The sequence below is a fragment of the Malania oleifera genome, chromosome 9, assembly GCF_029873635.1.
Source record: "Malania oleifera isolate guangnan ecotype guangnan chromosome 9, ASM2987363v1, whole genome shotgun sequence".
Lineage (NCBI taxonomy): Eukaryota > Viridiplantae > Streptophyta > Magnoliopsida > Santalales > Ximeniaceae > Malania > Malania oleifera.
In genome coordinates, this window is record NC_080425.1 from 26992754 (window position 1) to 27064842 (window position 72089).

The following is a 72089-nucleotide window of genomic DNA, read 5'->3' on the forward strand; positions in this document are numbered from 1 at the left end:
CAATAATATGCAGCCATGAGCTACAGACGCGGCATGTATTATATACTGGTGAATGCTCATTAGTTAAAAAATGTTTATGAAAAGTGAAAAGTGATATGAACAGCCATGAGTTACAAACGAGTCGTGCTTTATGCTGGTGGATACTCATGAGCTCGATTATAAAAATGAGAAATGATATGAGAAATGAACAGCCATGAGTTACAAACGCATTGTGATATATGCTAGTGGATACTCATGGGCTAAAGAATGAATATGAATATGAGAAATGAGAGAGTATGTAGATGATAAGAGAAATGAAAGAGTATGAATATAAAGATAAAATATAAAAGTATATGTATATGATTATAGAAATGATAGCTTATGAATATGAATATGAGAAATGATATCAAAACTTATGAAACTATGTTTTATATCTATATGATTATGATTACATATCTGCATATTTTTCTTAGAAGATATAATCATTTAAATGAGCGTATTATGATATAACTAAACTCATGTATCACACACTGTCAATAATTTATTTCGTCTTATTAAAAGGCGTCTCACCTAAAATTTAAACATTTCAGGAAACCAAGACAGACCACTAGAGAGAGCTCCAAGGTAGAGGAGACCACAGTACTATAGTATTCAGGGTAAGTGTTTGAGCTAGGGGATGTGTTTTGTGTAACTCCTAGACTATTTTATGGATTTTTTAGCACTCTGGTATTGTATAGCATTTTGGATGGTATTGTATATTGGGCTCGTACATTGTATGTAATTCGCTGCACAAATAGTATATTGGATGGACTGAATACCCGGTACCCCCCCTTAGGATCGGGTTATGTGTAATATATGATATTAGAGTTAGTTGACAGATGATGAATGATTATTATTATAAAAATCAAGTCGTCACAGTTTGGTATCAGAGCCTAGGTTACTAGGTTCTGCAGACTTCAGCAGATACAATACCAGAATATAGGAATGGATCTTGAGGAGAGTAGGAAATGGGTAGATTGGGATATGAGTCAGTCATTGATGGAGAATACGATAGAAATTTAGGGTTCTATCTTGTAGCCTAGAGACAGGAAATTCCGTGGTGGTTTCTATGATTTTCCTAGGGTGACGATTTCAGGAAAGTCATAGTAAATTATCGTCGGTTCTTGTTTCTAAGTGGTAAGACTGAATCTTAAACTGAGACTAAGGATGTTAAGTCGATTGGTGGTAAAAGGATATTTTACGATTCTTAGTTAGATAAATGTACTAGTTATGTTATGAAGTTAGGATCCTCGAACTACTTTATTCTATTTCCAGGGAAATTTTGGTAAACCCCTTGACGGTATTTGTTTTTTAGCAGAGGGACTAAAACTTGAGATGTTAATTGGTTGGGTAGGTCATAATTTTTGTGGATTCAAGGTTTGTTCCTTAAAATGGCTTGGGGCATATAAGAAGGAGGATAGTTAAGGTTTTGAGACTAAGTGGTGTGTTAAGATTTACCTTGGAAATGTGGATATTTAATTGTTTTCTTAGTAAGAAAATTGTATCAGTCACGTTAAGGTATCGGAAATCTAAGATTGTTTCGGTTCTATTTTTAGGATGGATCCCAGAAATAACAACACAAATGCTGAAAGTAGTGGCAACGTGGGGGCTTCCAGCATAGATGGCAGTGACCTTGAACAGGTGCTACGTAGTGCAAGCCAACAGGTCATGACAGGGATTGTGTGGAACTATAGGGGACAGAACTGCCCACCTGCTGACCCGAGCTACACTATCGAGCAATTTACCTACATGAATCCCCTGACTTTTACGGAGGGAGCCGATCAAATCATTGCAAAGGAATGGATCCAAGAGATGAAGAGTATATTGGTAAGTCTTTACTGTGCAGACGAGTAGAAAGTTTTGTATGCAATTTTTAAAATAACTGGGGAGGCCAAACGTTGATGGATGTCGATGAAACTACTTGACGAACAAAGGTCAGAACTAGCAACTCTGACATGAAACCGTTTTAAGGAAATTTTCTATGATCGATACATTCACTCTTCTACCAGAGATGCTCAGGCGAAGGAGTTTATGAACCTGAACCAAAGGAAGAGGTCCATGCGTCCTGAATTTCAGGCAAGTACCAGTCAGGGGCCTTGGAGAAGATATGGTGGCAGTAGAGGCCAGAGACAGGGAATGGGAGATCAGACTAAACAAGGTAATCTATCACGCCCTCCTTGTCCTAGGTGTTACAAGAGGCATTTAGGGGAATGCCGAATTAGGAGGGTGATCTATCATCAGTGGTAAAGTCGGACACATGGCACGTGACTGACGTGCGCTGCCCAATAATATGTATGCTTCTAGACAATTCCGAGGAAACAACCAAGCACCCCAAGGTAGCTAGTAGAGAAACACCGCCTAGGCGCGAGTGTATTCGCTTACACCAAAAAAGGCGGAGACTGTAGGTAACGTGCTAATAGGTATTATAGTTATTATTTCAGTTAAAGCTATTGTTTTGTGTAATTTAAAAGCAATATGTTTGTTTATTTCTTGGAAGTTTATCAGACTGTGTAAGATGGAAATTTAATTGTTAGACACCAAATTATTTGTAACCACACTAACAAGAATAATGGTAAAATGTAAAAAGGTACTTAAAGATTATCCAGTGGATATCAGGAAAAGATATTGCCCGCTGATCTTGTAAGTGCTTGATATACACAGGTATATTATGATCTTGGCAGTGGACTGACTAACTACCAATTATGTCAGTATTGACTGTTATCAGAAAGAGGTAGTATTCAAACCTCCAGAAGAGCAAGAGTACAGGTTTGTGGGGACAAGTGTGCGTACCCCACCACCAATATTATCAGTAATCCAAGCGAGGAGGTTGCTACAGGAGGGATGTCAAGGATACCTGGTTTGTGTAAAGGAAGCATTAGAAGGGGAGTTGAGGTTAAAGGATATCCTGATAGTGAGAGATTTTCCTGATGTATTTTTGGAAGATTTGTCGGGACTGCCTCCTGATTGTGAAATGAAATTTGCTATTGATCTGTCTCCGGAAACAGCGTTGATTTCTAAAGCGCCGTACAGAAAGGCACCAGCGGAATTAAAAGAGTTGAAAGAACGGCTATAGGAATTGTTAGACAAGGGGTTTATCAGGCTCAACATATCACCCTAGGGAGTGCCGGTATTGTTTGTGAAAAAGAAAGATGGGTCGACAGAGAAATTAATAAAGTGACAATTAAGAATAAATACTCACTCCCCGGCATTGATGATTTGGTTGATCAGCTTCAGGGGACACATACTTTCTCTAAGATTAATCTTAGATCTGAGTACCATCAAGTGAAGGTCAAAGCTGGGAACATTCTAAAGACAACGTTCTGGACTTGGTATGATCATTTTGAGTTCCTGGTTATGCCGTTTAGACTAACGAATGTTCATACCGCATTCATGGATCTAATGAACAGGATTTTTCATCAGTACCTTGATCAGTTTGTTGGTTGTCTCATCTTGCACATCTAGCGCTTCAATTTCCTCAATATTAATTAGCATGCTAAGAAATCACTTACCAATGCTTCATGCAATCTCAAAATACAAAGACAACTGAATTCAAGAAACATTTAATCAAGCTCTTATATCAATTGTTATGGTTCAAACACTTCATACTTTTTGAAAAGCCATGTAGCACTTGCTAAACAACTCTTACTTCACTAGTTAATTGAAAGTATACTACATTCCATCACAAGAACACATTCACCACCATCAAATGAGATGTAAACATAAGTACTTAGCAATCATGTAAGAAAATGAGAATCATGTCGTAAACTATAGAGCAGTGCAATTTATCACTAGCACCTTCATATATAACATGTGTTTACCAAGGGAGACCACTAGGCTAAGGAAGTTTACAATAAATAGTGAGTGTTACAATGATAAATATTCACCTTCCCCTAAATAGTTGTCAATGTTATCCTATGTGTGGTACGAGGAAACATCAAGCTGACTGAGAAATCATACTCCCATCTTACACAAAAGCATTGGCACACTCAGTGATAGTACTATTTACATGATACTTATACCATGCATACAAGATAAGTAATCACAAGCAAGTATAATGTTCAAAGAAAGCTTGGTTCATGACACTATTGGATGCATGTGGTAAACTGAGGTTTGGGGAGTGGGAGACTTTATTTTTGGGTCAATATTTTACTTTTAATTTGTTTTACTTAATTGGGCAATTGTATGAATATGTTTATTATTGTATCAACACTAATGAGGGCATGTACTGGTCCTACGTACAAATACACTACTTTTCCCTTCAAGACTAATGTTCAAATTAGTATTGGTTAGAGACCATACTCCTATTAAAAAAAAAAAAAAAAAAAGGAAGAAGAAGAAGATAAAAGACTCCTAACTAAAAATTTTGAAATCATTCTTCAAACACCTTTGAGAGAGTGTCAACCACCATGGACATTTACCTGTTTATTTTAGTTGTTTCCAATGTATCATTTTTCGAATTAGGTGCTTTTAATTTTTATTTTTCAAATATCAATTACTATTTCTGCTCTTTACAATTCTCAATGAGAGAGAGAGAGAGAGAGAGAGAGAGAGAGAATCATTAGCTTGAGAGGACTAGGATAATGGGTTTTGAGCACTCTAGCTCCCAAAACCTAATAAAACAAAGTCAAGCTCCTTCACTTCTCCGGGTGTTAAAGATTGATGAAAAAATTTGCAATCTTTCTTAGCATCTGCATGGAAACTAATACTTTAGGAAAGATCAGATTGGGTTTTTGAAAGAAGCACGCAAGATCATCCAAACCACCTCAAACTTTACTAGGTTTTGAGTTGTATAAATAGAAGCAGCAGGATGGTATTCTAGTTGGTACGAGTAAAATACAGATGCAACAAATCTTGGGAAAGTAGAACAAGATTAGGAGCTATCATATGCAAACAATGAATGAAAAATTATGTCTACAATTTCTAAACAGGTGAAAAATAAATCGGCTCCTCAGTGATCTTTTGGAATTGTGCAAGTTGATTAAAATTTGATAACCATGAGCAACTCAAGTAAAATGCCGCTCACAACTTTTATAAATGTTTGCTAATGAAACATTGTTTTTTTTTTCAATTTTCAATAGTTATGAGTATGAAAGTATATCCAACAAATCCTGCTACTGTTCTCATATAGAAATCTGAAAATTATTTTGAACTATAATATTGAAGCTCAAAATTTTGCAAAAATATATGTAACTATACAAATAAAAATGCAATTATGTCTCAATTAATACAAGTTATAACCTAATTTCTATTTTGTTTTAAATTTGCACAGCCACATGCACTCCACTAGTTTTCTTTAAAGAAAAACAAATTATATTAAATGGTTGATAGGTAACAGTCAAAGCCAATAGGAAAAGAACAGATAATATCAGAGTTCAGTCAAGTGAAAATAATTGCCCAATTTTGAGGTTACCTAGCATAAGAATGGATGAAAGGGAAGAATGAGAGCGAGCTCAAAATTAACCAAAACAATGGTTAAGAATTGCAGACAGTCACTGCCCTCATGACATATAACTAACTGATTTATTAGGAATTGCAGGCAGGAGCAAGGAGGGTCTACCAGATTGGCAAAGCTTATAGAATGACCAACCCTTCCAGTTATGTGGTGCCTGGGAAGACGACGTCACTCAAGCCAGAGAAGAATACATATCAAGATTAAAAGCTGCTTACTTAAAAGAAAGGATCTTGAGAAGACTAGTTTAGCTATGGTCAAATCTCCGACAAACCCTAATTCAGAGGGAGCACAGAGCCAATTTGGACGACAGGGTGATTGACTGCAGGACCAACTATAGCCAAACTCGAGTCTCAAAACTCCTTTTAAGGCCTCATATGATCGCTCAGTCCCCCACCCCAATCTTAGCTATAACCTCGTGCATATGAAGTGGTAAAGGTTCTAAGACAATGCAAATACATGATGTAAGAACAGGTTCAGCTCTCTCTCTCTCTCTCTCGCACAGAGGATACTGAGTTGAACAAATGCAGAAATTATAATTTTATTTTATTTGATGCTATTTGAATTGTACAACCATAACAAATTAAACTTGGACTCATCAGATAATGTTTGAATCTTTCAAGAAGATGGGATCTATGCTGGAACACTGTTGGGATTTTCAGTACAATGGAATGATACCAGCAAACAACTCCAGGATTCAAAATTAAACCATACAGCAGATGATAGTTCTAACTGGCTACCTGCTGTAATGGAGGCCAAGCAATTTCATCATCATTTGTGTAGCCTTGAATGAGAAAATCTGCACAATTCTTTCGGCATCCATGGTTATAAGGATTACGAAACTGCCCATCTGGACCGCGAAGATATCCATAACGAATGGCATTGGCCATTTCATTTGTGGTTATATTTCGAGCTATCTGCAATAAAAACATGCAAAAGCACATAGGAGACTGACTTGAACACTGCTATCACTGCCATCAAGAGATCCATGTGTGCGTGTGAAATTTATTTTTCATCTTATTTATGAGATCAAACTCATAAAATCATTAAAGCATCTAATTTTCTGTAAAAGCATAACCAGGTAATAAAATGATTTTTTTATTTTTTTTTTTATCATTTCAATCTAGGCTCAGCATGTATTTCTTTCCTGTATAAAATGGAGAACATGCATATTAATTTATTTTTCACGTCAGGAATTTGAACACTAATCTACACTGACTGGAAAAAAAAATCATGGATTCAAAACACAGCTATAATAGGGGAAAAAAATATTCTTCGGCAAAGCAATTACTTGGTTATGCTTTATCATTAAATGAGGGTAATCATGGAATTAAGCAAATTGCCAGTACAACAATAGACACCTCATGTTTGATAATTAAAGGGAAAATAATCTGAAGAAAATGTTTTCACCATATTAAACAAAAAAAAACAAAAAAACAAAACAAAAAATCAGATGCACAGATGCCAATTTACCAACCAAATGAGTGCTCAATTTGGACTTCACACAATGCAACCAGAGGATTTAGTAGAATTCACCAAATGATCAAGGCCACCTAATGATCAAGGCCTCAATCATTTTATTGAATCCCTTAAAGTCAACAAACTATAACCATGTGTAATTTAATAGCAAGAATTTATTCAAATACCTGCGAGGCCTGTGCAGCGGTCAAAATTGTAGCAACAGTCAAGATAATAATGTCTACAACCAAAAAGGCAACAACACCAGGGAACTGAACTACCACATGATAAATCCATGATTCTTCAGCTGAAAATGCTAGTAGAGCTGTCCAGATTCCTGCCATAGTAGATTAGGTTGATATTTAATCCAAAAATGAATAAGTAACAATATAAGGTCGATGGAAGCTTAATTTTCAGCAGCAACATACTTTGAATTGCTACGACTGCAGCAACAGATGATGTGAGAGTTCCCATACAAATAAAAATAAAGAAGTCCCATTTGTTTCTCTGCAAGATAAATAATTTGATGATTAACAAAGAAACAAATGAGTTAAAAGAAAGTGCCTAATTTCAACAACAGAATGACATGCAGCATTTCATTTTTTTCATTCAATATATTACAGAAAATTTATCAAGTTGAGACAAGCCATAGATTTCCTAAACAATCAACAAAATAAGAAACAATACTACTGAAGTACAGACAATAATTTAGCAGCAATAATGCCTGTAAGTGGCAACAGGCCTCTCCAATGGACAGGGGAGTAATAATGTTGTAAATAACTCCTCAGTTAACAACTTAACATCGTCATGTTCATTTCCTTAAGCAGTGTAGTGACATTTGCATAGACATGGAGCTAAGGCATCCTCATAGACAGAGCTAAGGCATTGTCAAAGCCAAGCATTAGTACCCAAAGAAAACTTTCATATCCATGCTCAAACAGTTAAACCATAAATTTATATATTAGAGAGAGAGAGAGAGAGAGAGAGAGAGAGAGAGAGAAGATAATGTGAACTCCATAACCTCCAACAGAACACAAAGTGCCTGTCATTCTTGGTCTAACACTTCCATGCAAACTGAATGCAAAAGAATAGATAAAATCCCTAGCTTTGAAAATTCTAGCACTCTAGACCAAGTCCCTTCATTTGGAAATTTATACATGCATTAGATTTTTAAGGAATCAGTGACGGTATGAATAGATTAATCAAAAGCACTGCAGAGGCTGTATCAATGAAGTGGTTGGAATGGCAAAACTACAGTTGAGGTGATTGTAATAGTGACGCCAGCAATAGTGGTATGATGCCGAGGTGGCTTGAGATGGTGAGTCTGTGAGGATTATACTGGTTTTAAAGCCAGAGTGGCAGTGGTATCAATGAAATAATGCGACAGTCATGGTTTTCATAATAATAACGGTGTCAATGTAGACATCATGGTGGTGATTGTGCCGGAAAGGTGGTGATTAGGATGATGTTGCAGGACAGGTGGTGGCGATGATGGTTATGATGGTGCTGGAAAACTGGTGTTAGTAATATGGCAGTGGTAAAAGGTCAGTGGAATTTGGTAAAGCGTTGGAATGGCGGTGCCAGTGACAGATGTGTGATGGCGGCAGTGATCATGGTGGAGGTGATGGTCAAGCTGAGGTACAGTTTGGTGGTGACAGAAACACTGGTGGTACAAGGAGATAAGGTTGTGCAATCCCGTCAGATTTTGAAATTCAACCTTCTTGGAGGATATGATGTCCTCAAATATCCTAACTCTGTGTTGGGGCATGTAGAAGTTAAGATAAGGGAGGGACAGCTCAGATAGTTTGAGCATCTGCAACATAGGCCAAATTGTTGAAATTTGTCCAAACCCAAATCCAAGGTCTGAAATCCATAGTTCCATACTCTCAAATGCAACAAAAGAATTTTTTTAATCTTCCTTGGAAAATTACTTATAAGTCATTTAAAATCACACCAGGCTGTTGAATCCAATGACAAATTCCGCATCCAAATGCAACCATAAACAAATTGTAGAACATCTATCGATTAACAAGACTAGCAATTGCATCCACATTGTTAGCTCTATATTTGTAACTGATTTTAAGAGAAATTGAACTTCTTCCACTTAGAAAAGGCTGAAAGTTGAGTGTAGTATAACTTCTCACCTTCCCTACACAATTAGAGATCCAAGGGCAGTGATGGTCAAACTGTTCCACACAATGCTTACACACAGGGCAGTGCTTCGAACGAACAGGTCTAATTATCTGAAAGAAAGAAATAATGCATGCATAATTTACTTAAGACAGCATTTGTAAGTACAAAGTGCATCAATAAGGAACGTGCACAGAATTGACTTAGTTATGATAAATGGCCTTTCAGAAGAAAAAGGTTATAGTGCAAAAAACCTTGCAGGTAGGGCAGAGTTGAGACCAATTTCCCACCCAAACAGAGGAATTATTCAGGTCAATATTCAACAAAGGATCCTGCAAAATTTCAGATCAGTGCTCAACTAAGTATCAAAAAGGTTCACACAGACATCCACTCTGTATGAATCAATGAGTTTAAACAAAAGATTTGGAAAAAACAAAAAAAAAAAAAACAAACAAACATAACAACAACAGCAACAAAGGATTTAGGAATGAACTAAAAGTGCAAGAAGTTCATCAATATAAACATCAAAAAAAGGTCGCTAAACACATCAACACAACTTAACAAAGTCAAATCAAGAAAAGCTACATCTTCTTTCATCAAGTCAAAAGCAGAATTCATCAACAGGATCATATAGAACAACAGTCTAGTAGAACCTCCACAATTACAAGGATATAAAGGAAAATAAAATAACAATAAATAAGTTGGTAAGATAACTCTCCTCCCCCCTTCTAAATCTCTAACATTCTTTGCCTCCCAAATAATCCACAAAAAGATAGCAAATGGATTTAGCAACAAAGCACAACAAATTTACAGCGGCAATTTTTTCAAACAAAGACAACCCTTCCCCACAACAAAAAACAACAACAAAGATGGCAAAAAGAAATGCACAAAAGCAGGGGAAATATGGATTATAATAACTTAAGTACAAAGAATGCTCCAAATAAACTTATTTTTTCCCCTTGTTTAAATCCTCTTCATCAACAAATGGAAGGTCACAGGCACCACAAAATATGAAACAAAACAATTAAGCAGTGACATTTTTTCTTTTTGAAAACATGGCTGTAAAAATGGTCATTACACTTAAAATAAAAGACATTGCATACCTCTGTATCTGTTCGATTAACTAAACCTCTCGACGTTTTTATATAACCAGGATCTTTACTGCAAGAAATTGATATATATATTATGATTCTAACTTTTAGAGAACCACTAATACTATTAGAGCAAATACTATTAGAGAACCACTAATAACCAAGTAGAGACATGGACATCGTTTTAAATGCTTGCATGTTCAAAGCATTTCCCATCCACATGATAAAGAACTTTCACGAAAGCAATGCAATCACTACTCTCTTCTTTCACTTCATTAAAAATAAATAAATAAATAAAGCACAAGAAGAGATAGAAGAAAACACCTAATAGCCTAGTTGCTGGAGCCTCCTGCAGCCCAAAGGCATGGACATAATTTGAAATGCTTGCATGTTCAAAGCATTTCCCATCCACATGATAAAGAAAATGTATGAAATCAATGCAATCACAAATTTCTTCTTTCACTTCATTTATTAAAAAGAAAAATAAAACAATGGCAATTATGAAAAAATTCCTTAAAAACCCAAAACCTCTCTTACAAACCATTAGACCAAAAAGCAACTCTAAAACCTCATTCGTGAGGAATGAAACCATTTGAGCATATAATCTGCTCAGATTGTTTTTCCTTGCCCATTTCTATGTTTTTTTTCATTCACATAAATCTGCTAAGCTCGTCTCACTGTCAATTCTTCTGACAGTAGATTTCTACAAAAGGTGACAGATTCCACAAAGGGCAATATAGAACAGGCAATTCTGCAAATTGCATAACTCACCATGGTTGACAACAGGAAATAGAAAACATCATTTTAAAAGAGCTTCTGATATGACAAATCACAATTTTTATAAAAAAAAAAATTAATAAACCAATGGATCATTTCTTTGAAATTTAAAATTAACATAAAAAAAGAAGGAATCATGCACGCGACACATGTATAATAACAAAATAATGTAATAGTTGTGTCAATAGCATGATGCTTATTAAAAGGTAGAACAATCAGAACAATTGAATCACAGAATAAAAAAGCAGTGAAGGCATGCTGGCATAATAAGAGAAGAAAAACATTGCAATTAACAAAATTGATGGACAGCAATTTTTTGGTTCCAGATTTTTCATTGCCACTCAAATTGAGGAGAATTTTTTTATTTAAATAAGAAAACTTCTACTATATTAACAAAAAAAAAAAAATTTAAATGAAACATAAAAAAGCACAAACTGAAAATAAACTATATTTACCAAAGAAATATTTGGAAGAAAGCAGATTAACAACAACAAAAAAATTTCCCTGGAAGGAGCAATACCAAGTGTCACCAATTTTGTTAATTTGTTGTACAAGAATGGTGTGGGTATGGAGGATGTTTCGAAAGTGAGATTTTTACTGCGAGGAGATTGCAAAGGAAGACAGGAATGGCAAGCAAACCTCCCTTGGAAGCCTATCTAGAAACACAAGGGCCCTATCAGGTTTGCTTTCTTTACCCAGCAAGCAGCTTGGGAGATTGAAAAGAGCAGGAAAATCCCAGATGCTTTATGTAAAAATGCAGCTGTGAAGGTAAATCACCTTCTTCTCTACTGTAAGTGAGCTGGGGAGACGTAGGGAAGTGGCTCTCTCAATGTTGGGTCTATCCTGGGTGGTGACAGATGGGAACTGTATGCTGGGTTGGGCAAAGAGTTTTGAAAGGTGAAGGCGTACGGCCAGGCATTTAACTGCTGCTAAGGCAAGGTGCAAGCCTTGAGCATTGAGGCATAAGCCATTTGAGAATTTAATTTTATATGTCAAAAATATAAAAACAAATTACATATACCAAAACTAATTATTAAAATAAATTATAAATTTTGTTGTCAAAATTTTAGAACAAAAAAATAGTTTAGGAAAAAAATCCAAGTCTAAACACATAAACCAGCCAGATGCCCTTAGAATCTAGTGAGACAGCCGTGTGCATTTACACCCAGTAAAAATGAAACATGGGCCCAAAAAAAGGGTGGGGGAGCATCTCACCTGCTTGACTGAGAGAATCACACCTGAGAAAGTCACTGGAGAGAGAGAGAGAGAGAGAGAGAGAGAGAGAGAGAGAGAAGATCGGTTCTGCTGGAGAAAGAAGGCAGTGTCGGAGGACCAGTCTTGCAGGAGAAGATCAAGAGCTTTGTCAAAGAGAAGCTGCTTCATTGAGGGCGATGCTTCATCAAAGGAGATGCTTTGTGGAAGAGTGGCTGTGGAGCTTGCACGAACAAAGGGCATTTGTGCCCTAATTTGCTGTTTTTCATTTTTCATATATTTTTAATATCTTAGAAAACAAGTCGATGAGGGACCAAAAAGCACACACCTTAAACTCTGAGGTGCGGAAAGTGCAAAAGCTTGGTTGAGGCATACACCCATGACCCAGCTTCAAAAGGCTTACGTATTTAGGGAGTTTTGCATTTCAAAATATGCCTTAGGCATATTTACCTGAAAACGCATTGAGACTTGTTTTCAAGAACACCTTTTTAGACACTGATTGGGCACAAAGACACGCACAGAGGAGAAATTTTGGTATCTTAATCCCTCTTATAATTTTTTAGGCTGATTAGAGGGAAATAAAATGAACATCCGAGGGAGAGGAAGTATTCTCCTCTAGGCTCAAAGATATGGTTAAATAGATTACACCCCTAATATATTGGGGATGTGTTACATAAATTTCTAGTCCACTATTTTTGGGTTATAAATGTGTTTCATACATGAGTTGGCACCCCTTGGTGACCTAAGTAATACATTGTGCTTTTCTGGCAATCATTTAAAATAAAAATCAGCAACAACATCATAAAACAGCACAAAACAGATGGAACAAAGGTAATATATTAAATTTTGTACAAAGAATGACACGGAAGCCAGTACACAGAACTATAAAAAGGCCAGGCAAGCCTAATATCAATTTAAGATAATCTAAAACATGAAAAGAGATCATAAAAGGAGTAACTTGAGAAGAATCTCCTTAATCCTTTCTTTTTTTTTCTTTTTTTTTTTTTTGATAGATAAAAGCCATGCACCAAACACCACAACCCCCATGCCCTAAAATATCCTCACATTCAAGGAAAAGTTTTGTCCTCAATAAGAAACTCAACCAAAAAAAACGTCACTTTTTTCCAATTATTTTGAACTTCTTACACCCACCAAGGGCATCACCAATGAATAAGATCCTCCATCCAAGTTCTACAGCTTAATTAACCAATTCCTCACTAGTGTGTGTGATGCCAATTTGGCAACAATCTATTACTCATCAAATGGCTCCTCATTAAGAACTTAGTCTTTAGACTCTTTACATTCACCCCATAAAAAATAGACAAAAAGACAGCAGCAAAACAGGAAAGAAAAAAAAAAAAACAACAACAACAAAAATAAGGCCAATTCCGAAGGAATGCAAGTAACCACACAAAGACTATAGGACAGCTTCACTGAAAAGATTGTAATGGATTTACTTCTCCAAATCACTACACACTATTAATTTCTATTAATAGAGGTAGCAGAAAGCTTCATGAGATAGGAAGGATTTAGTTGCCCTTAAATTGTTGGAAGAAATTGCCCATGATCGATTGATCGTGTAAATTGGTGGAAAAGGATTTGTGTAGCCGACCCCACCTAGTGGAACTTAAGGCTTGGTTTGTTTTTTGTAGAGATGGCATAAGTTTTTATATGATAATATGAATGATTTAAATTCCTAATCACGAGATGTCAAAATCATTTACCCAAAATAATTCTATTCCCTAAAGCAAAAGCCTTATGCCAACACTTTGGCAAGCCAGCTGAATTCCAACCTTGTAGATGACATCTAAATTCATCCCCAAGCACCACTCTCCCTTTCCCATTTTGCTTACTGTATAGCCATTGATATAGGAATTTGAAAGGGCAACAAAAGTAAGATGGAGACTTGTCAAAGTGCACCTAATAGGAGAAACATTCTTTCCTTTGATAAATATAACCTCATGCACCGACTTAGCCTTTACCTTATATGATAGATACTCAACAGCTTGGGGCAAGTTTATAATATCACCAGCAGCTCTCCAACTTCACCAATTCTAAAGATGTTATATGGTAATACGGCATCTCTCAAACAAAACCAAGTAATATCAATCCACAATACAATTTGCAAGATCTAAATCATGGTACGATTAAAAGAGTCTATGATCAAAGCATTTAGTGATCAAAAATACTGTTTTTTTCTCCATTTACCCCACCCAGTTTGCAAAATAATATAAAAAATGATGTATTAAAACCTAATAGAATATAGAAACAACATTGAGAAGAGGGTCAAGATACACCAAACCAAAAAGAATAAGTTGTACTCTTATATAGTTCATTCTACCAGGATTCTGAAGGTGGACAAAAAAGTGTGCTTCTGAAATAAATGCCCACCCTCTTGTTGTCGATTAAGGGGAAAAACTTTGCAAGATTACATCTTAGCTTCTGACTAAGACACCTTAATAAGCCAAACTTCGGCATACCATAATCCAGAATAAGCAACGTACCATATACCACTACCTGCTCATGTTGTGTGCTTGTGTAGAATAATAGCTAAGATTCCAGGTAAAATAACTTATCAAACACACAATGCCCCGAGTTTTAATCCTCAGCTGCTAACCAAATAAAGCAAGTTCTGCAAAAGGAAAGCATTTCAGAAGCAGTAAATAAGGCAGACACCCCTTTCTACACAACATGCAATGTACAAATTAGAAGTCGTATTCAATGGCAAATGTTTGTACAAGTACGCTTGTTTGGCGCCATGTCGTGTTGTATAAGCTAAGTATTCTTGATCCTAAACCCCCAAAACAAAATCCCACAGGGCCCAGCTCAAAACCAAAGAAGAAAAGAAAAGAAAAACAAAATCATGACACCAATTGGAAATACTAATATTATTTTTAGATACTAAGCTTGCTCCATGTTTTGTAATCAATATTTCCCAATGTTTACAAACAAATAATTCTTTTGCAAGCTTTCCTCATAACTTAGTAAATAATATATTTAATTTTGTTTTCTTTGGTCCAAAGAGTGCTTTGTTATATTACATATAAATAATTTTGTGCATAGTCTTCTAGGTTGGAAAAAAAAAAAAAAAAAAAGGCAAGCCGAAGAGACATAAATTCATAATAGGAGTTTAGTAAGGCAAAGTTAGATGCTAGAATTTAAAGGCATGAAATCATTAAATTGTTCAAACAAGAGTTCAAGGATAATGACTCGTGATAGCTCAGCTATATTAATTAGGATCATTTGTCCAAGGAGATAATTACGAGCCCGTGTAAATGGAGAGGGAGGGTTGAGGCACAAGTCTTTTGAGAATTTTATTTTTTAAGATAAAAATATGCAAATAAATTACATATGTTTAAAAATAAATAAACAAAAATTCAAATATATTTTCTAAAATACTTTTTAACCATTCAAAAAATACTCAATTGAATTCATGCCAAGAGATAGTTATAACATTTTAAAGATCAAATTATTTTCATGATTTAAGATGCAACTCTCAATTATTTTGGAAAGGTTGAGACTGAGATTCAAGAGTTTCAACATCAACCTATATTAGGACGTTCCCTTCCATTTAAACACACCATTAAAGTTTTCTTATCAAATCTAACTTGGGATTCACACACCCAAAATGCATAAGCCTCAACTAAAAGGCACAAAAGAGGTACCTTTTGCACAGATGTTGTTGACTTTTTGAGTCCAATCCCTGTTTTGATTATGACAAACCACAATATCTCATCTGTGTGCTAAGTGTATGAATTGGTTCATTTTTCTAAGCACGGATGACAGATGAGACATGGAGACCGAGAAGCACTTAAATGCGCACACCATTCGGCGCATTCCATGGAATTGCAAAGGAGCAATGCATGAAGATTTTTTTTAATTTTCTCAAGTTGTATTATAATAGTAATTAGGGTTTAATTGTGCATGCATGCTTACATGATTTAAAATTGAAGCTCTCACAAAATTACCAAGACCTTAGATTGACTTTAGGGTACATAAACTTTTCATGAAAACATTTTTCCAAAACAAGTTTCTTCAAAAAACCCCTTCATGCTTCTTCTATCGCATTAATGAGCACTTTTCTCTATCAAACACTTTTTATCTTAAAAAGTGTCCAACATGAAAGTTGTGGAATTTTCTCTTAGCTTTCTATTGATACCAAGCACGTTCAATTTGGAGTTGTATATAAAAAGTTACGTCCAAAATACTGAAAGATGTCCGCAGCAGAAAAATTCTCTTCATGTTTCTTTCGTCTCATTGATGAGCGATTTTATCAATCAATAACTCCTTATCTTAAAAAGTGTTCAACATGAAAGTTGTGAGATTTTCTCTTAGCTTTCTGTTGATACCAAGAACGTCAAATTTTGAGCTGTATAGAAAAAGTTACATCCGAAAAACTGAAGGGCATCCACGCAGAAAGCGCCCCAACAGTCGAAAAATGGCTAGTTTTCAAATTAAATTATATTTTAATACCCTAACGGCCATAAAAAGGCTAGTTTTGGTTTTTTCCTATAAATACAAGCCTAAAGCACTTGAAAAAAGTTGGAGAAAGGGATTGGAAGCATACTTCATTATTCTTTGATTCCCAAATATATTTTTATACTCCATTTTGAAGATCAAGGTCATACTTCTCCTACTCTTCATTTTCAAATCTCTTTGGAGAAATTTTTTAATTATCTTTGCAAGGCTTAAGCATATATCACTCATATATATTGCTTAAAATCTTTCTTGCCCATTGAAGATCAAAGTTTATTTTCCTCCTACTCTTTATTTTCAAATCTCTTTGGAGAAAAATTTTTGGGTTATACAAGCAAGGCTTGAGCTTATATTCATATTTATATATTTTGCTTGAGAGCCTTCTTGCATTCAAAAGGTCAATCTTGTACAAAATATTTCTCCCACTCTTTATTTTTCAAATATATTTTTTTGGAGAAAATATTTTGAGGTATTTTCTAAAGGCTTGAGCATTTAAATACATTCATATATATATTGCTTGAAAGTCTTCATTCATTTGATTTTATCAAAGGTCAAATTTGAAGAAAATCATTTTCCATACTCTTGGTTTAATTGCAAAATATTTTTTGAGAGAATTCTTTAACTCTACCGAGCTTCATTTATAAATCATTTGAGAGTGCATTTAGTACTTCAAATTGTACACATAAGCTTTTGAGAAGCATCTGGCTGTACACAAAAAATATTTTTATATCATTCGTATTGGCAGCTCAAAAGGTGAACCGTGGAGAGGTAACTACGTCTCGTGTGGAAGCAGCAGATTGTAAAGGGAAGCTTCGCCCTGTGAAGAAGCGGATGTAAAAGGAAGCTTTGCCCTGTGAAGAAGCGGATTGTAATGAGAAGTTCCACCCGGTTTTAAGGAGCGAATAGTAGAATCCTTGGGTGGTTTGCCCAAGGCGAGGACGTAGGCGGGATTTTCCGAACCTCGTTAAAAATTTTGTGTTCGTACTCTCTCTTCCCTACACTATTTTACTTCAGCGCTTGCATGCTTTCATTTATGCTATTGTGATTATTGTGCTTGCTTAAATATTGTTAGCATTTAAATTATTATTGCTTTGAGATTGCTAGTAAGACCCTAGATTTTGAAATACTGATTGTGTTTAAATTAGGATACCTGACCTAGGAATTTTTTATACCCAATTCACCCTCCTCTCTTGGGAATGCACCATAACTCTCAAATGTGCAAGCCTTGGTGTGGGGGTGCGATGCAGGTCATGACGCAAGGTCATGCATCGTCAACCATTAATCCTCTGCGTTCTGGGGACAATAGGCAATTGGTTCTAATGATGCTAGGGTTTCTCTAGAAATTGGTCATGTGAAGAACACAGAGCAAAATGGGCCAGGTCGTACAAAGAATGAGGATGTGAGTCCAAGGGGAAGGGTGCGGCATAGTAGTCAAAAGCACACATGAGGCCGCGCATAAGGGCAATGAGGATAGCACCTCACCAAGGTTGAGGCAAGGTGACCTTCAAGAGGCGTAGTGAGGCTCAAGGCACAGTGAGTCGCACCTTAAGAAAGAAAACTAGCATGACAGAGCTAGCAAAAGAGACACTAGCCCAGCATCACCAAGGTTGAGGCGAGGCGACCTTCAAGAGGCACACTAAAGCATAGTGAGGCTCAAGGCACAGTACGTCACACCTAAAGAAAGAAAACTAGCATGACAGACCTTGAGATATCGAGCCAAAGCTAGCAAAAGAGACATTAGCCCTAGCCAGAGTCTTCTATCAGATCTTCATGATCTTCTTATCACTTTTTCTTCTTCGAAACTGAGCCTCAGGGCTCAGTATTTTGCTGCTGCTGCCCTGCTCTTGACCAGTTATATATTAAATTGCATTAAACCACTAAGTTAATATTATATAATATGTAATTAATTAATTGTGTAGACTGTAGTATTGTAGCTTAATGCAAGCTAATATATACATTTTTTACTGAATTTAGCTGTTGTTTTGTTTGGAAATACAGCATACAAACTATACATTTCCTGAATTTAATTTATTTATCAATTTAAGTTTATTTCTAAAAATATAGTACACGCTTCTTTTACATTTAGGATAACAGGGCTCAAATCTTTAATGGATTCCGAAAACTCTAGCTCTGCAAAGAAAGAACCTACACGGATGTATGCACATTTGGAAGATCAAAAAGATTGAAATAATTCAACTTGCAATTTTTGTGGCAAAGTCACCAAGGGAGGAATATTTCGGGCTAAACAACATATTTCTGGAGGATTTCGAAATGTAAAAGAATGCTCTAAATGCCCTGCTCATGTTCGCGAGGAGATTAGGGAGTATATGTTGAAGAACGATACAGAGGAGTAAAATGAATCATTGCTTGACTTTGATGACATAGATCATAATGCTAAAGATGAAGAGGATGAAGTTCAGGAAATTGAACCTCGTGGCAAGAGAGTGTATTAGTAATGGAAGTTGAAGTTCATACCAATCCACCTTGAAGAAACCAAAACAAAATGAGCCTATAAACTTGTTTGTTAATCCTGATCCAAAGAGAGCAGTCCAAGCCAAGAAAGAAGGGAAGATAAAGTAAACATCAATAAATGAGGAGTGCAAAAAAGAATTAAAACAAAAGGCAATGACGGATTTTGCTAGGTGGATGTATGATGCCGGAATACCATTTAATGTTGTACGTTTGGACAGCTTTGCAGAGGTACTTGAATCGATTGGGCAGTATGGTCCTAGAATAAAGCTACTTAGCTATCATGAAGTGAGAGTTCCTTTCCTAAAAAAGGAAGTTGGTCGAACAAAAGAGTTGATGAAGGTCCATAAGGAGGAATGGGCAAAATATGGATGCTCAATTATGTCCGATGGTTGAAGGGATTTAGTCGCTAATAAGATATAATAAACTTCTTAGTGAACTCTCCAAGGGGATCAGTGTTCATCAAGTCTATTGATGCTTCTAATATTGTCAAGAATGCAGATGGAATGTAGATGGTGGAGGAAATTATAGAACCAAATGTGATTCAAGTAGTGACTGATAATGCCTCAAACTATGTTGCAGCAGGTAAGAAATTATTTCTAGAACTACATTCTATAATGTATATATTATTTATTTTAATATTTTAATGACTTCACTCCTTGATTTTTGAATAAGGGGGTTGTTGGAAGCAAAGAGGCCACATTTATATTGGATACCGTGTGCTACTCATTGCCTCGACTTAATATTGGAGGATATTGGGAAGATGTCTACAATTCATACAACTTTGCAAAGGGAAATATTTTTGAATAGTTATATTTATAACTGTGTTGCTGTGGGGAATTTGATGAGGCAATTCACTAGAGCAATGGGGTTACTAAGGCCAGCAGTTACAAGATTTGCAACTGCCTTCATCACTCTGTTCAATACACCTTCAAAAGAAAAACTTCAAGAAAATGTTTACTTCTAAAGATTGGAATACTAGTAAATGAGAAAAGGAGGTAGGTGCCTAGCTGGCAAAGAATACTACTAAATGGGCGAAGGAGGTAGCTGTAAAAAGAGCAGCTAGTATTGTTTTGATGCCTACCTTTTGGAGTATCATTGTCTATTGTCTTATATTGACAGGCCCACTTGTCCATGTACTCCATTTGGTTGATTTTGGGAAAAGAAACCTGCAGGCTGCAATGGGATATATTTATGAAGCGATGGATACAGCTAAAGAAGCCATAGCTAAGGCTTTAAGTGAGAGAGAGGATAAATTCAAGGAGGCATTCAAAATTATTGATACGAGTTGGGGATGCCAACTCCATCAACCTTTGCATGCAGCTTCACACTACTTGACCCTTGAATTTTACCATTCAAACCCTCACATTTTGCAAGATGAAGAAATCATGGCGGGTTTGTACAAATGCATTACAAGGTTGGTGCCAACCCATGAATTGCAAGATAAAGTTTTACATGAGTTGGAAAATTACACTAGCACTAGTGGCCTCTTTAGAATTGATTTGACACTAAGACAAAGGAAGATAAAAGCACCAAGTAAAGTGGCAGTTTTACCACCTCTTTCTATCTAAAATTATTTTTGCTATTTAACTAGTAGGTGTTCATTTGAAATTTATTCAGTAACAGCACAATGGTGAATATCATTTGGATCATTGGTCCAAACTTAAAAAAGTTTGCAGTGAAAATCCTTCGCCTCACATGTAGCATTACCAGCTGCAAAAGATATTGGAGCATATTCCAACATGTAAATCATTTGGATATCATGGATTAAAGAATGTGCCCTGCTAGTCTACTACTTAGAATCATTATTTACTATATTACTTCAAATTTCTTTCAGCTTCATAACAAAAGGAGAAATAGACTAGCCGAGCAATGCTTTAATGATTTGGTATTTTTGAAATATAATTGAACTTTGCGGCATCGATATAACCAGTGTGACACCATTGATCCCATCCTTGTAAAGGACAACATTGATGATAGTAATCAGTGGTTGATTTGTAGGATGGAGGATGGATGGCGATTCCAATGAGGATGATGAACTTGTGTTTGAAAATGATTTTTTGACATGGGGTTCTGTTGCCAGAGCTGCTGGAGTAAATAACCCCCAGCATTGCACTAGATCAAGAATAAGTACAAATATGCCATCATCTTCAAGAGGAAGAGCTTCATCTAGCACTTGCTAGGGGTCAGACTACAGTGTTGGAATTTGTAGATGAGGATGAGATCCAAGTGGGTAGTGCAGACAAGACAGAACAGGAAGAAGATGTTGAAGAGAAAAATTCTGATGATGAAGAGGAAGATAGTGATATCTTGGCAGACTTAGTTGATGATGAGTGATGATTGAAGAGGATTTTTAGATTTTAGACTTTGGAATCTTCTATTGTATTCTTTTCTTTTGATATTGAACTATGTTGATGCTTTTGGGCCTTGGGCTTGGCAAATTCATTTCCTTTGCAATTGGAAGCTTGAACTCTTGCATGCTTAATTGCTTATGTTGAACTATGTTTTTTTAAATAACGGCAACGACTGTTACATAATGCCATTACGTAATGGTTTTTTGGCTTACTGATACCCTTACACACCACAAAGTCAGTGGGAAGAAAAATCACAGCCATAGCGGCCGTTATGGATTACGACTGTTACGTAAAGGCCACTACAGCCGTTATGTCACCGCTACAGAACTATTACGCCAAAAAATTATTTTATTTTTTACTTTTTCTTCTCACTTTTTTCCCTCCCTTTCATAAATCATTCTCAATATACTATGTGGCGAGAGGGAGAAAAGATTATAATGAGGATGATAATGATACAAAATTTTCTATTTTTTTTAAATATTCACAAGAGATACATTAATTAACAATTTGAAAATACTAACTTGCTAGGAAAATATTTTATTTTGATAATATTAGCAATTTGATATCTGTGTTCCACATTTTTTCAACTTCAACCTTCTTTCTTTTCTAGTTATTTTATATTTGTATTATCTATATGTCTTATGTGTCTAATAGATTAATGGAGTGTACAATGTCTTTTGTTTTATTAATTAATTTAGCACACATAAGAATTTATCAAGCATAAGAATAATGAGAGGTATAAATATGCACACACACCTAATTTTTCTGTTAATGGTGATTTAAACCAGGGTCTTAAATTTCCACGAAATTGTCGAAATTTCCGATTTCCACCACCCTCAAAATCGAAATGGCAGTCGATTTCCGTCTTGCATAATTTTCGTAGAAATCTTAATGAATCATCTGAAATTTATCGAAATCTTGAAATTTTAGCTAAACTTGTCGAAATTTTAACTATACGATGAAATTTCGTCAAAATTCAAATGAGAAATTTAGGAGTGAAGTGAAATTTCTATCTTTATTTATTTTATTTATTTTATCGAAACAAAATATTATTACAAGTGCTTTTGAAATTATATGAAAAAATAAACTTACAGTAACATTTTATTTAACCATTCATATCTATATTATCATTATTTGTACAATAAATAATATTTAAATGATTTATGAATTTCATTAGTATTAGCAGAATTTATTTAATGTACATTATCTTACAAATATGTTTGATACACATACTATTTTACAACTTTTCCACCTCATACAAAACATAGATGCATTTAATTTGTAAAATGTTAGTCCTAAAACTTATATTATTGTGTTTGTTAACCATTTCTAAAGTTTCACAAAGAATTCCATGTTTTATTACAAATTTCCGTTATTTTTTCAAATCGACATCGAAATCGAAATTTCCGTCGAAATTTTCATACTTTTGGAGCTTCAAAATTTGAGTCGAAATCAAAATTTAAGACCTTGGTTTAAACAAATGAAAACTTCTTGCCCTTACCAAACAACTTAGTTGAAATAAAGGATTCAAAATACACAAACTCTTTCTAAGAAAGGTTAAAAGTTTAAAACATGCAAGTACACTAATATGCACAACGTTGTGTGTGCTTGAAAAAAATTCACGGCAGTTACACCAGCTTCCTATTATGTAACATTCGCTACTCCTGCTTCCCGTTACACCCATTACCATTACGTTACACTACCGCTACCGCAATTTAAAACCATGATACATCTTCTTGCAAGCAAGGGGTAATGGGTCCATGGGTCTTGGCCATCAGGCTCCAGTAAAATCCAGAAGTGGTTTGAGGTAAAATTCTGGGTGCTCAATTGATGTTTTTTATTCCTAAGTGGGTGAGAACTACTGTCACAATGAGAGATTGGCCATTGAGCATCCTTTGGTATTTACTAATGGGGAAAGGACCATGAAGGATCAGGAAGCTTGTGAGGCCGATGTTAGGGGTAAGCTTGCTGTTGCAGGGGGGCAGCATAGTGATAAGGGAATAGTTCTAAGGCTAGAGGTGGTAAGGTTTATTCTCATCGGATTGCAGTGCATGTGGGTGTTAATGTGCAAAAGGGGGATATGAAAAGCAATGGGGCACACCCCAGGTGATGAGAGTGAGGTCGCCAATGAGTTTGCTAGTGAAGACGGTTTGCTCAAAAATGAGTTTCGAGAACAATATGGGTATGTTTCTTAATCTTTAACTTATTTGTGGATTTATCATATGTGCCACCATCTCCATGGAAAGCTTGGAGGGAGTTTCTATTTTTCTAGAAGATGGACTGGGTAAAAGAGCAGCAGTGTACGAATGGGATTTTGTCTATTCCTGTGGAGGAGACTAATGTGAATGATTTGATTTTTTTCCACTTTTTGAGGCTTTCTTGTCCTCTCTAAGTTTGTAATCTCTTTATTCTTCTTCCTTACCACTTTATTTTCTTTTATTATTACAAAAAAAGTGTTGACCTTATTGGAATTTATAGTCCCACCAAGTGTGTTGTGTATTCATAAAATATCCTTAAAATTAAAAGAAAAGTTCTATAAGACAGCTACAAGGTCAATCATGCTTAGGATCAGAATGTTGGGTAATTAAGAAACAACATATACAAAAAGTGAAAGTCATCAAAATGCGAAAGTTAAGCTGGGGAAGTGGTATAACATTAAAAGACAAATTAAGGAATGAACATATATAAGCAATAAATTATGCATAGCACTGGTCAAAGACAAGATAAGGGAGGGGCAGCTTAGATGGTTTGGGCATTTGAAACACCTGCCTAGCAGCGCACCCATGAGGAGGAGTGAGTTAGTTAGGGGTGGACCTAAAATAACCCGGAATGAGGTAGTGAGGAAGGTATTAATAGCTCTTAAGCTAGAGGAGGAAAATGCTCTAGATCAGGTAAATTGGCAAAAAAAGGATTCGTGTAGCCGGCCCCACCTAGTGGGACTTAAGGCCTGTTGTTGTTGTTGTTGTATGTATGTATGTATGTGTGTGTATCTCTTAATTCCAAGTATTCAACCATATTCATATGAGATGACAAATCCCGCATTTGATCGCATACTTCTTGGTTTGTTAGTAACTCTATCAAACACAATAACACACTATCTTCCTTCATTTTACAGTAGTATTAACCAAACAATAATTTGAGATGGTTACATTTACTTTGTGGAATGTCCACTCCTATGGAATGAAATAATATGAAAATATAACAAAAGTTGTATATGGACCAATAATTTAGGGGAAAAAATACTCATGCAAAAGCTTGTGTGATTCATCCAACATGGAATAGGATAGGAATGGATGTTCCCATGTTGAAATTTGGGAATAGTCATTCGTTGTCTATTTCATGTCAAGGATTCATTAAAAAAATAAAAATAAAAATTGCATTCTCATTTTATTTATGGTTGCAATACATCTTTTGTGATATATCAACTGATCCAAGTCCTTATATTATGATTGTTCTATTCCAAAGAATTGACATTCCACAAACCAAATGTAACCAAAATGAAGGAAGTGGGTTTGTCTAGACTGAAGGTGTAAACAATAGAGATCATGACAGAAAAAACTTCTTTTTTTCATCATTATAAACAAATAGATATTCTATAAATAAATAATAGCATTAAAGGAGGGAACAAATGAACAATTATAGCATGCACAAAAACTGCTTCACATATCATTCAGTGGGCACAGGCAACAATATAAATTTGTGTATATGCAACAACCCATAGGCTTGCCACTGATTTAAGTAAATAAATAAATAAAGTTGGCTGCTTGACCGTAAGTTGCTTAGGAAAGGGGATGAAAGCCCCTCAGACAGCAAGAGAGATGATAGTAGAGCAGCAACAACCTATACTCAAATGCATCAATTTCTGTTCAATAATCACAAAATCTTATCCCAGATGAAAAGGCATTATATTTTCATAGGCCCATGAGATACATATGCCAAGATTCATAGAGAAAGAATCCAGACAAATATGTCAAGAAGCATTTGTTTGCATCAAACAGCTAAGTTTACTATGAGCAAAACAGGAATGACAGAAAAAGAAATTACCTACTACATCTATAGAACATTATCAATGAACCAATAGCCAGAGAAACAGCCATCCATCCCCAAAGCCCAACAACAGCTGTAACCTTCGGAAGATTAGGAGCTAACAGGAAAAATGAGAAGTCAGCCATGATTAACAAAGGAACATACCTCCCTCCTCTATTAAAAATAAAATCTGGACATCCACGTTTACCCACCTATAAGAACAGAGTTGATGAAGAGGACCATGAGAATGATAACAATGCAAAACAAAATATGAGCATAACCAATATTCCCTATTTTTCCACTGAAAATTTGGTCTGCCCACCGCTTACTGTGCTGCCGCTGTGCATTGGACTGAACAAAATTGAAACAAAAAACATTATTGGTTCTAAGGTACCAATGATGGTAACATATAGGTTATCTTATAAGAATATTATTTCAAGGTTTAAGCTCAATATATACTGCTTTGTGTATATCTAGAGACACAAGCTAGTATTGATGTCACTAAAGAAACTAGTACTAATGTCGATCAGTTGTTCTGTGCAAGTTGTGTGATGCACACCCAAGTGAGAGAGAGAGTGATGATGAAACAAAAAAAGATAACAATAGAGAACATTTTTCATACTCAGATTGAAAATAGCTTTTGCATATGATATTGAACCTTAAAATTGAGGCTTCCTTCTAAAGAAATTGATGCCACACAGCACTCACAAACAGAGATGCTGCACAGCACTCACAAGACAGATGCCGCACAGCACTCACAAAACAAAGATGCCACCAAGCACACACATTCCGAGTACCTGCCAAACTCTAGTCATAAACCAAATTCAATTCAATATTCAATGCTGCCTCCAAAGGCTTACAACCCACTACATAGAAGTAGTTAGTTTCCAAAATTATAGTTTCCTGAATTCTAAGAGACATGCTCTCCTAATTTGCTAATTGAGATAGCGTCAAACCCAAATTATAAAATAAAGTCAAAATCTCAAAATCTGGATCTTCTTTTGAATGATTTGTAAGGCCTCCAGGTTGGCTCAGTTGCCTGATAAAATTTCCAGGCATACATATCAATGTCCTTTCCATATTTGAGTCAATGAACAAAGCCGAGAGCAGACCTCCCAAGCATAGTTGACTGGCACAAACTTCTAAACCAACACTTCATCAGAATCCAACCGGTTATGGGACCTCAGCACAAGTCCGTGCTACAGCTCATTTCTCCCCAAATGACAATGTTTACTTTGTCCTCATCCTAACACACCAATAGAGAATGTTCTCTAACCAGTTAAACCAGTCATAAAGGTCATTCAGCTCACTTTTCCTGTTAACAGCGGGCAGCAAGACCTTGATTCCATAGTCGGGAGGTGTTAGGTATGATGATGAAAGTGACTTACAAGGGATTCCAAGACCTGCTTGCTTCTGAGTACAGCCAAGTTGAAGATACCAGCATCATCCGCCACTTCTTTCCCTTTTGTTTGGCCATCCAGGCAAGCCACTACAATGGCTGATTAGCTGCTGTGGTCCTTGATGTCTCTACAAAGGTTAGCTATGTTCTTGATATTTTGTTGAGCTGCCTTATGGCTTTAACGTAGGAGGTCATGGTCGTGATACAGTATTTCAGATTGACCTCATCTTGTTGTATGGACTTGAACTGATTACCATAGTTCTGCAGCAGTGCTGCCAAATTCTGATTGGTTGGCTCACTGTTGAACTTGTGGCTGATAGAGGTGGGCCACAGTCTTGAGCTTGGGCTGGAAATAGAACTGGATTAAAGTAGAAGGGGAAGAATGGGCCTGGCGCTGAAACATGGGTTACTAGGTCTTGTAAAGAGGTTGGGAGAGGGAATTGGGTTAAAAGTGTAGGTTGAGCTTTGGGGTTCTTAGTGCAGTTGTATGAGGGACAGGAGTGTAAGAAAGAGTCTGGGGCACCGCAGCTGCTGCTCACAAGGCCTTGAAAGCATTATCTATAAGCATTGCAGCAACTCCTCAGGCACGGCAATGATAAATGAAAGGTGAAGTTGGAGGCACCCACTCGTCAACAAGATAAAAGAGCAGGAGTGGACAAAGGATGGCTAACTCTGAAAACAGCACTCAAAGCCAAAGGAGATCTTCATGAGTTCAAAGGTGCATGGCTGAGACAGTCTTCGCCTGAAGGTCCAAGCGAATGACAAACAACATAGAAAATGACAACTTGCTGTGATGCAGAGACAAGTTGACAGCAGTGGTCTTAGCAGGCAACAAAATGATGGTCTTAACAAGCCAGTGCTCAAAGGAGATTCGAGGGTGGAGCAACAGCAGTTGGTTCTGATACCAAGTTGATGCTGCATGGCACTCACTAGATAGAGACGCCACACGGGCACACACACGGAGGCATGCTGGGTACCAGACCTGACTACAGACAAAATTCAATCCAACACAGCCTCCAAAGGCTTACAACCTACCATGTATAAGTGACTAGTTTCGTCAGCTATAAAAGCAAACTTTCCAAATTTGCTACATAGAAATATAGCTATAAAAAAAAAAATCACTAAAATCAAATCAAAATTTAAATGTTCGGATCTTTTCTTGAATGATGATAAGGCTACTGGTAGGCCCAAGCCTCCACAATAAACACTTCTCAAAAAATATTATTAAATCAGAGGGGGTTTTTTTCTCCTGAAGTAACTATTTCCACAGAGAGAATGCAGAAAGAGTCTGCTAAGGCAGAATTAATCTCTGTCCGTGGAGCTTATGAGTAACTAGGTACCAAATACACTAACCATGCCACTGCATAACTCTAAAATATGCTGCTCGCAGAAATTTAGATAATGTTTGGTTGTTTGAGCACTAAGATTAGCTAAATAGACTTCCAACATTATGACCTTTTAATTTATCCACATACATAGCATATGTAGCAACATGAATGGTTACATATGAAGGAAGCTAGCAGTGATAAACATCATCAAATGAAAATATCCATTATCCTACGCTCAAACAGTATGGAGTGGTTATATATGAAAGAAGCTAGTAGCCTAGCAATTGCAAATATCATCAAGCAAAGATATGCCGTAGTCCTATGTTTTAAAGTTTAGACAGTATCAAACTGTGGAAACAAGCTCCAAAGCAAGCAATAAAAAAGTAATACAGAAAATAGAAATTTTTGAAAAAGAAGCTTTCGAACCACATTTTTCCAGCACAAAAACTTTGACATGGCTTTATTCATTGAAATTATACATTTCATCTCCAATTAGAATTCTTCTATATTTTCAGTGGGATAGGGCCATTAATAAACAGAAAATCACAATTCATAGAGGGAAAGAAATATCACTCACTATAAATTAGCCCACCAATCACGCTAGACATCAGAAAGACATTTCCTCTTAAAGCAACTAGCAGAAATTGCCCAAAGAAATGACAAAAGCCAGATTCTAACCCAGAGAAATGATAAAGAGAAACCCCTTCAATTAAAAATATGCAAATTCCTCTCCAAGCTAATTCCCCACAAGGCAGAAAAAACTGCACAAGTCCAGTCCAGCAGCATCATTAATCCTCCCAAAACCTCCAGAAAGAAGTAAGCAGAAAACCATGCATTGATCACACAGCTCTCTCAAAAAAATAAAATAACAAATAAATAAATAAAATAACAACAACAACAACAATCTAGGTCACATTGCCCAAAAAATGTAACAATGTAAAACAGAGAGATGAGAAGCAGTACCAAAACTCTCACAACATGAAACATGTACATCTAGAGATAAAGCCTTACAGCCCTTCTGCTCTGCAATGGATTTTTGGTCTTAAATCTATTAGGAAATGACAACCAAATAGATGCCTTTATCTTAGAGGGAACTTTTGCCTTCTGGAAAAACCTGGAACAACAAATCAAATTACTAAAGAAATTTGACAAGAAAGCTTCACTGAAGCATCCAAAACACACACCTGAACATCTCTCTTATAAGAAAGGTGACAAGCATACAACAAAGAAAGCAAAGCTCATATGCCTCCTGAAGATAAGGTTCCTTCGAAAATGGAAATGTCAAGAAACTAGGTCACTGGAAATTAACATAAAGGAAGAAACATAGGCATTATGAACCATGGAAAGATGACGCAGACAAGGAAAGGAGAACAGGAAAAGAAACATCACCAACCCAAACATCCTCTCAATATTGAATACGAGAGCCAACCCCTGGTTTATTATACCCAATGAAATAAAATAGAATGAATAAGTTAGAGAAACAAACCTCCGAGGGCTCTCACAACCATTTCTATTCCCCATATTAGCATCCATCCATTCTCTTGCAAGCCAAATTTACCATTAATCACCTCATGCCAAAGGGAGTTCACCTCCAAGGAAACTGCCATCACCATTTACCTTTCAAAGCAGTGTATTTAGAACAAAGTTACTGAGACCCAATGCCCCACATCCTTAGATATACAGACTACCTCTCAACTAACCAAATGATCCTCTTCTTGGTCACTCCTGGCCAAAGGAAACCCAGCATAATCTTTTCTGTTCTGTGCACTACCCTAACCTAAATCCTAAACAAGACAAAAAATAGAGAGAAATAGTAGCAAGAAATACCTGGATTGAAGTAACATGACCTCCTAGAGAAAACAAGGTACCTACCACCCATCTAGATGCTTAGACACTTTAGCCACTAACTTAGAAAAGATAATAACTTAATATTACTGCCCAAAAAAAATCCTAATAAATCGAAAGCCAATCTAAAATCTCACAGCACCCTAAATCAAGTTCTAAAACCTATTCAGACTCAAAATTATTAGCAACCATACCCCCCTTTACCCACATTAATTTCACTGGAATAAATTCACAAAGACTTATTAGACCAGTTTCTAGTTTGTTCACGGAGATTCGTTGTATAATTAAATATGCAGCTGAATTTACATTTGCTTTCACCCATTTATACTTTTCCAACTAGAGAATCTCATTCTCAAGTTTATGATACACAACTTTGAAAAAGAAACTTCAAAGTTCAATTGTAAAATTTATAAATTTATAGTACAATGATATTACTTGAAAGGCATCCACCAATAGTCTACAACAGATTCATTTCTTTAATGAAACAGAAAAATATGACCAGTTGATTGAAAAGGAAGGATTTAAAAGAATCTGACAAGGCAAGGAAATATATAAGAAAATCTGTTATGTATCATGTTGAACAAAGGGAGTTAGAAACTAGAAGAGAGATTGGAGAGAAGAAGAGACAGAAGAGGAGGTTTAGTGAGGCCTTGTCACCTATGTGTGTGTTCTGCAAGCAGAGCAGTGAGACCATTGCTCATATCTTTTTACAATGTCCCTATGTTTGGAAATTAAGGAGTCTTCCTTTTTACATGATTCATGGATGTCCCCGAGTTCTGTGGAGGAGTTATTTCTTTTGATTTTTTATGGTATTGGGTGAAGGAAGGATTGTTGAATTTGTTTTATGAGATTACACTTCAATGCTATAGTGCTGTACTTTTTGCTAGAAAGGAACTAAGGTCTTCCAAGACAAGTTTCTCCCTTTTCACATGCTCGAAGATAGGGTGTTCTTTTATGCTTTGCTTTAGCTTCAGTGGCTGGTGCTTGTCCAGTTCCTTTGAGTCTTATTCACAGTGCTTGGCCATCTTTGCTAATTAACTGTTATCTGCATTACATTCATTATGCATTTTTGCTAGCTTTGGGTGGGACTACTTATCCTCTGCATTGTATATTCTCTATTTGTTTATTAGTATAATTTTCTTCCATTACCAAAAAAATATGGGAGAAGAAGAAGAAATTAGGTTTAAGGACTGAGACAGATAAACCAAGACAGAAGATCAGGATTTTAACTCTGTCTATAAAATCAATTCATCAAACATAACTTGTATATAATTAATTCATTCAACATAATATATATGCATACAATCCACTCCAAAATAGGAAATAAATTTAATTCTCTGTAGAACTACTATATGAAATAAAGTTTCAAATAAAACATTAACACCAATTAGGGAACAGCACTAGAAAATAGAACAGCATTAAATATCTTATGTTGGTCCCACCCCCCCCCCCCCCCCAACCCCCCCAAACCAAACCTGCTATTTCTAGAGGACTCAACCAACCACCACCAAGGGCAGCAGAAAGAGATAGAGAGAGGGAGGGAGACTGCCGCCAAAATGACTATTCATATAATCCTTAGGACTTCATAAATTAGATCATGTGGTAAAATGCTATTCTTTACCATAATTTAACAATTGGAAAACAAGATGCATGAACAAGATTCAAAACTTCATAGATGTGCAAACATATAGAACTTTTCCTTTAAATGAATGTAATATTACGTACAAGGAAAAAGGCGACATGCCGATGACCTTTATCAGATGCAAGCTGAACGGGAGTAAATCCAGCATTATCTTTCACCGTTAATTCCTCTTTTGTTCCTGCATGAACAAGCACAGTGCATGCTTCCACATTTCCTCTAATTGCTGCCCAGTGTAAAGGAGTACAACCTAACAACATTAGGTGCAGCTTATCAAATAAAATATGATTATTAACGTGAGTTAGTTTAGAGAGATGGCATCATCCCAAATGGACTTTCACATCGGAATTTATTTTTTAAAATTAAAGTTATTTCATAAATGATGGAGACCCATTCAACATCTAGTGCACAAGGTATCTAGGGTCTGAGGAGGGCATGGTGCATGCAGTGTTGCCCCCACATTTGAAGAGATTGTTCCCAAGACTTGAAGCTGTGATGTTCAGGTTTGAGCATAAGATCCTTACTGTTGCTCACCCTGAAAGACGTGCAACACCGTTTGTGTGCCAATTCCAAGGTCTGAGAAGAGCAAGCCATGATCCAATGGCAAGGGTTTTACACTCAAACTTGCAAGTCACAGGTCCAATTCACGTAAACAGCCTCCCCAAATGTGATAGTTTTTGAAACAGTACCACAAGAAAAAAAAAGAATTAAGAGAAAGAGTGAACCTGCACCATGAAGTACATAACATGACAAATCCCTCAGCAGAAGGAAGATTAAATAGGAAATATAGCATCCGATTTCAAGTATTATCATCCTACAGGCCTTACATTCGGAGGCTGGCGAATTTCCTAGTTAGAGTTGACTTTTGATTTGAACCACCATATTACAGCAAGTATAGGACCAAGACAAAATAGTTTACATTTAAAATGATCCCTACAATAAATTCAAAAATTCCATTATTGGAAACTCAATTGATCTATACATAACTAAAAGATAATTGTGTATTTGCTTTAAACTGCAAAGCATATTGTTGTGCATATCACACGATGATTCTGTATCGGAATGATGTATTTCAAGTGTTATGAGATAGAAATAAGCAACCACAAATGCTGATAAAACAGCATCTGATGAATCGTTTTTGATAAGTATTTGTAGTGCTAAAAGAACTTCGAAAAGGGGAGTCGCCATGTGCATAAAGGAAACCTCTATGAAATCAACAAAGGAAAATTGAATTCGATGATTTGTATCTATCATAAACTTGATTCATCTATTATTGTACTAACATTTTCCTGTCAATAGCTGCTTAGAGACCAAATGGGTTTGACATAATTAAATTTCAAAATTTTGGAGGCCTTCAATGCATTCAGAAGGATATAAAGCTTTGCTAATACCTTCTTTATCTTGTCTTCCTTGGCACGCATCTCTAAATAGAAGCAATCTAATTGTATCTGCATATCCCTTGTATGCCGCCCTGGTTAGAAGTACCACAAGCTCTGTGTACTTAAATGCTCTTTAAATGGAATACAACAACAACACATGACGTCATAAAATTTAACCCATAATAATCAATTCAAAATGTTCTTACCAGTTTGCACATGATACATCCATTATCCTTAAATATTATAATACCAAAAACTTTAAACCGCATCAATAATGTATGGTAACAATTATTTTCCTTCAACTTGAAAATGCAAAAAGTTCCACACAAAACATGAACAAAATCTTCAAAAGAGAACACAATCTATTACAAGGTACAATTAAAAAATGATCAAACTTAAATGAGAGAAAAAGTTATCACACAAGATGCAAATACATCTCTATGACAATTCATCTGAACGTGAAATGTCAACTGCACTTCAACCGACTATTAACAATTTGCAATTTGCTTACAAGATTTATTTTGCAAAGAATAAATATATATATGTGTGTGTGTGTGTGTGTGTGTGTGTGTGTGTGTGTGTGTGTGTGTGTGTACATAACTACGTATGTGTATATATGCAAGTATGTACATATGTATATGCATCTTAGTTGTTAGAATCTTATGATTCCTGATTCGATTCATTCGAATCATGTGATTCATATCAACTCCACACCAAATCGATTTGAATCTTACTAGAGAATCTAAAACCTACTAAACCATTGCCAAATCTATCGATTCACCTCATGAATCTAATGAATTTATCTGAATCTACCGATTCACACGATTCTAGACCTATCATATCCTGGCAAACCTGACTAGTTTAAAACCCCCAAAACAACACTTCTTTCTTTTTTTCTTGCTTTTGTTTTTATACCATTACCTTCCATTTCTTCTCTATGTTAATTTTCTGCTAAAAAAGAGAATAAATAGAACTTCACATCTTATATTGCCTTTCACAAAACCATTCTTCACTCTAGGAGTATACTATTCTACTATTAAGAAGGAAAAGAACACTCGATGGCTAAGGTGGCACTCATGTTTCATTGTGATGTTAAGATTCAAGAGTTGGTATTTTTGAAAGCTGGTTAAGTTATTATCATATTTTCTGTTTAGTCTGTGAAAGAATATAAATGAAATATTATTTTTCAAAATTGTTGATAAACACTAAAAGTTCAATTTTTTATTACTTTTTCTTGATTCCTTCTCTTAAACAGCATAAAGTTCATTTTTTTATTAATATTTATGAACTCTTTATCTTAGTTTTCATTTGCTTAGGGAAAGTATACACATGAAATATGGTCTTTTTTTTATTTTCTCAACGTACTTTACTATTTTTCTTGTTGTTTGTATATTAACATATGCACATCATTTAGAATTGATTTTGGAAATTGTACCGAATCTCATGATTCAATTTGATTCTAGATTCTCGATTCCTAGAATTGGAATTTCGATTCATGATTCAAATCTGAATTTTATAACTATACTATGCAAATGTATATATGTTTATCTATAAGTATGTATGCATGTGTGCCTGCACATGTGTGAAAAGTTAAGACTGAGAAATTTGAAATTTTATTACAATTTTAATTCCTTTCAGAAACAGAGCATAAGGAAAATTTTAATTTCCCAACATAATGAACACACAACTCAGTTAATTAAGCTACATCTTTCAAAGTTATCTTGCAAGTAAAACAATATAAATTTGTAATTAAAGAAATAAATTACTTAGGTCCAATAATCAAATCCCTAGAGTCAGTCTCATGCATTTTTTCCAGATACAATCTACAAGATAAATCTAAGGGCATCACAAAAATCAAGATTTTTTTTTTTTTTCTTGCTTTGTTATTTCCAAATTACATCATTATGTTATCTCTTCACCAATTCGCTGCAAAATGCAAATACTTTACTCTAAATAAAAGTGTATATTTCAGTAAGTTAATTAACAATGAAAGATTTCTTCACAGGTAATAAAAAATATAAATAGATTCATTCATTTTAGGAACCTAAATTTTCACACTACAGCAAATAACAATTTTTTTCATAAACAACTAATTTGTTATTTCTTATATATGTTACCATCTATGGGCACACACTACGCAAGTGCTCCGTAGCTTCAAACTTAGGTTGTGTTTGGGAGCATGGACTTCATACCCTAGATTTAGATTTGGATGGATTTGGACGAAATTTAATCCAATTTTGTATTGCATTTGATCCAAATAACATTTTTTTCATAAATAATTAACTGGTTATTTTAATAATCTTACATATGTTACTATCTATAGGCACACACTACGTGAGTGCTCCATAGCTTCAAACTTAGGTTATCTTTGGGAGCATGGACTTCATGCCCTAGATTTAGATTTGGGTGGATTTGGACTAAATATAATCCAATTTTGTATTGCATTTTATCCAAAGCCATGCAAATCCAAATCCAAGGTCCATATTGCAATCTCCCAAACATGTTTTAGGGAAGAACAGAAATTATGGCAATAATAGGGAGTTATAAAGATATATTTTTTGAAATTTTGAAATTGAAATTCTTATGTATTCATGGTTGGTAAATATTGTAACTAAATGATAACCTATAAGACTTGGAATCTTTTTGAAAAAATAAGGAAAAATCACCTCTTTTTCCTCTAACTAATGGTATGTATATGCATGCTTGTTTGTGCCCACACACACACTAACACACCCCATAACACAAGATTATAATATCAGAGCTCTAACCCGCTATGACTAAACCCACTAGTATTAATTTGAGGCACGGGGATTCCCTTTCTCCCTCTTGGTGGCTGATGGACCAACTAGAGTGGTTACTCACACTCATGGTACAACCGTACAATAGCAAATAAAGGTCTAATGGCAGGTAAGAAGGAGGAGGAGTGTTTCGCCTTCAGTGCAGATGATACCATATTTTCTTCATGAGGATAGTGTTGTGAAATTTTTAAAAGATCTTAGTTTGTTGAAAATTTTTTAGAAGGTTTTAGGATTGAAGATCAAAATGGCGATGAGTAGGGTGACCAATATTAATTTGGATCATGATTTTTGGGAAGATTTCAAGGCTTTAGCTGATTGTGATTCTCTTGCTTGGTCTTTTGTCTTACTTATGTCTTCCTTTAGGGGCAATCCTACTTCAATTGCCTTTTGGGATCCAATGATTGAGAGACTGGGCAAGAGATTGGAGGGACGCAAAAGGGGACTTTTGTCCTTAGGTGATCATATTACTCTAATAGATGCTTACCTTTCTAAAGTCTATTTTTTTTTCCTTGTTTAGAGTTCCTGTGAGTTTACAGGTGTTTTGGAGAAGCTTATTGAAGATTTCTTATGGTACAGCACTTGAGATAACAAGAGGAACCACCTTGTTGGTTGGGATGTGGTTAGGAGATTTAAGCAAAAGGAGATTTGGGGCTTGGTGATGTGGTTTCTAAGAACATGCTTTAGTTAAAAAAATGGTTTATGAAAATCCCCAAACAGAGATTTAAGCAAAAGGAGATTTGGGGCTTGGTGATGTGGCTTCTAAGAACAGTATTTAGTTAAAAAATGGTTACGGAAATCCCCTAACAAACTAATTCCCTTTAGCAAAGGGTTATTGGTAGTAAGTATGGTGTTCATCAAAATGGCTGGGATACAGAGGGGGTGGTGATGTTTATCATGTGAATGTAAGTCTCTAGAAGTTTGTTTGCCAGGTTACCAGTTGTTCTTCCCTCTCACTCACTTCAACTTGGACAATGGCAATTTGATTCCGTTTTGGGAGGATCTTTGGATTGTTGAGGTTAAGTTGGACTTTTGGTGCCTAGTCCTTTCATATTATCATTCATTCATTACACTTTGATCTCTTCTTTTTCATTTTTTCAAAGGAGGGCTCTCTTTCTTGGAATTTCCATTTCGTAGGATTCTTGATGAAAGAGAGGTCGATGAACTCATCACTTTGCTAACGGTTTTGGGCTTTTATGTTCAACAATCAAGGAGTGATTCTAGGGTTTGGTTAGGGGATTCATCGGGCTCCTTTTCTTCTAGCTCTTTCTTTCTCCATTCATTGAAACCTTCAATCCCTTCTTTTCCTTTGAATAACGTCATTTGGAAGGCTAAGATTCCTTTTTAAATCAGGGCTTTCATTTAGACTTTGACTCTTAACAAGAATAATATGAATGACTTGTTACTGGTTAGGAGACCCTATAAGGCATCAGTCTAAATATTTGTAAGACATGTTTTGAGTCTAATTAGATGAACGTGCGTCTCTTCGTACAGTGTCAGGTCTACCTTGTTCTCTATTTTTTATGAAATGTGGTAGACCCACAGTGTGACTGAATTTTTGTTCGTGTAATTTAGGGGTTTTGGAAAGAGCAAAAAAGGGATGGCCTTATGGAAGTGTGCAGTATATGCTATACAGCCTATACTTTGGTCTTTGTGGAATGAGAAAACTGGGTGGATCTTCAGAGCTAAAAATACTTTATATTTGTTTTGCAATAGAATCCTTTTTCTTGCTTCCTTTTGAGCACACTCTTTGGGTTTTTAAGGAATTTCCTTGTCTCATCTCCAAAGGGATTGGAGAGCAGCAATTTTTTAATTGCTTTTATTGATTATGAGGATCTCTTGTCCTCCACAGCTTGTAGTTTTGCTTGTTTTTTTTCATATAGTAAAAGAAGAATTTCATTAATAGAATAAGAATATACAGCCAGGAGAGTAAGACATCTCCTTAACATGGTCTGGAATAAAAAACACGAAGAAACAACTTGAAAGCTAAAAAACAAGAGAGAGAGAGAGAGAGAGAAACCAACACGAACTAAGACTCCAACACATAACGCCAATCCCTGAATATCAGAAAAGCTCAGCCCCCCCCTTAAAATTACCCTGCCCCACACACCAAAGTGAAGCCAAATGATGTATCTTTTCCCAAACCAGAAAATGAGATGACTTCTTCCCTAGAAAAATATGCGCATTACACATATTTTTGTTTGTTTTCTAAAGAATGAATTTTTCTTATAAAAAAACAGAATGTTGCCAAAAACAACCAGTTGAGAAATGGTCTGTTTATGCAATATAGCCAAAGATAAACATTATAAATAGGATGTTTTTAATCAAAAATTGGCATTTCAATAACTCCTTGAACTGAGGATTGGTCCCATCCATCCTCAACACCGCTTTAGACACTTCTATCGGCATCCACCTTAAATTATTCCAAATAGGCAGAGATGAAAAAGCATACTGTACATTTTTGTCAATATGGCATGGGCTTGAGGGCATGTATCAGGAGCAGATGAGTAAGCATTGGCTTTGCTGCAAAGATTTGGGTTAAATTGTAAAATACCCACCTAAAAGGACCAATAATTCTTAAAAGAAAAAACTAATCGTTGAGGAGTTTTAAAATATAGCAAAAAAAACTGGGTTTTTAAAAGTACAAAGAAGTAAAAGGGGTTTTAACACTAGAGGGGGAAAAGAATAAAAGAAAAAGCAATTTTGATCAATCTGAAGCTCCTTTTTCCTAGTCCGAAACTCTAACCTTACCCTCCGTGCGAGTGTGAGTATGAGTGTGAGCGTGAATGTGAGTCTGAGTCTGAGTCTGAGTCAGAGTATGAACAGGTGTGTGTGTGCTTGTGAGTAGGGTACCGAAAACCCAAAAACCGGACAAAAATCACAAGTGGTTAGGTTTTTCGGTATTCAGTTTTGGTTTCGATTCCAGAAAATGGGAATTTTCGGTTTCAGTTTCATATAGAACCAAACTGAAAAACCAAAAAACTGTTTTAAATATAAATTAATATAATTAATATGTATTAAGATATGATTAGTTCATTATCCTAGTTGTAGTAGGCTGCACCACACTGGATCCGCTCCTTTAATATAAATGAAGTTTTTTCTAGGGTTTCTTCTCACATTCTCAATCTCAACCAACCCCCTCACCTGAGTCCCTGATCCTCTGCAGGTGCGGCTCAGCCTCTGCGCTGTGCCGCTGCAGTTTTGCCTCCCTCCCCAGTCCCCACTCAGCTAGCAATGGCCACTCTGGAAAGTGCGAATCGAAGCGAAAGCCGCAACCTCACAAGCTGCATTTTGGAAGCGAAAGCCTCTAATCTGCAAATTGAACTAAAGTCAGCAAATCAGAATTAATTCTACATAGAAAAATCTGAGAAACTCAAGAAGTTTGCGATGCTCTTACATAGCAGAGTCAATTTATCAAACAAGGAGTCCAGCGACAGATGCCACTACGCAGCGAGGCTGATCTTTCTGGCTTGGCTAGAGTTCAAGAATTTGAAGTCAGACCTTAGGTGATCGGAGAAAAGATTGGTCACCTGATCGTACGACAATCAAAAATCAGAATCACGATTGAACGTCACCATCTCCTTCTCCGCCTCGACTGTCACCATTTTGGCCAAAATTCTCTGCTCTCAAGTTGCTGCATAATTTGATCTTCATCATGTTCATTGACCTCTCCTACTTTGTGACTTTCCGGCGTAGCTAGTGGGGCATCAGTGGGTCGTAGGAGACAATAGATTTCTGGCGAGCCGAGGAAAGGGAGAGACAGAGAGACGGCGCCATTGTGAAAAAAAATTGTTGAATATTAAAAAAATCGGTCAAAAACAGAAAAAACCGGAACCAAACCGCTCAATCTTCGGTTCTCTAGGAAATAATAAGTTTGGTTCGGTTTCAGTTTCGGTTTCGGTTTCAATTCACCAGGATTTAAAATCGCAAAATTCAGTTCAATTTTTGGTTTGGCCCATAACCGAACCATTATGAACTGATTACACCCCTACTTGTGTGTGTGTGTGAGAGAGAGAGAGAGAGAGAGAGCAACAAAAATAGTTTAAATATAATCATATTAACCCAGTAAAGATATCACAAACAGAAACATCAGTATAAGTTGTTCATCACTTTTCTCTCTCCCACGATCAGATGTGTGTGCAAGTATTAGCTTTGCTACAAAGATTTGGGTAGAAGAAGATATTTTCAAAAATGGAGAAATTGTAGAATACCTAAGAAATGGGGATCAGTAATTACTAAAAAAAAAATGATTATGGAAGATCTTAAAATATAGCAACCAAAATATTATAAAAAAACAAAAAAGTAAAGGGTTTATTTACAATGCTTTAATATCTGTGGAGGGATGGAGGGGAAAAAGAAAAAGAAATTTTGATAAATCTGAACCTCCTTCCCCCCCCCCCCCCTCCAAAACTCTAATTTTTACCTTCTGCTTGTGTGTGTGGGCCTGTGGGTGTGTATACGTGTGTTTGTGCATGTGCACCCATGTGTGCATGCTCACATCCATGTGTGCGCATGTGCACGAGAGAGAGAGAGAGAGAGAGAGAGAGAGAGACCAACAAAAATAGCATATATATAATCATATCTTCCGAGTACCGATATCCAATCAACAATGCTAATGTAAGTTGTTCATCACTTTTATCTCTCCCATGATCAGTATGATGTATTTACGTGCATTTTACATAGTAGCTCCACCCACACGCATCCCAAACCTGTGCCCACATCATGTTCATTCAATATTTTTGGGCAAACAAAAAGTCCAGGTGGCTGCTAGCCACAGCTCCTTAGAATGGAACCCATCATAAAATTATACTCAACATGATTTCTTTCCACATACAAGTGCATGCACGAACTCAAATACAAACCTATATAGGAAATTCAGAAGAACACATTTATAAGCATGTCCTTGAACGTAATGTTTAAGGTTTTTCCCTTTCAACCACCTGAGGCCCAGGCAGTAATGCAAATCCATTCAGAACCCATATATCTATTTAGCATACCAGTGCAGAGGACTTCGTCCATTATTATCTGGTGCATCAAAATCAGCATGATACTTTGCAACAATGTGATTTAAGAAAGCTGTTTGTCCATATTGGGCTGCAACATGGGCTGCCTGCAGGAGAAAAATAGAAAAAAAAAAAAGTGCTAGGAAACATTACTACCTTATTATGCACAGAAAACAATAACTAGATTAAGTGGACAACTTTCAGACAACGAGGAAAAGTCTTAAAATTGATATTCACACATCAAGCACAAAATAATTATGAATAAGAATTAAATTTCTAAACACAAGCACATTCTGAAAGATCTTTTGGGTGTTTCCTCAGTGGGGTGTTGTACACAGAGGAACTACAGCCATTTAATGGCACCAAGCATAATTTTCAAAAATGAGTATCAGCAACCATATTGACTGGCTCCAAAAACAGCACATTAGGCATGTTGTATTGAATATCTAAATACGAGTAAAAAAAAAATTCAGGTCCCAACAAATTGAAAGTGGCCACATGAATCATGCTTTTTTTTATCATGCAAAATTGGAATTTGCCATGTGAATCTCCCAACACATAGATCACAAACTCTACCAATGTCTAAAAATCTTTCAATAGATTTCCAGATTACTATGCTCCCCTGAGTTGCCAAGGCTTTGATAGGAACATTTTAATATGTTAGAAGTATCCCTCATACCCTCTTGCTATCAGGTTTTCCCCAAAACAAACAGGATATGATAAAGAATTAATGAAAGAGAAACTCATGGTCAAAGATAATATAGAACAAAACTGACAATATAAGGAAAAAAAATGTTCATGGTATATAATTAAGAAAGTTGGGCAGGCTATCACTAGCAATCTTAATTAGAAGTAAATTGTTGAGCTACATTTTCTTCTAAATCAATTTAAGAATTATACTCACTACTAGGGAAAAGGAAATATACATAATCACCAAAATTCAATACTACATGAAAAATGGTATCATATAAGTAAATGTTGCTGACATTCAAAGGTGTGAATAGAATCATTACAATGAATATCCCTATTACGCTCATACTGAGAGCTTCATTTTTCTACCATATTATCTGTTTACAGAACTTAAGATAAATATATTTTCGGTATGAGAACCCCACATATATTGATAATAAAACCAATAATGATCCCTAAAAAGATTAAATTTGTTTACCACACTTTTTAAGAGAAAAGATGATTTACTAATGCAGAAGAAATTTAAAAAATGTAAATCAACAAAAAATATATCTTTCAGATACAGAAAGCTATAACAAAGCCTCTAAAGATGCTTATTTTCAAGTCGGACGAATGAAGGAAAAGCACTTCAATACCTATATACAAAATTGAAGGAGGAATGGAATCGAGGCACAAATGGAATTCCTTTTGAAATGCAATTATTGCGTTTGGTTAGTAACATGGAATAACTGTAAGAATCTAGTTTCAATTTTTTTCCAACATTTGATATTCTTCAATTGATTCTATAATGGAATGAAAAATATTCATTTTTATTAAATATCCCTAATACATAATATTTAATTTTGCATTATTTTTTTATTTTATAATAGTGATTTTTATTAGTTTAAATATTTTTTTATTGCTTTTATAATTGTTGTTATTATTATTTTGATAGAAATAAATATTATCATTAGTTGTTATTATTTTTATCGTAATTATAACTAGTTTAGTATTGTTTTTATAATAATAATAAAAAACAATTAGTATTATCATTGTTTACTATTGTTTTTTTTTTATTATTTTTTTTAATATTTTCATAATAGTGATTGTTGTTAGTGTAATATTATTTTTTATTTTTGTCATTTCTATTTTTTATTATTTTTATAATAATTATTATCCTTAAAATAATAATTTTTATTTACTATTATTGCTCTTGTTGTTATTATTATTTACAATAATAAATATTATTTTCATTGTAGTTATTATTAGTTGTTATTATTTTTTTATAGTAATTATTATCCTTAAAATAACAATAATTATTATTATTTTGTATTTTTTATTATTAATATTGGCTTGTTTGTTTACTTTCTAATTATAGTTGATTGGTTTGGTTGGATGATTGGATGTTTGTATGGTTAAAAATTAAATAAAGAAACTAAGTTCTTGAGTGCTTAACAAATTAAACAAATAAGTCACGAACTGGTTAAAAGAAATAAAATAAGTTTAAGAATTCTAAAAGGAATTAAAAGAAATTTTTAAAAGCTAATTCACCCCCCTTCTTGGGAAGCTATTCCTAATTTCAATGGACTTGAAAGAAGAAGAATCAGCTTTAATCCATGTGATACAAGCTACAGCCCCCCGCGCGCGGGGGGGGGGGGGGGGTGACATATCCTAGAGTTTAGAGTAGACTTTTTATTTCAATAAGTAATTAAGTATAGGCGTGTGGGCCTATTTTATGTTTATTAGTTATAGGCATTAAAGGTTACATTATTTGAATTTAAAATTTGAATTCGAATTTTGAATTTGAACTTGAATTTGAATTTAATTGGAGGGGTTTATAAATAGATTTGTAGCCACATTCTAAAAAAAAAAAACGGGAACATTGAATAAAAATGTGAGGTTTTGTTCCTTCTATTGGTTCTTCAGAGAACTTGTGAACTTATCAAGGATTCTTCCTTGTGGCATTCAAATTTAATACCTTTGGTTCGTGATTTAATTATAATCATTGGGTCGAGGTTTGTTACTTTATACCTTTGGTTCGTGATTTAAATCATTGGGTCAAGGTTGGTTATTTTATACCTTTGGTTCACATTTCATTTATAAACGTTGGGTCAAGGTTTTCTATCCAAAATCTGAATTTTAGCTTTCTTGGGCAAGTATTCCAATATTGATCGTTGGGTTTCAATGTGTGTCAGTTGAGGTTTGCATCATTTGGCAACTATTCCAATATTGATTGTTGGGTTTCATCGCGTGTTGGTTAAGGTTCACATCATTTGGTAATTATTCCAATGTTGATTGTTGGGTCTCAACGCATGTCGATTGGAGTTTGCACCATTTGGCAAGTATTCCAATATTGATCGTTGGGTCTCAACGAGTGTAGATTGGGGTTCGCATCAGAAGGAGAAATTGAAGAAGATGTAATGCATAAAGTTAAAGCAACTTGGGTAAAATGGAGGAGTGCTTAGGCCTTAGAGTGTGTTGTGTGATAGTAGAATACCCTTAAAATTAAAAGGGGGGTTTTATAGGATGGCTATAAGACTAGTTATGCTATAAGGATTAGAATGTTGGGCGATTAAGAAACGGCACATCCAGAAAGTAATAGTTGTCGAGATGAGAATGTTAAGATAAATTAAGGAATGAACATGTCCGCAATAAGTTAGGCGTACTTCCTGTAAAAGATAAGATAAGGGAGGGGTGACTCAAATGGTTTGCATACTTGCAACATAGGCCACATAGTGTGTCCGTGAAGAAGAGCGAGTTAATTACTTTGAGGGGCAATTAAAGGGATAGGAGTAGACCTAAAATAACTTTGAATGACATGGTAAAGATTTCATAGCCTTGAATTTGTAAAAGGAAATTGTCCATGATCGCATAAATTGGCGAAAGAGGATTCATGTAGCCGACCCCATCTAGTGGGACTTAAGGCTTGATTTGTTGTTTGTTCTTGTTGTTGTTGTCGTTAATTTGCTTAGGAGGTGAGGACCAAATTCCCTATAAGGGGGCCTTGCATCTTAGCCGCAGTTTCCTTCAAAAAAAATACAAGGCCAAAAGGAGTTCGGCTGGCCTCGTGTAGAACTTTAATAATCCACTAGGCCTTAACATCCCTCGTAAGATCCTACGCAGGAAATGGAACCTCTGCAAGGTCAATGCCATATAAGCACATACTCAAGCCTTAGGCACCTCCATGTGGTTGTTGCCAAGCAACATAACCTTTAGTGGAGCACCCCATTTTGGCCACCACTGTGCTAATGGGTCCCTTGGAGAAGTTATGTTGCCTTTTCAGTCCTTATAAAAAATATTTTAAAGCTAGCATATCATCAAAGCAATCCATAAAACTTGAATCTTACAATCTTTTATATCTCCTCCCTCGAACACCCCCCCCCCCCCACCACTCCAAAAAAAAGGCACAGGAAGAAAAAATGTAAATTACAAGAGCTACCATTCAGATTTCAGCTCCTTTACTTTGCTAGCAATGAAAACTCACATCATTCTATTTTTAACACCTATCTCAAAGAACAACTGGAAACTAAATAGGAACACGTTGATTAGGTTTCATAAATGGCATCATCAAATGAATAGCCAATAATACCAATTCAACACTTAGACAATGATGACAATGCTTTTCCAATAACTGCCAAGTCTTTCTCGCTTAGAGCTCAACTGACCAACAAAGTCTTGAATTCTGTTTTGGGATCAACTAGACCGATAAAATACCAAAATGCACCAATACTAATTGAAAACTTCCTTTTCTCACCAGGCATTTATTTCAGCTTACTAATTTTGGTTATTCTCATGAATATTAACATTAATTTCTAGACCACTCCTAATTTTGTATAATAAAACATGTTTGACAATAATCCCTTTTGGTTAGCACAAAACATCGCAATCTGAATACATGTCTTATGAAAATTTTCTCTTCAATTTAGTAACCAATCGTCAATATCTTTGCTCTTTTCTTTTATTTGGTGCTAATTAATATTGTTACTCTGGTTGCAAGCAATTCACCCTTTCACCATATTGCTTCATTTCTAGAGGCAAATTCCTCCTAATCTCACCCTCCAAAAATAACAAAATCAATCACTTCAAGAAATTTCCATTCCTTCTATTTTCACTCCTTCATTTCCTAATCTTGGGCAATGCAAAAGAAGACCATTGTCAATTACAAATAATTCAAACACCCAAAATTCCAAATATTCTTTTAGAAGCCAGGAGAGGTCCCAGACTTCATATGTTATTTTAGTGGTCGAGTAAAGAGCAATCAACATGATTCTGAAGAAAAACTCAGCCAGTATCCACTTACATAGTAGCTCGCAACAGTTCTCTACGTTAGACAACATATTCAAACAATTAGGCAAAATTCTCCAATTTCAAAACACATTCAATTAATTACCCGATACCCATTTAAATCAGCTGCCTCCACCCACCCCCCGTTCTGGAAGAGCACGTCCGCCGCTGCAATTGAACCCCGGACCGCCGCCCAATGCAACGCCGTCTGCTGCATGTTGTCGATCGCATTTACACCGCCACCATGCTACACCCACAACAAATCAAACCAATGACAACAAAACTCAAAACATTTTTCCATAAAGAAGCCAATAATTCACGGCACCTCAATTATATACTGCGCGATATTCGGAAAGTTGTTCAAAGCAGCCCATTGGAGAGCGTAGTAGCCATTACCATCCGGCGCAGAGACAGACGCAGCCTCTTCCTCAACGAATTTTTGCAACTTCTCAAAATCTCCATAAGCAGACGCAGAGAAAACGTCGATTACAGCGATTTCGTTGGCGTGTTTGCCCAATTCATTTGAATCCTTGTTGGCGTCCGAGACGACTTCGATCTCCGAAGATGCCATCATGACCGCTGCATGCGATAAACTTTGAGCGGAAATAGATTATCAAAAAGTAATTTTGCGTTTTGACCCGCCAAAGAAAATGGAACAATTTTTGGGCTTAGGGTTTATGCCTCGTCTGGGTTGGATAGGCTTGGAGTTGAAACTTGAACTTGATTCCGAGAGTTGACTGTTCTCCGATCAGAATGCTTCAGGCGCCATTGTGGGAACTTTTTTTCCTCTTTTTCCATTTAACATTATTAAAAGTAGTAGCAGATCTCAATATTTAATGACTTCGTATATTTATTTTTAATGTTTTATCATATTTTGATTTTTTAATAGCATGAAATTACATGCCCTTATATTTGAGGAGGTTGTAGATTTGAGATTGTATTTGACTTGAATATGATGTAATACAAAATAGTATTAAAATTTGTTCAAATCCACCCAAATTTAAATTTAAGATCCGAAATTCATACTCGCATATATTATCTAAATACATCTATTTTTTAATTTATATTTAGAATTTTGTATATTTTTATATAAAATTAAATAATATTTTGTACCATATATTTTTAATTATTTTGTACCATATATTTTTAATTTTGATGATTAAATGTCAAACAAATAGTTAATCATAATTTTCTCAAAGAGTAATAATAATTGAGATAAGAAATACTCATTTTGCACAACAACTGTTAATGTATTTGATTCATTACAGATAGATAGTCTTGGCTTCCCTTATTTTAGGTAAAGATCTTAAATTTTCCTTTACCATTTCTCTAGTTGAAAATATCTTACCAAACCCTTTTCATAAGATTGATGATATTGATGAAAATCTTTTGTACGAATAAAAAACAAACCCTTCCTTCATCATTCTAAATGTCTCATATGCACTCAACAGCAGGTTGACTTTTGACTCGTTCACTTGATTAGTCTCTTCATGTATAACTTTGACTCTATTCGACATTTTCTTAGTTGAATCACGCTCTTAAACTTTATTAAAATCATTAGGAGTCAAGGCACCAAACAACACGTTTATGGATTTAGAATTTAATTGAAAATCTTTTTGTCATCTTCCTTATTCCCATTCTTCTTCTATTTTTGGAGACATTTTTCAATTCATCATTTTAGTATGAATAACTGGTCCAAGTAGAATTTTCCTCCATAGTTCAATGTCTAGAGATTGAATATAGATGTTCATTTTATGAAAATGAGTTCAATTAAACAAAGGTGATTGATTGGTTGATTGTCCTTCAGCAAGACATTGTCTTGTTATGGATACCTTTAGATGTATTGAGAAAAATAATATAAGAGCCTTGCTCTAATTCCACTCATTCGTCTTGGTAGGTAGCGGGATGAATTGAATGATTTTAAAAATTAATTGTTTGGATAAATTTGATTCAATGTATAGCAAACACCCAAGCATTGTCCAAATAATAATTATCACAATTAAACACGATAACTAAATCATATAAGATCAATTGTATAAACCCACACTAGCACTCCACATAATATAATATGTTGCAACGTCCTAGAGGGCTGACCTAGAAAACAGGAGGGATCGAATCTCTAAATCGCTTCAACCAAGTGGTGAACTCAATATTATGGGATGTGAAGTATGATGTAATGTATGGACTGAGAAATGGGTTGTTTTAAAAACAATGAAGTCGCCACCAACGTATTTATTTTAAGCACGGATAGAACACTTATTTAACATACCATTAGTTCATTGGTCACCTAGGTCCAAGGAAGCTAGCAATCAATGATTTGGGTCACCAAGTTTGGATTTAGGAGTACGGTTATGCAAAGGGAAGGTATTAACACCCCTTCACACCCATCTAGCAAACGGTACCTGATTAGCCTAGGATCACTTTCAAAATTGATCGATCAAGACTTTAATTCTTCTACTTATTTATTTACCTGGCCTTTGAATATTGGATAGTCTTGTAAATAGAGACCATCCTCACCCCAGGATTCTCAAGAGTGTGCAAGAAACACAACTCTTAATGATCCTTTCAAGGAATATATTTAATATTTTCCTTTATTTTAAAAGTACTCCTTACCTTACCTTTTGATGCCAGAAGGACTTGCATGAAACAAAGACCTCCTGCCTTCAAACCTCAAAGGCATGCAAAGACATAGCCTTTGAGATTTAAAGGAGAATTCTTTAAAGTTTCTATTCAATAGTATAATAAAGTAGGCAAAAACAATAGATTCACGACATGTAATCAACACAATTCATGCAAAAATTACATGTAAGGTGTGCACCATGAGGGTTGTGCACATACGCACGTAATCACGCAAGCACACGCAAACATAAAAGACAAGGGAAAGCAAACATTCATGCACCAAGTAGGGCACAAAATAAGAAAACCACATAAGAGGAATTACTAAAAAAATGACAAGACTGATCAAAATTGGTCTCAAAATTTTTCCAAAATTTTTCAAGATTTTTCAAGATTTTTAAAGACTTTTCTCAATTTTTTTTATTTTTTATTTTCAAAATTTTTTATTTTTTTGGTATTCTGAGTCAAAATTGCTCATAGAATTTTTATTTACTTTTCTTGATCTATTTGTGATTTTTCTTTGATTTTCATGATTTTTTCCTAATTTTTCTAATTTTCTTGAATTTAAAATGAATTTACTAAGATTAGTTTTGATTAAAAATACTAGAGGTTCAAGTGGATTGAATTGGGTCAAATCGAGTTGACTAGTATCAGGGGAGAGAAAGAGAAAAGGCAAGAAGTATTCATGGGTTGCCACCTGTGAGCCATCTGTGGTGACACGTGGCAGCAACAAGTGGCTCAAATCCCCCCTCCTTTTGTTTGAAAAGCATATAGGTGACACGTTGCAAGTGATGTCAGCACGATGTCAGCCACCATGTGTTGACAAACCATTAGTTCGGGAAATAAAGCATGGATCGATAACGTGGTAGCTACCAGCTGTCTAGAGAACACAAATGGATAGTTAGGATTATGTCATGTCATTCAGTAATGTCATCCAAAACACACGGACATGGTTGTCTCATATGTCACCACCCGAATAATGACATTTGCCCCCCTACAATTTTTTTAAAAAAAACTTTATATATATATATATATATATTCTCTTTTTATTTTTCTTTTTCTTGTTTTATTTTCACTCTGAACTCTCACGACTCTTTCTCACTCCACTCTCTCTCTCTCTCTCTTTGCTCAACTTAGCCCACAACCATGGCTAACTACCCTCTTCAACTACCTCCCTTGCCTAGGTGGGTTTCTCTCTCTCCCTTCTCACTCATCTCTTTTCTGTTTTCTTTTAGTTTCTCTATCTTTCTTGATCCGACTTTCTCACTTTCTCCTCAATCCCTTTCTTATTCTCTCGAATCTCCTATCTCTTTCTCAAATTTCCTCTCTCTCTCTCTCTCTCTCTCTCTCTCTCTTACTTTGTTTTCCTTTTCTCGTGTAGGTCTTAGTGGAGAGATGCCATGGCAAAGAGCTTGAAGTTCTCTACCCCTTATCAGATCCAAGTCTTAGATAGATCTAGAGGTAAACCCCTTCCTTTTCTACTTTATTTTCCTCTTTTTTTTTTTACTTTTCCTCTAAGACTTTCTTGCGCTTTCTTGTGCTTTCTTGAGATCCAAAAAGAGATGAGGATTTGGGATTGACTAGTGTTAGGATTTGGGTTGGTTTATAGTTAGGTTAACCTAGGTTTGGTTAGGATTCATTCCTAGCTTGATTTTTGGGCTAGGCTAAGCTAGTTTGGTCTGGGCTAGCTTAGTTTAGGTTGGGGGTTTGGACAAGCCTAATTGGCCCTTGAGGCTTTGAGTTATTTTCAAATAGGGTTGGGGTTTAAGCTAAATTAGGGTCAATTGGGTTGTGGGTTTTGGGTTGTTGGGTTTAGGTTATAGGTTAGAGCTTAGGCTGAGTGGGTTAGGGCAATTGGGTTTAGTAGGATGCATGGGTTTTGGTTTAGAATGGGTAGGGGTCCAAAGTAAATGGGTTGACCTGGGTCTAGTTTGAGTCGACCCAACTCAACGGGTAGGTTTGACCCGGGTTTGGGTTATTAGACGTGAGAATTTCAGGCATAAGGCTTTCAAGTTAGGGATTTTCGGGTTAGGGTCAATATCCTTGGGTTTTTACAAGGTTTTTAAAGGCTTTTAAGCTCTAATTGGGGGGGGGGGGGGGTGGGGGGGATTTGCTAGGACTCTAATTGTGGGATTTTGAGAGGACTCTAACTTGGGAATTTTAGACTTTGATTTTAGGTCTTTGTGTAACACCCTAACCTGAGTCTACCAGGGAGCATTGCGTCTCTCCTCGTCCACCTGGACCAAACAATAAGGGGGCGGGCCTTATCAGACTAATAATTGGCTCCACAAACCAACACATATCCTTTTTAGTATGTTTTATCCTCACTCACACACTTCCAGAGAAAACTTCCCAAAAGGTCACCCATCTCAAGATTACTCCAAGTTAAGCACGCTTAACCGTGGAGTTCTTATGGGAAGGCTCCCGAAAAGAAAAGTACACCTTGTTGATATGGGTAGTAACATCTAATCCTTTTAAACTTTTCTTCCACAGAGTATCACACTTTGTCTAGGGATTTTGATTGTAGGATTTGAAGATTCTGTTGGGCTGATAATTCGAGGTTTTGAGATTCAATAATTTTTAATAGGTCAAAAATTATAAACCCCTTTTAAATACTACTGAACAAACTAATGTATTCATCCAATGTAAAGTAAAGTTAGGGGAAAGGGGTATTAACCTTTTGTTCTTTAGCTTTCTGCTTACTGAATTCTTTGTTTGCAAGCTTCTTTTGATTCCCCTATAATTCCTCTTTAGACTTCTTCAAGCTCTACACCAATTCCCTTTTTAATCTTGAATTCCTTATGATTTTTGCCTAATCTTACACTATTTTTTGGTAATTTATTTTCTCCTAGAGTCTCTCCTAATTTCTTTATATTTTCAATTCTTTCCCAACCCCTTCTATTTTAATTCCCCCTAGCCTCTATAATTAGAATTCCGTTTCCATCTTAATTCCTAGCCCCCTTACTGTGTCAATATTTTTGTGTTCACTCTCCTAACATTTTCTATGTTAATCCCTCAACCTTCTATTTTCTTTATTTTCAGCCTCCACTTGAATTTGAACTTCCTCGCCTATTTATAGATAAGCTGGTCATGAGAACCAAGTCATAGAAAATGGGAGAAGGTAGCTAGCTATGGAAACAAACCACCTTGAAAAACGCTTCATATGAAAGGGGAGAGACATGCATGCTTGGCTATCCTAGGGAACAACCATGAGAGGCTGCTGGGTCCTACTATTGCCATCCCAAAATTGGGTTGACTTTTCAATAATCAGGCCCATGATTGGCCTTTCGAGCAATTAAAACAAGCCTAAGGGTTGTTAATTTAACAACAGACCCAAGGGGGTCAACACCAAACTTCAATTACAAAATTGGCCCAAAATGGGCCCAATTTGCCATGATTTACAACAATAACATTGGAACCTCTTCTTGTGTATGTAGGTGCTGAAGAAGGCCCAACAACAACAACCCTATCACAATGTCCCGAAGATGGGCTCGGAATGGCGAGGAATAATAATATTAAAGGTTCAATGGAGTCGCCACTAATTTTTTATTTTCTTAGGTGTGATTAATTCACCTAATTACTACTTGTTGATTGGTCTATAAACTAATTCTAAACTAAGAAACCAGGTAGTCGCCTGTCAATAGGGGGTCAGGCGCCTATCACTAAATAACTAAGTTTTTAAGGATGAGCAGAAGGGTGACAATTGACTGTCAAAACCTAGTCAGTCGTCTCAAATTTCACTGACAGTCGCCTGTCAAGTTCTAGACTGTTGACTGTCATGTTTATATCTGTTCATTTAAAACTCTTTAACATGGCATTTGACTGTCCACGTGCAGTCAGTCGCCTATCAAGCAATTTTTTCTTGATTTAAAATATTTTTGTTCTCTCTCTTCTTTACTTATTCAATCTTAGAATATCAATTTTTTTTTCTTTGAAAAATATGTTCCAAGACTTAAAAACAAGGTTTTTAGATCTCTTTGCCTAATGAGCTTCAAAATGAAAATCCATACTTGAATTATATTTGAAATACTTACAATGTATCTCCTATTGACTCTCTTGACTTTTTATCTCTTTGTCGCTGATCCTTGATCTTTCAATCTTCTTTGAGCTTTCATTATGGATCATTAATTTGGTATGAGCCTTCCATGTACCTTGATCCTTGTGAGCTTTCAAGACATGTCATTTTAAGGTCTAATCTTAATTTGATCCTTGATTTTTGACAAGAGCTTTCAAAATTGTCCTTTTATCATCTAAAATCCACTTTGCCTTCATTAACTGAAATATCACCACTTTGAAGCAAATTAGATAGCCTTACTTCGTTATCATCAAAATCAAGAGTCATAAGCCTAGCTAGGCCAACAGTATGTGTGAATTTGGTTACCGTAATTTGCGGAAAAAAAGAAAGAAGAAGCTTTATATAGAGTGGGAAACTTTCTTACCATTTCCCCCAAGTTTGGAAACTAAAACGTTCGTATTTGGAAAGAAAATCAGCGTTGTTAAAAGTTTAAAACATGAACTTTAGTCGCTTGATCCATGAGGTTAGTCGCTTGAACTTATTCAAAATAGCGTACTAGAATAGGCAGTAGTAAGTTAGTCGCCTGATCCCGAAGGTTCAGTAGCCTGATTCTATTATGTTCTTTTATTAACACTGACAGTAGCCTATCAGTCACATGATACATAAACATCAGTTGCCTAACCACTAAACTACTTAGTGTCTTTCACATTTTGATTCCAAAACTTATTTTTGTTAACTTTGAAAACATATTTTAGACCTTATAAAAATATTTTTCATGTTCTAAACCAGGTCTCTAAGTCCATAATGAATCCTAAGAGTTTCAAATGCAATATTGACTTTAGAAGTACTTACATGAGACTATAACAATATAAATGTTGATAAATTCCTAAGTCTTCATGTTGCTTCAACAATTGTCCAAGCCTTGATCAACTCTTTAATATGCTTCCTATTTCTAATGACTCTTAACTTTAAGTATAAGTTTCATTCAATCTCTTCAAGTAGGATCACTTTACTTTGTCAAATACTTGATTCTTGAAACTTAACTTGAAAGCATACTAAGTAGCCTTGATTCGTTATCATCAAAACGAAATTAAGCCTTGTTAGGCCAACAAAAGAATGTTGATATTAGTTTTGATGAATAAAAAATGTGTTGTTTAGCTATCAAACTCACACACAAATGCACAAATAAACTCACACATAGACTTACAAACTAACTCATGCATTGACTTTATAACATACTCTTTTACAGACTTTGTAACAAACTTATGCACAAAATCTTTCATAGATGCACTATAATTTTACCATGCAAATCAATGTGCATTTTCAGTTATTTTGCTATACTAATGTATTTTAAGTTACCTCTTATATATTGATTGATATCTTAGACAAATTTCTGACCCTCCTTGTCAAATCTTTAATTCAAATTTCAAATTAGAGAATCAAGCATGGATTAATCAAATGACTAGAAGTTTCCTTCTTCGGCGAAGCAATAAATTCAACTGCATGTGCATAGATCCTTCAGCTTAATCATACATTAACTACTAAACCTAGAAGAAGCAAGTTGGAATTCGATCACTCCTCTATAAATACTAGTCAAGAATGATTGAAGAATGAGAGAGAGACAACACATAAAAATTTAGAGTTCATGAATTAATTCATACAGTATTATATTTGTTTAATATGGTTGTATCATTGTTGTAACTCCTCAGGTTTATTGTTTATCTTACCTAATAGGTTTATTCCTTCAATAAGGCTTTCTAAACTCACAAATTCTAGTTAAATAGGCTGCGTTTAAGCTAGATAAATACCTCGTAGGTTCATGACTCTATTGTTATTTTTGTTGGTTGTAATCCCAAACTAGGACTTGTGTCCTAGAGTGCTTTTGTAACGCCCCAACCTGCCATGTGGGGCCCGGAGTGTTGTGCAACCAACACGCATCTCTGATACTATTCAAGCAACAGAAATAATTAAATAACCTCAAATATAATATACCATAGTTCTATATTTACATATGCAGATCCATAAAATACAATCTCATTCTTCATACTACAAAACCAGAATAAAATATATAAAACATAAAGCTAAATACATAACCGTTCTGATATCCAACTCATAAAAACTAACCCCACCCTAGAGCTATCTAAGCTCGATCATCTAGTAGACCTGAAAAGATTAAATCAACATAGGGGTGAGACACCTCTCAGTAAGGAAGAAGTAATTTACAACAGTGTGTGGCTGAAGTGTTTTATATATAATTAAAATATCCACATAATCGCATTTTACCACTAATAGCAGCCAAGATAATGCATTCACATCACGCCATGGTCAACTCCTCTGTCACCCAATCACATGCCCACATACATAATTATTTTTTACTGGTAATTTTCGAGAACAGGGAAGTCTACCCGCCCATACAAGTAGATTCCCTCTACTCTAGTGCTAACACCAGGGCACTCACCTTTCTCAGTAAGCTCTCGGCTTATGTATCCAGGTAAAGTCACTGAGAATAGAGGTCACCCACTCATACAAGTGGCTTCCCTCTATCCTGGTATCCACAAATAATTACCAAAGTACTTGCCTTACTCAACAAGCCCTTGGATGGAGTAATCTACTTTACCATAAATACTTAATTGATTAAAGTCACATGCTACCAATAATAATCGTTTCTCAGAGCCCCACATATATATATATATGCATACCACAATCAATCCACACAATCTCCAATCATATCCACACAGGGTCCATAAACACGCAAAATACAATGTCTACACAGGACTCTAATCCATACAAAATACGTGTCCTCACAGGACTATCAACCATACAACATACATGTCCACACAGGACTATCAATCACACAGATTACACGGTCCACAAAGAAAAAACCAACACACAGATTACAACACAAACCACCCTGTTCATGGAAAATAGGTAAACAAAATCCTGATTCTACTGCCAATGTTTACCCCCAATATAAACGCTCATATAACGACCTCCTCATACTATTGCCAACGTTATATGACAGTTATACCGGGTACGATATAACCACCTCCTCATACCACTTCCAACATTATATCGCAATTTACATGAACCACAACACAATTCAATAACAAATCCAACCATTTAAACACATCCACACAATTACCATAGTATACATAATCAACCAGTATTTTCAACCAACTAGAATTTGCAACCCAACAATATTCACAATCACAATGATTCATTAATCCACAGTTCTCCCAACCATTTAATTAGCAAAGTTGGTTTCATGTCACACTGTTCTTCTTAATATATTATATAAACAAAGCCATATTTTCATTTTCTGCTCCATTTAGTATAATTTACCTAAATATATATAAAATTTCATACCCAAAAATTATCCATTTAAAAATTAGTAAAAATCTGTTAAAAAGTATTTCCCCTTTCTTGCTCCTCAGGATTCCTGCCTAAACCGAACAAAATGAGACCCTGTATTCCAAAAATTCCAACTTACTCAAATCTTAGAAAAATATCATTTAATACTTCCTAGGCTCCAATTAACAATATTCATTAAGAAAACTCCAAAACAACTCACTTACCCTAGTTTTGGGATGTTTCCCAAACCTCTCAAATCAATGATCAGTTGCCGCAACTTTGCAGAGAACGATCTTACGAACCTTGTGGTGGTTCCGGATCATCAAATTGGGTCAAATCCAGCCCGAAATCGAAGAGAGAAGGCAGAGGGTCCGTTTTCTAGAGAGAGAGAGAGAGAGTGTCTGAAATTTTCTCACTGAAAAATGAAAGCAACTTTATTTATAGGCAGGGCCTCGTCTACGACACGTGGACTCGTCGACGATCCCATAAAGAACACTCGTCGACAAGGCCTTGACCTCATTGATGAGTTTTAGAATATCTCAATCCCTCTCGGTTAATCCTCGTCGGTGAGACATGCATACTTGGCGACGAGGCTCAGACGATTGCTCGTCGACGAGAAAATCCAGTTCATCGACAAGTGCCTGCTTGTCACCTTTTTAAAATTTCTTTTCCCTCTCTTCTATTTCCCCTTTTTCCTTTTACTATCTTCCTTTTTACTTTAAATAGTTAAAATTTTTCGAGTCGTTACATTCTCCCCTCCTTAAAATAATTTCGTCCTCGAAATTCGTTAATCACCCATTTTCACAACCAAAATCTAAGTAAACATATTCATACATTTTAACCAATTCAAACCTATACAACACCAAATCATGCAAAGTCAAAATTAACACACATGCTAACATAAATATATTACCTTGGTCTTTAGTGTTGCCCTCCTTAGGTGTACCCAACATATAGACACGTGTCGAGGCACCGCCGCCATGAGGCACCTGGTTGTTTCCCTGGTTCTGATTCGGAGCTAATACATTGTTCGGTGGTTCTTGACATTCCTGGGCTATGTGATCATGTTTGCCGCATCTATAGCATATAACACCCCTACCTCGGCATTCTCCCCAATGCCGCTGATTACATCTAGGGCAGTGGGGGCGTGACGAATCACCCTGTCGTCCCCGATCATTCCTTTCCAACCCCTGACCTATATCATCTCTATCTCCCCTCCACGACCCTTGTCTGACATTTGATTGGGAACGAGGAGACACAAGCCTTTTCCTTCGTTCTAATGCCTCTGTACCTCTCTACAGACTCGACTCTACAACAGTAGCTTTATCCACTAATTCCGCAAAATCCTGAATCTGCAAACCCACCATATGCTCGTGTATCCTCTGATTTGGGCCCCTTTCAAACCACCTCGCCTTATGGTATCCATCTGGAATCATAGAAGGTGCAAAATGAGATAGTTCTAGAAATTTAGTAGCATACTACTGAACAGTGAGGCACCCTAAAGTTAAGCTGAAAAATTCCTCCGCCTTTGCATTCCTGGTGGTGGCGAGAAAATATCGGTCATAGAAGACCTATTTGAAATGACCCTAGGTCATCGCTATAGGTACCGCTCAGTGTTCCTCTAACAGCTTCATCACATGCCACCATCGTTCAACTTCTCCGGCCAGTTTGAAGGTGGCGAAAAGAACCTTCTGTTCCTCGGTGCAGTTCAACACTACCAGTATCTTTTCCATTTCTTATATCCACATCTCAGCCTTAATCGAATCAGTACCACCCTCAAAAGATGAAGGTTTCAGGCGGTTGAATTGATCAATGGTACAACCCTGATGCACTAGTGGATAACTTAATCCCCCGAAGTCTCGTCTCATCTCTTCCCTAACCTGATGAGCTATTCCTCGCAACAGTCGAGAGTTGTCAATCTCATCCCGCTGGAAGCTCTCAATTTGCTTCCTCCTCCTTCATCCACGCCGTTACCTCTAGGTTCCATCCCTGAATATAAATATACAATAGAGGCAATTTAGAATCTCCACATCTTAATATATAAGACATAATCACAAATCATGCAACCAATTCAATATCCAAATCCTCAATTAAATATCCAACATCTATTTATTCGCAATCATCTTAATCTTCAAATTCAAATTCCAAATTTTAGTTTCTCTATTCAGAAACATCATTGTCGATGGATTTACCATTGTTTTCTAAAACCGTCGACTGATTCAGAAAATCATAGAAGTCCACCAAGGTATTTCTGCTTCCAGGTTACGAAACAAATTCAAACTTCTGTCAACTCCCTAATCTACCCATTCCTACCCTTATTCAGCTCAAACCTATACTCTGGTATTGATCCTTCTAAAGTTAGCAAGACCGTTATGCTCTAATACCAACTGTAACGCCTCGAACCTGCCACATGGGGCCTGGAGTGTTATGCGACCAACATGCGTCTCTGATACCATTCACGCAGCGAAAATAATTAAATAACCTCAAACATAATATACGAGAGTTCTATATTTACATATGCAAATCCTTAAAATACAAATCTCATTCTTCATACTACAAAACCAGAATAAAATATATAAAACATGAAACTAAATACATAATCATTCTGATATCCAACTTATAAAAACTAACCTCGCCCTGTAGCTATCTAAGCTCGATCACCTGGTACACCTGAAAAGATTAAATCATCATCGGGGTGAGACACCTCTCAGTAAGTAGGCCTGGCAAAACGGGTCATGACCCGTTGGGTCACCCGGATTCGTCAGTTTAAAACGGGTTTGGGTTTGAAGAAGTTAACCCGTTTAATATTTGGGCGGGTCACGGGTTAACCCGTTTATAAACGGGTTATTCGGGTTTGGGCGGGTCACTCGCCGGGTGACCCGTTATTTTGGATCCTTAAGTCCAAATTTCCAATTTTCCAGCGCCAGCTTCAGTCACTCACGCTGCACAGCCTGCACTGCAGTCACGAGCACGACTTCACGCACACGCCACATCCCACATGCCTTCGGCCGCCCTTCAGCCTTCAGCCTTCACGCTTCAGATCAAGCTTCAGCAATTCTCAGTAGTGTAGAGTAGACAGTAGGCCTGGCAAGAGTCTCAATCAACACAAAAAAAACCCTAACGCCTCTAAATCTCTAACCCACGCAGCCACGCCACGGTTCTCGAGTCTCAAAACTCTCAAGCTCTCAGCCTCTCCTGAGTCTCCTCATCTCTAACCTCTGAAGTCTCACTCTCTCAAATCTCATTCTCAATCCTCTCCTTTCCTAAATCCTGACTCCTAACTCTCCTCTCCTCTGGATCTAGTGCGCTGCAACGTGCCGGACGGCCCCGACACCTGTCCTCTCCTGGGTCTCCTCTTCTCTCCTCTGGTGCGCTGCTACTTGCCGAACCTGCCGGTGCTGTGAGTAGCTCGAGTCATCGCCTCCAGCTCTCCTCCAGGCTCCAAGGAACCCAGCGACTATCAGCCATCTCCAGCTCCACCGACGAACAGACCACTTGACTCCAGAGGTGAGTTGCAGAGGTGAGTCGAAATTTTTTATTTTTCAGGGTCTCTATCTGTTACTGCCTTATTGATTTATTAGCTTGTTGCCTGTTGGGTTTCATGGATGATGCCATGAAGGATTTGTGATGAATAAATAGGTTTGTGTTTGTCATGAATAAATAGTACTGTTAGTACATAAATAAATAGTAGATAAATAAAATAAATTAAGAAAACAAGAAGGATCCCTACCATGTTCAGAAGTTAAGTAGAATAAAAATAAAGTAATAATAAAAGAAATTTTTATAATAATGTTTTTTGTGTTTCCCCTATAGAAAATAAAAAAATAATTTGTTGTCACACACACACACACCCAATAACAGATTTGTGTTTATTGTTTAAATATTTCATTATTTTGTTTATTTTACTATTTTCAGAGTCTTAACAATTTTTCTTTGTTAGGGAATTAGTCTGGTGCGAAAGCCCAAGACACCCAGCGTATCCAAAAAATTATTCTTTGTTAGGGATAATACAAATTGCAAATAATGGACACCATAAACTTGGATTTTGATGATGAGTGTAATATTACTCCATCTTCAGATAAATCTGAAAAGAACAGTTCTTCTATCAATGATGGCACTAGCAAAAAGAGACAACGTAGAAAGACATCAGCTGCTTGGGATGAATTCTATTTGTTACCTATAGATGTTGATGGAAAACAGAAAGCAAAATGTAAAAAATGTGGGGCTGAATATGTTGCTAATGCTTCAACTCATGGGACGGCAAATTTAAGACGCCACATTAATAATTGTCCATTACGTGATAATTATGATGTGAAGCAAATGCATATGGATTATGGAACCAAACTTCATGCGAAAAAAATTGAGCAAGATGTTTATCGTGAGAAGATGGCAATTGCCGTAATAAAACATTGTTATCTTTTTTCATGGGTTGAGCATGAAGGAAATCGAGATGTGCATAAATATCTTAATCCTGATGTTAAGCCAATTGCTAGGAACACTGCTAAAGCTGATGTATTGAAAATACATAAAAGGGAGAAGGAGAAACTTAAACTTACACTACAGAGTGCTTTTGGTAGAGTGTGTTTGACTTCTGATTGTTGGTCTTCTCCTACAACTGAAGGATATTTATGCATTACAGTTCATTTTGTGGATGAAAATTGGGTATTGCATAGTAAGATTATTAACTTTTCTCACATGCCACCCCCACATTCAGGAGTTGCTTTGTCAGAAAAAACATTTAGTGTATTGAAGGAATGGGGTATTGATAGGAAGATATTTTCCATCACATTGGATAATGCAACTGCTAATGATAGTATGCAAGATATTCTTTCAAGTCAATTGTCTTTGCAAGCACCTTTAGTAAGTGGCGGTGAATATTTTCATGTAAGGTGTTGTGCTCATATTTTGAATCTTATTGTTCAAGAAGGCTTAAAAGTGATTGAACGTGTTGTGTATAACATTAGAGAAAGTGTCAAGTACATAAAGGGTTCAAAAGGCAGAAAACTTAAGTTTGAAGAGTGCATTAAACAAGTTGGTATACTTGCTTCAATCAGTTTGCGCTTGGATGTACCAACTAGGTGGAATTCAACTTTCATGATGATAGAAAGTGCACTCATATATCGTCGGGCTTTAATTCATTATGCTTTACTTGATGCAAATTATAAGTATTGTCCGTCAAATGAAGAGTGGAATAGAGCTGAGGTCATTTGCAATTTCTTGAAGCCATTTTACGACATGACAAAACTCTTCTCGGGTTCGGATTATCCTACATCTAATTTGTATTTTTCAAATATATGGAAAATTCAATTGCATTTACTTGAAACAATGGAAAATCCGGACTGCATTGTTAATGGTATGGCTACAAAAATGAAAGAGAAGTTCGATAAATATTGGAAGTGTTATAGTGTTGTTTTGGCATTTGCAATTGTTCTTGATCCTCGTTACAAGCTTCAATTTGTCGAGTTTTGTTACTCAAAGATTGATTCATCCACTTCTCGGCAAAAGCTAAATCTCCTTCGTCAAAAGTTGTACTCTCTATTCCAAGATTATGCAAACAAATCAAAATCTTCTTTGGAATCTACTGCTCCATCTACTGGGGGTACTGGTGGTAGTGACAATCACATTAGAGATGAGCTTTCGGTAACTTCATTTATATTTTCTAATTTTTCATTTCTTATTTTATATATTATTTTTAGCTGTTATATTTATATTGTTTGTTTTTCTATTCTAATATATGACAGGAATTTGAATTTTATGAAAGCCAATATTGTGCTACTACAGAAAAATCTCAATTAGATTTATATTTGGAAGAGCCTAGGCTAAATCGTGTGGAACATGCTGAAATGGATATATTGCGGTATTGGAAAGATAATCGATTTCGATATCCTGATTTATCTCTTATGGCGCGTGATGTACTTACTATTCCTATCACAAGCGTTGCATCAGAATCTGCATTCAGCATTGGAGCCCAAGTTCTTAACAAATATCGAAGATCACTTTTGCCGGAAAATGCAGGAGCATTGATAACAACTCGAAATTGGTTGTTTGGTTACGCAAGTATGCATTTTTTTTTTTTGAGTTTTTCCAATATTATTTCAATACTTACATTTTATTTACTTTCATATCTTTTGTCAATTGTTATTGTTTCTTATTTGTTATCTATTTATTTTGTCATTGCAGTGGATCCAAGTGAAGAAAGAGAAGAAGCTGAACAATTAGAAGTCAAATTTGAAAATCTTTTGATTAATGATTTGGGAGAAGCTTCTACAAACAATCATGGCTAATTAAGTTTTTTTATTATCTTTTGGAAATTGTAATCTTGTGAATTTTTATGGAACTCATTTAAATTTAGTAATGTTTCTAAATATTTAACTGTTATATTTTTTGAGATTATGTTTTGATTGTGGGACTTTAATATTTGATTCATGTGTTATGCATAATGCATGAATTAAAAAAATATGAATGATGAATGAACTTATTAAATATTTTACATTTAGTTCTATATGTAAATATTATGGGACTCATTTAAATTTAGATTTATATATAAATATTTTATGCATGTATTATGCATATTTAATATTTTTAGAGGTGTGTGTGTTTTTTTTTAATTTTACATTTTAAAAAAAATTGTATTCATTAAAGGGATGTATTGTTTTTTACATTTTATGTTCTTTTCATTTAGAAATTAATAAATAAAATGCAGTTTTTTTTTTAAAAAAAAGTCATTTTATATGAAAATTTTAAAAATTTTAAAATAAATATATATATATTTTTTTAAACGGGTGACCCGTTACCCGCCCGTTTATTAAATGGGCGGGTTAGGGTTGGCATGTATGTGATCCATTTAACACTGACCCGTTTATGACCCGGCCCGTTAGTGACCCGCCCAAACCCGGCCCGCCCGCCCGTTTTGCCAGGCCTATCAGTAAGGAAGAAGTAATTTACAACAGTGTGTGGTTGAAGTGTTTTACATTTAATTAAAATATCCATAAAATCACATTTCGCCACCAATAGTAGCCAGGATAACACATTCATATCACGTCATGGTAAACTCTCTGTCACCCAATCACATGCCCACATACATAATTATTTCTTATTGGTAATTCCCGAGAATATGAAAGTCTACCCGCCCATACAAGTAGATTCCCTCTGCTCTATTGCTAATTCTAGGGCACTCACCTTTCTCAGTAAGCCCTTGGGTTATGTATCTAGGTAAAGTCTCCGAAAATAAAGAAGGTCACCGGCCCATACAAGCGGCTTCCCTATACCCTAGTATCCACAAATAATTATCAGAGTACTCGCCTTCCTCAACAAGCCTCAGGTGGAGTAATCTACTTTACCATAAATACTTAATTAATTAAAGTCACACACAACCAATAATAATCGTTTCTCAGAGCTCCACACATATATGCATACCACAATCAATCCACATAAGATAGTCCACACAGTCTCCAATCATATCCACATAGAATCCATAAACATACATAATACAATGTCCATACAGGACTCTAATCCATACAAAATACGTTTTAAAATTTATTTTCCCTTTCTTCTATTTCCCCTTTTTCCTTTTACTATCTTCCTTATTATTTTAAATAGTTAAAATTTTCCGAGTCATTACAGCTTTCGCATTGAGTATTGGGTGTAATCCCATTTGGGACGTGTGTCCCAAAGTTCTAAGGCATTATTTGGGTTGTGTTGACCCCTTAGGGCTTTGTTTTCCTTGATGCTATGACACAAGTTGTTGAAAAGAGTTAATGACACAAGTTGTTGAAAAGAGTTCAACAATATAGAATTATTATCTTAGATTTGTAATACCACAAGTATTAATGAAAATCTCAAAGATGTTTATTTGAGGAGTGAACGTAGATTAAGGACCAAACCACTATAAAATATGTGTGTCACTCTTATCTTTTCTACTTTATATTTTGATTATGCACTTCATATTGAATATCCTTGATCAATAAAATCAATGATTGGATTTTGGTTGTAAATTGCACTCATCCTTGATCAATCAACGTAATGATTGATCCTGGTTGCAATCTTCATACTAAGCATTCTTATTCATTATCTTGTTCATTAAGTAACTTGCACCGTGGGTGTGCATCTCTTATACTAATCATACTTAATCAACCATTTTGATAATTGGGTAAATCTTATTGTTGTTATATTTAGTTTCTTGATCACCGAACTTAGTGTTTCCAAGGATTGAATCTCTCATTAAAATTGTGTGTAATTCATTTATCAAGCAAGCAAGATTGAGTTTTGAACTTGCTGTGTTTAAAAAGGATAAAAATTTTATATCACCCAGTTCACCACCCCCACCACTTTGATGCTTACTCGGACCAACAAGTTATCTTCTCTTGGACAAACAAATCAATCACATCCTTCAATTGTCTCCAATCCTTTGTGTCGTGTCAATAATATTAGTGGATTTCTTAGCAACTCTCTGGATACCACTTATGCACTCCTAGCCATTGGTTTGTGCTATTACAGCCTCAAATCATTGCAAAACTATCCTCAAGAAGTGCTAATCTAGGTGAAGTGCTCTAACCATTTATGCAAAGCTTGACTTCTATTGGTAGTTAGTTGTTATCTTCATTTTTTCTTGGGTTGGCTTTTGGGCGTCTCTAAGACTTTCATCGCAATTTTTTTCTCTTCTCTACTTATCATCTCTCAAAGGTTACTTGACCTCTTCAACATTGAATATCCTTTTACCTTCTTCAATAACTTTGTTGCAATATCCAACAACTTCCTCGATAGTGCGAAGCTAAACTTAAAGGGGTCAACCCATACATAAGCATGGTCACTACCACCCTTATTCCAAATTTGGTCAACACCTTGAAGTTAAAAGTATTTAAGGTATTCTTTTTTAGGGACCCTGAGCTTCTAGCGAATATCTATGAAGTCCATCAATGTCTTTATCATTTGGCGATTACTCATGAAATTCCTTGTAGACTAGGTGTCATATTCTTTCAAATTTGAGATGGACCTTGGTTTTAAGATTGAAATGGGTAGATTTCTTGAGGGTCATTGCAAAGTTTCGACACATACTAACATCAAACACCTTATGCAACATAAATAGAGTCTGAAAGGTATCTATACGGCCTATGGAGTCCATATTGTCATCATAAGATTCTATAATAAGCATTTCGAACCTTATAAATAGGTTTTTCCATGTCTCCACCAAGAAAATATGTTCCTCTATCTTCTTTTGCTCTGTGTTGATTTGCTTCTTTTGGTTCTTTCTTGTAACTTCTAGGACTCTTTGGTCTCTATTTCATTTTGCTTCCTATATAAGCTGATTATTAAGATTTCATTTTTCTTGGTTTCTAGGTAGAACTAAACTCCTTGTGTCCCAAAATAGCCATCCCCTTCCAACAAAGTTGTGGGTAGGAAAATTATCAGCCACTACTCCTCTTGATTAAGACATTGTGCTCTAGCATCCCTTGTGTATTTTTTGCCAACTTATTTACCTGATTTTACATGGTTTGGAATTGTTGTTGTGAGAGAACATAATGACTTGGGATACTTAAGATGCTTATTCCTTTTACTAGAAGAGCTTGCCAAGTTTAGGGAACACTAATATGTGTTGATGACTAACTTCTTGAACAACTTTTCCTTTCTTGTTACAATGAACTTGTGAGTTTGCTGAGACAAAAATGAGGTGACTAAAGTAGGCTTCTAGAAGAACCCTACAATAAGCTCAAGTCAAAAGGGGTTACAAGGCGATTGAAGACCTTAGTAACGTAATTCTTCCATTTCCTCCTCTTTATGCTACCTATCATAAGCTCTCCTTCAGTTGTTTGAGGCGTTTCTAACTTCTAATTTTTCCCTAACATTTAGTAATGGGTTATTGCGAGAGTTGTCTGCTAATATGAAGTTATAACCACTTTTAACTAAAGGGATTGTTTGGTATCACCGTTAAAAATTAGAAATATGAAAATCAAAAACTAGAAAATTAGTAACTTGTTTGGTTAACATTTATAAAATTAATAAAAAGTAAAAATTTAATTAAAAATACTCATTTTCATCTTTAAATCAAATAATATTATAAAAATATGATTACAATAATAAAATTACAAATAATACACATTAAAATTTTTTTATAATAAAAATAAAAATTATTATAATTATTTTGTTGAATTATTCTATTTTCAAATTTTACTTTACAATAAAAATTTTATTGGATATAATGATTGAAAAATAGTAAAAATATTTTGTAATTGACTTTATTATTATTTTTTGAAATATATATATTCATATTTAAATTCATATAATCATTTAATTTTGATTTTAATTTAAAAACATATAAAATATTAATTTAATTCAAAAAACTATTTTTAGATTTTAAAAATTCTATAACAAATTATCAAAATAATATTGAAAACCATAAAATATGATTTAATTTTGCATCAAATAACTAAAAATTGACACAAGAAACAAAAAATTGATAACATAAATGCATGTATTTTTATAATCTATTTTTTTATTATAAAGAAATAGAAATTAAAAATAAAAAATAGTAACAATGCAAACACACCCTGAGTTGTTCTAAGAGTTGTTTTCTCGTACAAGTCTATAACATTTTTAATTAATATGCATATAAAGTTCATATACTTGCAAAATTTTACTTCTTGTGCCGATACTTAATTTAGACAAAAAAAAAATAAAAGAAAATAGGAAGAATGATATTTCAAACTATAATTAAAATTAAACTAAGTCTGAGACAGAACAGATCAACACAAGAAACTCCAAAAGGCCAACAAAAGGTGGCCCACAATCACAATTCTCTGATTTGGAATCGCAAATCTCAGTATGATTTTATTCAATCTAGACAATAAGATCGTTCCTAAATATTTACGCAGGGATCAAGAAAACAGGGGATTCAGATTTCAAATTCAGAACCACCACATAATTTACCAAAAATCTAAAACAAATGAGAGAGAGAGAGAGAGAGAGAGAGAGAGAGAGAGAGAGAGAGAGAGAGAGAGAGATCGATCTGGACTAGGGAGAAGCGAGGGGGGAAGTTCCGAGAAGTTTGTGAGCCTGAGTGAGCTGATCCATGAGAGAGAGGATGCGAGCGCGGTGGTCGCGTGCCTGATTGACGGCCTCCGCCTCGAGCTCTCCGAGTTGGAAGCACAGCATCTCCTCGGCGTCCTCCGCCGCTCTCAGCCTCTCCCACGTTCTCCGCAGTTCTTCCCTCGTCCTCTCCTCCCTCTCCCTGCTCTTTTCCAGCTCCCTCTCCAGTTCCTCGTTTCTCCTCCACAACGCCTCCGCCTCGTCGTGTCGTCGCCCTCCGCCCGAGGCCGTCGCCACCGCCTTGGTTGGAGCCATAAATCAAACTAATGAAATGTGAGATAGCTACTTTACTGGAGCAGTGGAGCCTCACCTCGCCCCTTGCTCTTTGCTTTGGTTATGGCCAAGACAGTTTTTCAGTAATTGAAATAGGGCATGGGGTATATGTCCAGGTTCAATGAATCTGGCTCGTTTGGGAAAAAGTCAGAAACGTGTGAGCCGGCGGATAAATCAGTGTACCTGCTCCGTTTTTGTCCATCCATATTGGGAAGCCAGCCCTATTGGCTTTTGGTTTCTTAAGGTCAAAGGGTGAGGTGAGGCGAGGCGCATCAACCATTTGAATGAAAATAATGGCTACGTTTCGTGTAAAAAACTACAATCTAATAAAATATAGTTAGTATTTTTTTTCTTTGAATTATTGCAATGCTTCGTCTCAAAAAACGCTAGATGGAGCAGCGTTTTTTAATCTGGGCAAGCTCCCTTCCCGGCTGGCACATGGGTCAATTTTTGCTCACTTAAATCATATCTTCCTCTTTCCTCTCTTTCTGCAATTCGCAGAAGGTAGAGTCGAGAGAGTTGAGAGGCGGACGAACATTGATGCCATTATTGCAAGTGAACGTTGCTTTCATATTGTACAATCTGACCGTTCTATCAAGAGATACAACTGAAAGTTGGGGAAGTAGTATATCAGCAATGAAAATAAGGTATGTTTTCTCACATTAACTTGTTTGAGTTGAAATTTTTATTAGTTTGTAGTAGAAATTGGTATTTTGTATCTTAAATTTGATTATATTGAAGTCAATTTGATGATTTAAAGCATTATTATGAAACCCCCAAATTGAGGTTAGGGTTTTTCTTCATGTCTGAATTTTTCAAGTATAAATTATGATGCATATTAATTTATTTGAATAAATGATGAATGCATATTAAATTTTGTACTTGATATCCTGAAAGTATATTATATCATTTGTGTTTATTTTTGTTCCGACAACATGTTTGTTTATATTTTTTAATTTTTATTTTTGTAGTCAATTTTTTAAGACGAATCAAAATTTATGATTTTTAGTTGTTATGTTTTAATATTCAAAATTGATATTTTATGTTAAATTATTCAATTTTATGCACAATTATTAATTATAATTGAAATAAAATGACAAATTAATTTTAAAATGATTAAAATAAAAATATTAAACAACATGTTTGTTTCTGTTTTTAATTTTATTTATTTATTTTTGCAGTCATTTTTTTTTTAAGAAAAATCAAAATTATTGTTATGTTTTAAAATTCAAAATTGATTTTTTGTGGATAGGCAAATTGTGAGCCACTTCCCCTCTTGATCAAGACATTGTGTTTTAGCATCCCTCGTGTATTTGTCGCCAACTTATTCACCTGGTTTTACATGGTTTGGAATTGTTGTTGTGTGAGAAGAACATGAGTTGGAGTATGCAAATGTATGCAATACTAGTGAATGTTCATTTCAATATACATGTGTTGTACTCATTTGGAGTGTACAAATGTATGCAATACTAGTAGTTGTCAAAGTCTTAACTCCTTGATCATGTAACCATGAAAGCATAAAGATGCACAAGCACTCCTCTTCTCCATTTCTGAAAGCATGCTTCTTAATGGGTATGCATGCCTTGCTAGCATGCGTAGGGTGTAACGCCCCGAACCCAAAACTGGGTCCAGAGTGCCATATAGGAATAAACATACTCTTTGATACCACAATTCATACACCGCGAACCCAGTGGGGTCCAGGGTGGGACTTCCTAAAAATCAACTCAATGCAAATAGCGAAAATAATTTAAACTCAAATACTATACCAGAGTACAAAACCACGACAAACATATAGGTATCTCCAAGTAACAATATTAATACAACCCAAGGAGTAAAAATAAAACATATATATAATTTAGTATTTTACAAACACTTACTCTAAACTATAATATCTAACCCCTTTCCAGAGCTCGCTAAACTTGATTTCCCGTAGGTCTTGAAAAAAGTTGAAATATTTATTGGGGATGAGACACCTCTCAGTGAGAAGGAATAGATTATTATCAGTGTGTGACAAAATGAGTTTTTATGTAAGAAAAATACATCCATTAATTTAACTTTAAATAAAAATGGAATTTATAAAATGTAACTCAGACCTATATAATTAAAAATACACATTTTCTTTCAAATCATAATTCCAGCTCAACAAATAGCCCCATTTACATAAATCTACAAATATGTATAAAAGAACCTCCTGAGCTCATTTCCGCCCTTGGACTCCTGAATTTACCCTCCCTTTGGAGTTGTGGGGTCAACTTCAAGGGGCGCAGGATTAGTCACGTGAACCGTAAAACGGACGCGTGGATACCCGGTGCATAATCCAAAAAAAAAAAAAAGAACCTCCCTTTTTGGACTAACGCCATGTATAACCCCTATGATGGGTTATGTGGTCCGAAGACTGAACTTAGTTTGGTTGATCAAACCACAACTAAGTTAAAGTAATATGTCTGTAAGATCAGTTTGCCTACCTCAACCTGGTCCGAACTCTAGGAGTGTACAACCCTACTCAGACCAAACCGACTATCAACTGCCAACACTTCCACAACAGTGTGGCTGCACTAATATTCCTCTCTAATTACGGTACCAAATTTTCATCACAGTTGGTCCATCAGAGTTCTTAAAACATATAATTGCAATTTACATAATAAAAACAATAAAATGGTTTCCTCGTTTTCTTAACATAATAATCATAAAAATCTTTCCACACTGTTCCCAACAATCCATGAAATAAGTATACCACTATAAACACTTATATATATATATATATCCCCATAAAAGTCCCAATAGACTTAATTATATAAAAGATGAATTATGCCACACAATTTGAGTGATATATCATTATTTAATAAACCGCCCGAAGAAAATATATCATAATACACCCGATGTATTTTACTGAAAATGAGGGTATAGTCATCTCCACAATTTAATTTAACCCAAAATATATAATTTAAAGGAAAATAGAAATGATCAACCCTACTCCCTTTAATTTTTCCAAAAACACGTATAATAAAAACAATATCATCTATTTCAAACTCTTAGTTCGTTCATAAAATATGGCATATCATCCATATATTCGTATATTCAGATAAGCCGAAGTTTTGACGATTCTTCGACTGTTGATGAAATGGCTAGTAAACTACTGTTCCATCTCAGAGAAGGAGCCGATCAATCCAGACTGTAGGGTTCAGTACCAATCCCTAGCACTACCTTTAAGGGTGGCTGCAATTGCCTGACACATGATGGCCTTAGGTGTGCCCTGCAATTGCATCAATACCTTGAAGGTGTCCAGATAATCGACTGGATCAGTCAAACCCTCATACCTTTCAAAGGTCGGCATTTTGAATTTGCTGGGTAGCGAAACCTCCATCACTTCTTTGGTGAACGGCGGCTCCGAGGATCTTAGAGAGGCTTCCCCATAGAAGGGGTTGGTACGACCTTCTTTTATCATCTTCTCAATTTGGTCTATCTTCTTAATCATTTCCTCTAACCCGGTCGATCTTTGCTCATTGACTCCTATGTTGTTCACGTCTTCCACCTTCTTAGTGAGGTTAGTTTTTTCCTCACTCTCCTTTAGTTTCTCTACTTTCTTAGGTGGGTTGGGGATAACCTGTTGTTGGTGGGGGATATGCTCTTCCTAACTCTTTTGCTGCAAGAGTAGGCTGAACATATCCTCCATTTTCTTTTGAAAGACGAGAAATTCCTCCCTGGTGACCCCCGAGTGTTCTACGGGGCGTGGAGTGAATGGATTGGGGTAATTCTTTTCTAGTGCCAAGGCTAGAGCTTGAGCCATGAGTGGTTGTCATAATTTGAGTATCGGAGGTCGGGAGTAGAATGAGCATCTCTCATAAGCGATTCCCACAGACGGCGCCAACTGTTGCGGGATAAAAATTATTGGCACCTGCGGCGTTGCTCTTCGACTTTCGATGATCTGAAAAGGATGAAAACAAAATAATCTTAGAAGACCCGGGGTGTACTCCGGGGGATTATTCTGATGCCTAAGCAAGGGAATGTTTCCAAGAGGTTGAATGCAACAGTAAGATTGGGTTAAGAGTCAGTTACCTTGGCATATTTGCATCACCCTTCTTTATAGTGACGAGGTTTGACCCTTGGGATAATCGGTTATTATGGCGCGGGGGCATAGATCGCTCCGGAGGTTTAAAGTGTCAGCATGGATCACTCTAGGCGTTTAAGGTGCCAACATGGATCTCTCCATTCATTATTGGATTAGAACTAATTGCTCATGTCAGAGGATTTGACTTGGGTAGTGATTGTTGAGTTTTAACTTCCTTTCATAAGCTAATATATTTAGGGCATATCAGTTGTAGTGTAAGAAGAACATGACTTGGGGATCCTGAATATGCTTATTTTACTAGAAGAGCTTGTCAAGTTTAAAGAACACTAATGCATGCTTGAAACTAATTTCTTGAACGAATTTTCCTTTCTTGTTACGATGAGACTGTGAGTTTGCTAAGACAAAGACGAGGTGACCAAAGAAGGGCTATAGAAGAACCCTACAATGGTTATGTCAAAAATGTTGAGAATTCCACTTGTGACTTTGTCCCACATTGGAAAAATTGAGTGGATGATGGGTGCTTATATACATGGTTGGACCCAAGGCTTAATAGACTTAAACTTTTGGGTCAAGTTGGTATTCACCAATATGTATTAAACCCACCTATGGGCTCCTCCAGTCCTAACAAGTGGTATCAGAGCCGACCATTCGTAATTCTGGGTGAGCGACATCGTAAAAAGGTGAAGTTAATTCTCCTGACGTGCTAACAGTTGGAGGACCAAGTGTGTGATCGAGGCTAAGAAGGATCATCAAAGCTATCAAAATAGATCCAAATTAGGTCAAGACATGGGAGGTAGGATTGGTTTGGAGGCGCCATTTGGAATACAATCTGAGAGACGTAAGACGACCCACTTGAGCAATTGTTGGAGAATGGACTTACTC

The 72089-nt window shown here is 35.7% G+C and overlaps 2 protein-coding genes across 2 annotated transcripts; one reads left to right on the plus strand and one right to left on the minus strand.

The window, feature by feature from the left end:
* The first annotated feature begins 1575 nt into the window (after positions 1–1575).
* On the plus strand, positions 1576–3091 carry LOC131163398 (uncharacterized). Its single transcript, XM_058119990.1, has 2 exons — positions 1576–1845; positions 2744–3091. The coding sequence occupies exons 1-2, from the start codon at positions 1576–1578 to the stop codon at positions 3089–3091; spliced, it is 618 nt and encodes a 205-aa protein (XP_057975973.1).
* Positions 3092–5992: 2901 nt separating this feature from the next.
* LOC131163985 (probable protein S-acyltransferase 23) lies at positions 5993–46634 on the minus strand. Its single transcript, XM_058120852.1, has 14 exons — positions 46483–46634; positions 46127–46380; positions 45908–46048; positions 40843–40955; positions 33063–33142; positions 31758–31921; positions 25673–25811; positions 25479–25578; positions 10159–10216; positions 9310–9387; positions 9070–9168; positions 7354–7432; positions 7114–7262; positions 5993–6384 (listed from the first exon to the last, which is right to left on the minus strand). Exons 2-14 carry the CDS (start codon positions 46373–46375, stop codon positions 6196–6198), a joined length of 1638 nt encoding a protein of 545 aa, XP_057976835.1. The 5' UTR covers positions 46376–46380; positions 46483–46634; the 3' UTR covers positions 5993–6195.
* Between the last annotated feature and the right edge of the window lie 25455 nt (positions 46635–72089).

What these genes read in the sequence shown, in the direction of transcription:
- LOC131163398 (XM_058119990.1), top strand. Translation starts at nt 1,576, where the DNA reads ATGGATCCCAGAAATAACAACACAAATGCTGAAAGTAGTGGCAACGTG. An exon ending in AAGAGATGAAGAGTATATTG is followed by an intron (nt 1,846 to 2,743) that starts GTAAGTCTTTAC and finishes GACTGTTATCAG; the next exon opens with AAAGAGGTAGTATTCAAACC.
- LOC131163985 (XM_058120852.1), bottom strand. Translation starts at nt 46,375, where the DNA reads ATGATGGCATCTTCGGAGATCGAAGTCGTCTCGGACGCCAACAAGGAT. An exon ending in CATCAACTCTGTTCTTATAG is followed by an intron (nt 25,579 to 25,672) that starts GTGGGTAAACGT and finishes TTTTCCTGTTAG; the next exon opens with CTCCTAATCTTCCGAAGGTT. An exon ending in ATGTTCTATAGATGTAGTAG is followed by an intron (nt 10,217 to 25,478) that starts GTAATTTCTTTT and finishes AATTTCTTGCAG; the next exon opens with TAAAGATCCTGGTTATATAA.